This window comes from Artemia sp. Qi Xiang Cuo, chromosome 2 (genome assembly GCF_049724085.1).
Source record: "Artemia sp. Qi Xiang Cuo chromosome 2, ASM4972408v1, whole genome shotgun sequence".
In the NCBI taxonomy this organism is placed as follows: Eukaryota; Metazoa; Arthropoda; class Branchiopoda; order Anostraca; family Artemiidae; genus Artemia; species Artemia sp. Qi Xiang Cuo.
In genome coordinates, this window is record NC_142795.1 from 41,075,169 (window position 1) to 41,147,257 (window position 72,089).

The 72,089-nt window shown below is 34.7% G+C and overlaps 1 protein-coding gene across 2 annotated transcripts; it reads left to right on the forward strand.

Moving 5' to 3' along the window:
- The first annotated feature begins 7,958 nt into the window (after window positions 1–7,958).
- On the forward strand, window positions 7,959–35,322 carry LOC148955236 (uncharacterized). 2 transcript variants are annotated; one of them, XM_089101119.1, is made up of 5 exons: window positions 7,959–8,181; window positions 17,009–17,164; window positions 19,788–19,895; window positions 31,624–31,989; window positions 33,346–35,322. In XM_089101119.1, the coding sequence occupies exons 1-5, from the start codon at window positions 8,100–8,102 to the stop codon at window positions 33,438–33,440; spliced, it is 807 nt and encodes a 268-aa protein (XP_088957245.1). In that variant the 5' UTR covers window positions 7,959–8,099; the 3' UTR covers window positions 33,441–35,322. The 2 variants fall into 2 exon arrangements, with proteins under 2 accessions (XP_088957245.1, XP_088957250.1); XM_089101124.1 differs by lacking the exon at window positions 17,009–17,164.
- The last annotated feature ends 36,767 nt before the right edge of the window (window positions 35,323–72,089 follow it).

Sequence of the window (72,089 nt, forward strand, 5' to 3'; positions counted from 1 at the left end):
TTTACAAATATAATTAATTATGAATGCATTTTTCAGTAAATTCATTTGAATTTTTTCAGCCCTTTACTGAAAATATTTGCCACTAAGAGCTCAAAATCTTATTCTAGGGCAAAATAAAATTATTCTTTATCTTTTTAATTCTTATATAGCAATTCTTTTAAAACAACTCTTTTAATGTTTTCACTTTTATAACTTTAAGAAATCAAAAATTAATTAAGATTTTAAGGAATAAATACCAGCATATGTATATTAAACTGACAATGCAGATTTTATCAGTAAATTCTTTTGAATTTTTTTCAGTGAAGTAAAAATTATATTTTGACTTTTAGAAAGGATAGGGTTTAGAACCCTATTCAGATTAAGTCTTGGTTACATCATGTCTTGGTTAAGCCTTGGCATGAATTAAAAAAATAAGTCGAAATTAAATTAAAAAAAAATATTTTCCACTATGACTGGGAGAGGGGGTAATTTTCCTCAGGGAGTATTCTTAATGGAATTGGAGAATTTTCCAAGAGAAAACCACTAAACCTATAGAAAATAGCCTAAGCAATTAAAGTATTTTTGAAGGATAGATTGTCTTTGGACTCACCAAATTATTAATGTCTAAACTTTTATAGACGAAAAACGCGCCAAATCTTATGAGATTGCTTTGCTCATTTTTTGCCCCGTTGTAGTGTTAAAGAAATTATAGGATTGTCCAGGAAAATTTGGAAAAAAATTTCTTTGAACGCAGATTAAAAACACAATTGAAAAATTAAAATAAAAAAGAAAAAACTTAATACTGATTTTGATACAATTTCTTGACCAATAACAGATAAATACATTTGAGGGAGTGTACTAATTATTTAAGCTCGATTGAGGACTAGCTTACAATAACAATTTTTCTCATGTTAAAAATTACCTCATTAGCAGTCATGTTAAAATTACTCTGAATTACAAAGTTGAATCGGAGCTCTCAAGCAGGGATGTAGCTGTAACACTTTATTGAGGGAGGGGGGGGGGGTAAGATGGATCTCCATCTGAGAGTGGTGGATCCAGAGGAGGAGGGGCGAGGGGGCACCCGCTCTCCTAGCGTAGTCTAAAGTAGTGTAATTTACTTCGATAACCCAAGTTTGCATTAATTAAACTTGCTTTTGACGCAAGTTTATCGGATCAACCTATTTTGCGCCCCCCCCTAAATTTTTTTTATAGAATCAACCTATTTTGCACCCCCCCCCCCCCTCCTAAAAATCCTGGATCCGCCCCCGCCATCCGAAAAGTCAAGAGCATGGGCTATAGAATCAGTTTTCTCCAAATCATTGCCCGCCTGAAACAACACCACTGCTTCCAAGGTTAATTTTAGAAAAATAATTAATTATGAATAAATTTTTTTGGCCATAGAATAGGATTTTGAACTCTTAGTGTCAAATATTTTCAGTAAACAACTGAAAAATATTCAAATGAATTTACTGACAAAAATATGCATTGTCAGTTTCATGTACATATGCTTATATTTATTCCATAAAATCTTAATTAATTTTTGATTTCTTAAGGCTATAAAAGTGAAAAAATTAAAAAAAAATTGATAAAGTACAAAATTATATTCTAGCTTTTAGAAAGCATAGGGTTTAGAACCCTACTCAGATTAATTTCTGCTCGTTTTGAGTTTGACTTATTTTAATTTCTGTTTTTTTCGGGTTATATTTTTTTATTGATACTGATTTATGGTTGTTGTATGCTTGGTAGATTATTTGATTCTATTTTGTTCATTAAACTGACCATACACATTTTTTTCACTAAACTTATTATAATTTTTTTCAGTAAAATACAAATTATATTCTATCTTTTAGAACGCATGGGGTTTAGAACCCTACTCAGATTAATTTCTGCTCGTTTTGAGTTTGACTTATTTTAATTTCTGTTTGTCTTGGGTTATGTTTATTTATTTATACTGATTTATGGTAGTTGTAAGCTTGGTAGATTATTTGATTCTAATTTGTTCTTTAAACTGACCATACACATTTTTTCCACTAAATTCATTTGAATTTTTTTCAGTAAAATACAAATTGTATTCTAGCTTTTAGAACGCATGGGGTTTAGAACCCTACTCATAGTAATTTCTGCTTGTATTGAGTTTGACTTATTTTAATTTCTGTTTTTTTCGGGTTATATTTATTTATTGATACTGATTTGTGGTAGTTGTATGTTTGGTACATAATTTGATTCTATTTTTGTTCATTTTTGGTTCAATGGAGTTCTTTACTTTTTTTTAAAAAACTTATTTTGTGGAAAAAGTCTTTTTAATTAATAAAGATGAAAGAAGAGATTATAAAAGGTTAATAAAAAGGAAAACAAAGAGTTTGAGAATAAGAAGAAACTGGATATTGCAGATGATTTTAGGACTAAAGATTTTAAGAAGTTTTGGGGTTATATTTGGAATGATATTGGAAATGAAAAAGGAAATACCCAGGTGGCTCCGGACGCCAATTCATGGCCTGATTACTTAGAAAAGCTTGGAAGGTGATTGTGCAGAAATACAAGAGGTAGCACACACCGCAGAGATGGTTGTTTATCCTATGAAGGAACATGATTATGATATAGTAGGGGAAGTGAGTAATAATGAGATTAAGTTTGTATTCAAGAATTTAAAAGGAGGTTCGGCTGCAGGTGTTGATGGTGTACCAATAGCGTTATTTAAGAATTTTTTTTTCAGTTTTTAAGTCGATAATTGTTTTTTTGTAATAAGGTGTTAACCTCAGGACAATGGCCAAGTGTGTGGAAGAGATCATTGCTTATGCCGCTTTTTAAGAGATGAAACCCCAAGTTGCACATGAATTATCGTTTAATAGCGCTTGTCCCTTCTTTTAGTAAGGTAATGGAGAAAATACTAGATACCAGGCTTTCTAAATGGTTAAATAAAAATAATATCATACATGAAGAACAAGAAGGTTTTAGAACAAGGTACGGGACGGTAGATACAATATTTATTTTAAAGGCATTAATTGATAAGTATGGAAAGGGAAAAGCTTGTCTTTATGTGGGATTTCTGGACCTCCACAAGGCGTTCGATAGTGTCGACAGAGAGAGCTATTGAAGGATGCCCTGTTTAGAATTGGCCTCCCTCATTTGTTTGTGAGGTTGATAGTGAGTATGTATATTTGTGTGAGTGGAATTGTGTTAGTTGGTAACAGGTTTTCTAGGCTTTTTAATATTTAGCTGGGAGTAAAACAGGGCTGCACTCTTTCTCCTAAATTGTTTAACATTTGTATAAATGATGTTGTTGATTTTTTAGAGACTAGATAGGCCCCGAAAGTTATACTAGTGACTCATAAACTATCCCTTTTATTATTTGCAGATGATAAAGCTTTGGTGTCTAGTACACCGTAAGATCTGCAGACGCTTCTGAGTCTTATAGAAGAATATTTGCAGATGAAAAAATTAAGGCTAAATGTTGAAAAGAGTGAAGTTGTTATTTTTAAAAAAAAGGAAAGTAAGTGGCGAAGATAATTATAGATTTAAATTTAATAATAAGGAACTGAATGTATGTAAAAAGAATAAAATATTTAGGATTTGTTCTATCGGAAATGGAAGTTTAAGAATCATGTTGATGAAATAATTAATAGAGGCAAAGTGGCCATGTCTGCAATTTTTAGAAATCTGACGATAATGGGAATTAAAAACCTAAAAATGGATAGAAGAATATTTAATACAAAAAATTTTACCAGTATTAGAATATGGAGCGGAGATTTGGGGCGGAGAAGCGACACAGAAGTTGGAGTCCCTCCAGCTCCAGTATTATAAAAGACGGTTTGAATTACATCAGACAACTCATTCACAGATTCTGAAAGGTGATATGGGTCTGTTTTCGTTAAAACTTCGTAGGTCTGTTTTGATGCTTAGATTTTGGCTGAAGTTCATTAGGTGTAATGAAGATAGACTAGTAAGAGCAGCTTATTATCAGATGTTGAGTTATGGTTCGAAAACGTCGTGGCCATCCCAAATTAGGTCCCTATTAGAAAGAGTGGGAATGCCTTACTTATGGAACGATGGTCTTGGTCCCCGTGATCTACCAACAAATTTAGTAAGCCAGGTACAATTTATCTTAGAGGGTCAAGAAATTCAGTATTGGCAAGGGCTGGTTCTAAATTCTTCTACATTGAATCATTATAATCTGGTTAAACCTAGTTTTGGATAGGAAATTTATTTTAAATTTAGTTTACCGGCTATGATTTTATGTCGATGGATTCAGCTTAGGGCGAATTGCCTTCCAATCCCGAGCAGGCAAATGGTGTTGGACAGGGGGGTAGTTGATCCTGAAGGTCGGTATGTGTGTCCTCTTTGTAGAGATGAGGCCGAAGATTTGGACCAATTTCTCTGAAAGTGCCCGGTGCTCTCTGATTTAAGGGAAAAATACTTACATGGGATTGTTTTGCTGCTCCTTGGTATTTTACAAAATAGTAATCCAACCACAATGTTTCGTATCGGTGCGTACATAGAAAAAGAATTAGGTAGAAGGAAAAGTTTTTACAATTAAGTATTATTTATCATATGGAATTACATTAATTTTCTCGATAAACTACCATAAGGTATTTTTTGCTATGTATCATGTTAATGTGTGTTTCGTAATTTGTTCTGTTGTGATTTCTTTATTTTTCATAAATTTGTGTGTGTATATGGCTCTTTGGCTTTGGAATACACGATCTATCTATCTATCTATCTATCTATCAATCTTTAGCGTAAAGAGCGAGGTATTGACTAGGGGGAAAACCCCCTAATACAGGTATTAAAATTATATGAATATAGAAGTTCGTCACGTAAGTTATTTCGTAAGTTACTTATATTTATTAATAATAAAAACGTTCGTAAGTAAAATTAAACAACTTTCGAGAAAGCCATTTAACCAAATAAAAGAAAAATTAATATTCAAATTTTGTTTCAATTATTCATATACGGTGAGCCAAAATCAAAACCTGCATTAATTCAATGCCTCGCTCTTTACACTTAAGTTAAACTCTTTCTCACAACTCTATTTTCTAAAACAGTAAATAACTGTAGCGTTAAGAGCGAGGCGTTGAAGAGAAGACTGCCCCTTTCATACACGGAATAATTTCTGTTCGTTTTAAGTTTTAGTGTCGCTCCTTACTTTCAGTTAAATTTTTTATTTTTATTGAATTACTAAAGAATTTCGGATGGATGAAAAGGAGTATTATTGTTTGTATGGATTGAAATTTTGAAAGACCTTTGATCTTCAACATAACTGATGCCATCACAACCTCTACAATAGGATTTCTTCTCGATAAATGCTTTACATACATTTTTTAGAATACATTACAGTACTTCATATAAATAGAAAAAGAAAATAACAACATTTAAAATTACTGAAAACTAAATTCCTAGCAGTGTTTGCCATCCCAAAGAAATTTCCTGGTGGGGCGATGATAACTTGGCTTGTATTTTCTACCTCTGTGCTGGTAGATATGGGAATGTAACATTTTAGCTGTATAGAGAAACAATCTAATTAATTCTTACTCCCCTTACCTCTTTCAACATTTATCTGAAGCCTAATGAAGAGCAAGCAGTTTGTCCATTCAAATATACTTTTTTCAGGAATCTACCCTACCCCCACCTAAACAATGGCTCACCGGGGCTGATGATAACCTGGCTTGCATTTTGCACCTCTGTGCTGGTAGATATGGGAATGTAAAAATTTTAGCTGAATAGAGAAACAATTTTATTAATTCCTACTCCCCTCCTGCATTACTTAGGGACGCGTAAAAGTTCCTCGGAATGGTACAAAACCAAAACAGTTCCTGTCGTCTCTCAGAATTACCAATAGCTGGCAAAAATAAATAAGGAAAAGATTTGTAAATTTATTTAAGCTCTAGATGAAAATATGCTTGACTTTGATGCTTGGCCTTGCAGTACCACAGTATGCTTCCACTGGTAAAACCACAGTATATAAATTATAGGCAGTATGATCTTTCCTTATCTCACCCATTATAAAAACCCGGACCGAGGTGCAAGTGCTCCAGAGAACGTAGTAACATAATCGACATTAGATCTTTTCACGGGCAGACAAGTCAGATTTCTCTTGAACGCGAAACTTGGCTTCAACGTTGGAACACTAAATTTTGAAGAAACTAATCTTAAATTAATTTATTCCAATACATATATCAAAATCGGTAGTTAGTAGTGCAATGTTATTATTAAATGTTTTTAGGAATTAAAAGTAGGTTTCGAAGTCTCAAGTTGGTTTCAAGGGCATTTTGAGAAAGTTTTTGCCAAAATACTTGTTCCAGGGTAATTTGACCGCTGATGGCAGATCAAATGAGAGGAGCTGTTTGTACGCGCTAATGCAAGAAGAAGTAGGAGAAGCTGTTTGTTCGCACCAAGAATGTATATTCTTGTATACTCTAAATATTCGCACCAGTTTCATAATAAGAGAAATCCCCAATCTGCCCCACTAACCCTAAATGGTGTTGTCATCCAAGAGCAACAACACATCAAATATCTTGGCCTCACTCTAGACCAAAAACTAACTTTCAGGCTCCACATTGAAAATGTGAGAATAAAATGCCTCAGGAAAATGCGTATCTTACAAAGGCTATTCAATACGCCTTGGGGTTGCCATGAAAAAACTCTAATAAATTTCTATAAGACTTATATTAGATCTCAGATTGATTATGGACTAATTGTATATGGCTCATGCTCAAATACCCTACTACGCAGTCTGGAGACTGTCCAGAATACTATGATCCGTGCTATACTTGGCCTCAGGAATCACACCAAAACCAACTTCCTCCTCAGTGAAAGTGGTCTCACCTCTATTGCCATGCGTAGAGACATCCTACTTGCCCGCTACTTTACAAGAATTAAAGGTAACAGTTCCCATAGATTACATGACTGGCTAAGAAACCCTGGAGCTTTTAGGGGCCTTGCATGGGAATTTGCAACCACCCAAATGACCTACCCCATACCTTCATCTTCTTTATTGCAAATATACCCCCGGATACCTTCTTGGGCTAACCACTACCCAGAAGTGAACCTTTTGTTTGCGCCAGTTATTAAAACAGACCTTTCCCTTGCCTATGTAAAATCATTATTCCATGAATTTGAGTCTCAGAGATATATCCACCACCTCCCAATTTTTGTGGATGGCTCAAAAACAGATTCCAGGACTGCTTGTGGAGTCCACTTCCCATCTTTAGGTATAGCAGCTGCAGAAAGGCTCCAAAATTAAGTGAGTATCATGACAGCTGAAATAGCTGCCATCAACATTGCATTGAAAACCATTATAAAGATGCCAAACCCCCCCAGAAACACCCCTCTTATAATTTATTCAGACTCAAAATCAGCCCTTCCCTCAATATCACCAGAACATTCAGACTACCCAGACAATGATACCTCCACCTCTCTTGTACTATTGAACCAACTACTTAAACAAGGTATATCCACAAGATTCCAGTACATCCCAAGTCACATGGGTATAAAAGGGAACCACAAGGCAGATGAAATAGCTAAATCTGCCCTTCAGCTTGAAATAGTTTCTGGAAGAGCTATCCCAGTAAGAGATGTAAACCATTGGCGCCTAAAAATTTATCTTGCAAACCAATGTCCACTAAACCTTTCTCCATTTACATCCCGGAAAGACTCAAAGATGTACCACAGAATACGATCAAATGCTACTGGCCTTAACAGCCAAACTTATCACTATCAAAACACAACCATTCCAACAGTAATGAGCCCTCTTTGCCGCCTATGTCAAACCTATGATGAGACCATCAACCATGTTCTTTTTGGTTGCTCTGTGGCAACTCTCAACCATAAAAAAGAATGGCTAACTTTATCTGCTATATTCAAGCACCTCAAGCTATGCGTTAAACTTACTGCTATATCTTTATACTGTGGGTAAAACCCTCTCGAACATGACACTTTTTGAGTTAAATGGAGCCGTAAGAACCTTCGTTGAAATATCTGGCAACGCTGCCACAGTGCAGAATTACGAAAACTGCTATTCGTCATCATTAAAATAGCATAAAATAGTATAAGTCAATCTTAAGTTTATTGTAGAAAATACACCCCTGTAATATTTGCCCATTTCAATATATAAGTATTACAAAATGAAGTTTTTTATTTGTTTATCAGCTCTTGTTCTGATGTCTTGGACAAGCTTGTGCACACCAGTTGAAAATTTTGAGAAAGGTAAGTGCCATAGGCTATGCTTAGTGATATGTATGAGTATGTGTATATATGGCAATCCAAGCTCATCAGTTTAAATTGCCATATCAGCCAGTTGTGTTTGAACTGTAAATATGGAGGCTCAAATGTCACACCATTGGCATGGACATAGGCAACAAATATTGTCTAGGGGGGGGCAGTCAATAGTGTGATGGAGGGCCTTTTATCAACTGCTTTTTCAGCCATATCTAATGTAAATTTGAAGGTCTAGGGGGTGGAAGCTGCCCCCCCACCCTACACCCATGACCATTGGACAGATTTGAAGGTAAAGTTCTACAAAATCATATTATTGAGTTAGGACAAAAGTGAATACACCATTCAATGCCCTTTTTTCATGCTGATTACGAATATAATAATCATTTCTATTGGAAATGAATTTCAGCCCCCCCCTATATATACCTAACCTAACCCTGAATTGGCATATATAGGGGGGGGGGGTGGAATTCATTTCTGATAGAAATGATTATTATATTTTTAATAAGCATAAAAAAAGGCATCAAATAGTGTAATCACTTTTGTCCTAACTCAATAATATGATTTTGTAGAACTTTACCGCCTTTTTTTATGCTGATTACAAATATAATAATCATTTCTATCAGAAATGAATTTATGCCCCCCCCCCTATATATCCCAATTCAGGGTTAGGTTAGGTATATATAGGGGGGGGCTGAAATTCATTTCCGATAGAAATGCTTATTATATTTGTAATCAGCATAAAAAAAGGCATCAAATGATGTATTCACTTTATTCCTAACTCAATAATATGATTTGATAGAACTTTACCAAGTTGAATATAGGCCTAGCTTGACATTGATCTAATGATTTTTGCCTTGAGATTCTTCAAAACCCCTCCCTAACCACAATGACAGAAGCCAGATGGCTTTTTAAATTATTTGGCCCTTGGTCATGACAGAACAACAGCTGGACAGCTGAATTTTGACATGGAATACCTTTCATCCCTAAAGGCTCTGATGAAATTGTGGAGACATGCACAATGGGTAGCCTGCTCAGGAGTGCATCAAACAAACAACAACAACAAGTCCCAAACACAAGCAGTACCCTATTCTTGTTATTATTATTTTTGGTAAAATTTTAGTTTTTTTTTCTATTTCATAAAGTGGTTCAGGTCTAGGCAAAGTTCTAATGGTAATATTGCAGCTTAATGGCTCTTCTGAAGGAAACACCATGAAATAAAAATAGTAGGCCTAGGCTAGTCAGTAAAATTTTAGAAAAGCTATGGTAAAATTCTACTTTAGTTACTTTTGGCTATCTTTGAAAGGGATTAGTCTAGGAAAAGGAAACTTTAAGAGGTGGATCTACAGACTAAAGTATGTCCTGGGAGGGAAGGTATTTTGAAGTAGCCTACCTACCTTAACTCCTTAAGGATGTTCTTTTACTCATCATTGTACTAAGATCTTACTTCTTGTGCTGTTCTTTTGCAAACATCTTTCATCATTGTGCTCTGATCAGCAGTCTAAGAACAATGATGAGTATATCATCAAAGTTCTCTCATCATTGTTCTATGTGGCAGAAAAAGACATTCTTCACACTTTTTGCTAATGTCAGTGAGCTGTAAGATCTAAGAACAAAGATGAACAAAAGAATATATATTTGCAGAAAGATGTGAGATCTTAGATGCAGAAAAAGATCTTATGTAAGATCTTACAGCAGAAGAAGATCTTAGAGCTCTTCTCTCTCTAAAGGGCACTGACCTTTGATCACCTTTAAAATTATTGATGTTATAAACGTGAAACCTTGCAAAATAGATCTTCTGTTTAAATGAAGTACAAAAAAGTATTTTCAGCTTCAAAACTTTGCTGAATCCCAATTTATGAGGTCTTAAAGATCTGCAAATAGCCTACATTTCCCAAATTTAGAAAAAAAACTCATTGATATGGCATAAAATTCTACTCAAATAACTGGAATTACATTTTTCTGAACTAGAACCAGATAAAAAGAATTAGTAAAATTCCAGACAAGCTACTTTTAGAGAGAGCTAACATAGTAGCTTGGTAATGTCTTCCCAGATTATGTGTTTGGCCTTGGATTCATTGCTGAAAGTTTCATTTTCTTAACCTAACCCCTTTCCAACACAGCAAAACAGCTTATCTAGAATTTCACCAAGTAGTTGTGTACTATTAGATGCCCTATGCTTATTTTATGTTCTTGCCAAATATCACAATTGTTTTTCTGACAATGTACTCCCCCATCCAATAGTCCTAGAATACAGGCTATAATAAATTAAAACAAAAGAACTTCAAACATCAACTGTGGAGCTTCACAAGGAAAAATCCTTAGATTACACCAAGCTGCAATTTAAGATAGAACAAAGTACTATTCTAAACAAACACTTTTTCCATCTTGGAAACTATATAAGCTAGGTGAAAAAAAGTTCAGCTACCAATTTAGACCCTGAATCCCCTGGAAAGTTATTTTGAACTACTTACCTCTACCCTTTCCATCTCCAAAGGATACTGACCTTTGACAATCTTCATGGGTGAGTTTGGGGCAGTTTATGTTACTGACCTATGAATAAGGTGAACATACCACTCAGTGGTATGGTCATTTTTATGCTCTTTCTGAAAATAATAATTGCTTTACTCAGAAATTCAATTTTAAGCCTTTTACAGACCCTCAAAGATGATAATTTTTTCTCTTATTTTTTGCTAAATAAAAGGGTTGAAAACAACAATTTTTACTTCATTATTTTGTCATAGTCAGTTCAATTTACAGGTAAACTGGTTTAAACTATAGTTATGCTAACAACATTATATAAAAAGGCATTGAGTAATATATCCACCTTATTTGCAGGTCAGTAATATACACTGCTTCAAATTGACCTCTTTATGTTGCAAAAGTGCAACCTTAAGAAATAGATTTAGCCTAGGCTTCTACTTAAATCAGGCACAAGGAAAGTGTTTTGAGCCTCATATCTTTGCTCAGTCCTGACTTAAAAGGTGTAAAAGATTCTAGAATATATTTCTTAAGGTTGGGAAAAAAATCTTGTTATAGCACAAAATCCAACTGAAGTAAAAGGTTTTTTTTTTTGTCAAAATTTAGTAACCTGTAATATTTTCCTTAGAAATAAGGGAAGGATAGAGATAGCAGCTTAGCAATATCCCAGGGTATATATTTTAAGCTCTAGATTTATTCCTGAAATATTCCCCTAGACTAGAAATTAACCAAAAATGGCAAAAGAATGAACTTCTGATTTTATAATCAGAGGGTGTTTCTATTAATTCAATAATTGTATTTCCTTGCATTATTATTCACACTTTTCAAGTAATATTTTTATCCAGTGTTAAAATAAATCACTAAAGCCAAACTGGATCTCATCAAGTCAAGAATAGAAGAATCCTGTATTAATGAAGAACACATGATGTGTAACAAGATCAAAAACAATGGAAAAATACATTATATATATATATATATATATATATATATATATATATATATATATATATATATATATATATATATATATATATATATATATATATATATATATATATATATATATATATATATATATATATATATATATATATATATATATATATATATATATATATATATATATATATATATATATATATTGGACTATCAGGGCAGGGGATGGGGTCAGGGTCAGAAAAACAACCATATAGGGGAGAAAAGGGTGAAACTGTACATTTTGAGGATTTTAAACCCTACAAGGCAAATTTCTAATACAAATTTCCTTTTTACACAAATATATAACTCTATTATTAAATTTTATTGGTGATTTTTTTCAATGACATTCATCGAGTCGTTTCTTGGAGAAACCCAAGAATGTGTGACCTCTTCCAGTGTCCAAAGTTGCCCCAAACAGGGGGTGACTTTGTAAATACATGGGACATTCCCAGACTTTTGCTAATCAATGCTTGTAATAATAGATTCAGATAGCATTACATTTAATTCAGATAATATAGAAGTTAAATGCAACATTACATTTATGTTATGGGAAATTTGGCCAAATACAAGGGCTTTGGCTGTTTGCTCAGTTCCTCCTACTGAAGGTCAGTTTCTGCACAATCGTGACATTCAGGGAAGATGAAATTCCCACCAGACTTGCACAGGTACTGTAGTGTATTTTTTCTGCTCTGTCAATTATTTCTTCAGTTTCACCAAGATAGTAAACAGCAGAGTTTTGCTTCTTTCCCACCATAAACCTTACAAGCACAAAATTTCTACAAAATAATTCTTCATCAATCTCAAACTTGTTAATACTTCTTCTATGTAGACTTTTCATCCAACTTGTAGTTCAGCAGCATATCTATGTCTGAAATACCATCTCTAGTTTTGTCAGCATTGAATGAATTGATTAAATGCATTCATCCCATTGCCTGGAATCCTTACCATTTAAAAATTGCATATAAAGTTAGGTAGGCTATTCTTTTTATTTGAATTTTTTTTCTAAATGGATTTAAAAACAAACATATCCTAAAATATTTTCATGACCCCCACTTTCCACTGCTATTCTGGTGTCCTCCCCCTGAGAAATTTTATATGGGTGCCCTTGATAGACTCCAGACGCTCTAAAGCTAAGTTGAATATTTTTTGGTTTGTATACCTGCTGAAAACACTGCCAAGTTGATCTGCAATATTATCAATCTTCATGAGCTGATCAGGATGGTTGAGCATCCATTCATGCATCATTATCTCTATTGTAGTGAGCTTTTCGTGGTCCAAAACCAGGTCTGTCCAGGGACTAAGGCTTGTGACTTGTATGTAGGGGAAATGTAAGGAATATAGCTCATTCGGTTTAGCAAGGCCCAGAGATTTAGGACTAATATGCCTCCATAGTTGTGTGTGCTTTTGAAAATGTTTTAGAAATGCATCAGTTTTCAATAGCCAGCATCTAAGGCACTACCTTTTGTGCCAGTAGGTGCACCAGAGACTATACACTTTTTAAAGTGAACACCCAGATTGAACACCCAGACTCAAATAGGGTGGAATTAAACATCTGTTGCACTAACAGCATAATATGCTATTGATTGTTCACTTCTTTCAGCAGGGGTCAGTCAAATGACTTGCTTAGCACCTATAAGAGCTATCCCTTTCTTAGGTTTCTGCACAGCTGTAAGGCAGGTTTGGTTAATATTCCACATAACATGGGCTTCTTATTTCTCATTTCCCAAGAAAAAATTTATTTACTGATTATTTACTTAAAACTTGTGTTTGTAGGCTGAGACCATGGAGCTCTTGACCATTAACAGAAGTCAAAAAATGACTGAAAAAAATAGAGATGAATGACCAAAAATTGGAATGGGCCTGAATTCTTCCCATGTTGGCTAATGCAGCCTGTCTATTGATTTATATTAACATGACTAATTGTTTTTTTTTTTTTTTACTAAATTGTCAGAAATGGGGTTTATAAGATATCTCCAGTCTTCAGAAGTATGGAGGACTATAATAGAATTAAAATAATTACATATTTTTTCTTTTAGACTTTAGAGACTTCTATATTGAAATTTTGTGTCCATGTAGCCTTTCTTCCTACTGTTTACAGGTTCTGCTAAGTTAAAATTTCCCATAAGAGAATGAGAGTATATATGCTACTATCAAGAATGGGATCAGTATTGTCTTTTATAGAATGAAAAAAAAATGTTCTACCTTAAAAGCATTTTGAAGGAAATGGAAAGATCTTGCTTCTGTAAAAAAAAAAATATTCTAAGTTTGTTGCTGAGCCCAGGCATATATGGTAATGTTGTAGAATTTTCTTCTTTTTTTTTAGGTTGACTGAAGGATGGGGAATGAAATCATTGTTGCTTTTTTTGCCCTGTTCAATCTTTGTTCTATATAAGCTTATCATTAATTTCAACGGGGTAAACATTATAGAATAAAGTATCTTCTGTGTAATTTAGCTCGGAAACTGCATAAATGTAAAAAAAAAATCTTAAAATTACATCAATCAAAGAATTAACCACGCCTCTTTACATAGAAAGAACGTGGTGATGGTTTGCAGAGAAATGCAAATAACTATTGTTGTGCGTGGTTTTCCTTTATATAGAAACTTAAAGTTTGCGAACCTTTTTTAGAATTAGGACATCCTTGAAAGGAAGCTTCCCTGTTTCTTCAACCTCCTACTTGAACTGTGGCTTGATATTAAAAGTATTCGGATGCACTAAAAATTTATTCAAAGATTATGCCCATGGTCCCAAATGGACAAAACATCATCAACAAAGCAGGTCTAGAGATAATGTTTCTGTGGGAAACTATTCAAAGTAGGACTTTCTGCAAAATTCATATAGAAAAATCCCAAATTGGGAGATTAAATGTTCCCATTGGTAAATCCTCAATATGACGAAAAAACTTGTCTCTCAGCCTGAAATACGGAAACTTTGTCAAACAAGAGTCATAATAGTGTTAATTTCTTAATTAGACCAATCGAAATTATCTTTCACTTTTCTTTATAAAGCTTGTTTCCATTTTTGTATGTCACAAAAAGCTTACGTAAAAATTGCATCAAGGCTTACTAAAAAACGCACTACTGAACTAATTATACTTCGATTTTGTAACTTTTTACTAAGGCGGAATGAGATTTTATGTGTTCTTAGAAAAGTTTGAAAATGTTGGCCAAAAACTTCCCCAGTCTTGTAGCTGGGGAACTATAGATTGATATGATAGGCAAAATGGAATATCCTTTTTTTGGATTTTGGGAAGTACATAAAACATGGAACAGAACAATCTTGGGGGTAAACTTTTCTGAAAATTTGTAAGGGGTTATTAGTCCTTATCTTTTAAAGTTTCAATTTGTTTTCTTAATTTGTGTGTCTTTATCTGTAGGGTCAGTTTTGAATTCTTTTTAGATAATTATGTTTGAAAAAGGTCCTTCCTAATCTATTTTTATCATGATCTGTCTTGTCGACAACAACAGCTGTTTGTCGTTTTGTTTCCATCGCGTTTTTTTTTTTCTTTTTTTTTTTAAGTGATATATAGTCGGCTTGGTCTAAGAACCTATTTATATAATTTTAAGTTTATAGTCATATGTTTTTAGTCATTTAGAGGATCATTTTTAGAAACAATGAGAAGAGTTTGAAAGAAATGTTGTTTTATGTTAATATTTTTAAAGCTGTATCTTCTTTTTGTTATTTTTTATGTTTTAAATAAAAGTTCAAATAGGGATAAAATCCTTTTAATAGACAGTGACAATGATAACAGTGATAGAAATTCACAAAAATACCAGATATTTCGGTCAAATATGCAGTGACCGTCATCAGTAGTAAAGTAGTGAAATTATCTGTATTTTTATGTTTTGTTTTGGAAATAGCATCCAAGATACATATCTATAATAAACGAATATAAAATAAGGAATTTGCCATGTTTTGAAATATAAAATCATTTTTGTCTTGCAATAAAACTTAAAACTCCTGTTCTTTTGCTTTCATTATGATTTGTTTCTTTTTTATCTGCAACACTAGACTGTTATTTAATTTTAAAAATAGGTTGAAAAATACATTAATGTTTTTCTTGTTGTATTTCGTTTGGTTGGCTTTTATTTATTTTTATTTTTTAGTGACTATTTATTTGTTGGTTCAATACAAACAGCCTAAAGTAGAGCGGCTGTAAGGCTTGTAGCTTATAAGATATTTAAGGAAAATATGGGTCAGCAACGGGAGGAATATACTATTTTACCAGAATTGCCATTGATATTTGAATATTGGGAAATTTTATTTTATAGTGAATATGACTTGTTTTATTGATCGCTTTCAAGTATAATTTTTTTATATTTAATTTTAGACTACGGGGGAGTCCCTTTCCCTGATTTTGTGGGACTATAAAAATGGTGGCTTCTTGAAAAATAACTCGTGTTGAAGATAGTCGTTGCTGAAAGAGACAAGGCTTTCAGAGTTTTGGATTAGCTTTATCACAGATTTTTAATAATCATAAGAAAATCAGTCTCACATTCTATTTTATTTTTGTTTTACTTCAGCATAGGAAGATATTCTATACAAGTTGTTGTCATTACGGCAGGGCTATGGAGTCGGTCAACTTTACCACCAATTCTGACTGTAACTCCTGAAACTTTAAACATAATTGCTTCAATTCCCAATATTTTCTTCAAAGAAGTAAGAACTCCGACTCAGACATTCCTGCTAATCTACTGCAGAAATTAATGAGAGAGCTTGATATTAATGAGAGAAGTGCAGAAAAGTAATATTTTAGGCTAATTATAGTCGATGATTAGCCTGCAATATTAATTTTGTTTATTATTGCCAAGTTATAGTTATATTTAGGACTATTTGGCTTTACTCTAACCTTTATGTGTTTCTATAACTCCTACTTCATAGGGTCTTACATTATTTCTGTTACTCCGACTCCATTCAGCAAGAGTGCTTTTCTTTGAATAGCTTTGATGAGCTATTTATCAACTCTTGAGGTTTAATTCGGCTGTTCATTTGTTTTATGGATTAGTTTGATTGGGGTTTGGTTCTAATAATTCTACATGCTAAAACAGAAAATGAAGACATTCTCTACATGCTAGGCCAAAAAATAAAAGATAATGGTTAAAGCCTCAAAGTATGCTCCAAACACATAAGATTGATCTAGTGCAAAATTTGCGGGCAGGACCGAAGATATACTTCAAACAGAGTTTTTCTTATCCCAAATATAGCTAGCAGATCTCTATGTTAGGAGGGACTTCCTTTGTTTGCTGTTATTTCTAAGGATATGATTATAATGTTTGCGTATCTGCGTTTCTAGTGTGGGTGCAGTACATTACACAATAAAAAAACAATGTACAAATCATTGACATATTAATTTTGTATAGTGTGTGCCGACTTTGGAAATTCAAGCTGTGTTAACTGTTTGGAAAATCCTTCCAACCTAACGTGCAAATATGTAGTTCAAGATGGTAAATCAACTTGCAGAGATATTAATGCTCCGTTGGTTACAAATGCTACATCCATTACAGATACTGAGTACTGTAAGTTCTTCTTGAGCTTATTGGCTAATAAGCTTATAACTTTAATTTACAATTTTAACCATGCTTTTATCTTATTAGTCTCTTCTTTTTTGCTTCATACTTTTGTCTTTTTAAAGAATATTTTTAATTAATCAAAAGAATGAGCTAAGCTTGCTTATTGTTTGTGACTTTACTTTTGTCTCGCTTCTGTTTTCTGGCCTGTTTTTGTATCGTTTAAAAATACCATCGTGAAATGATTGGATTAAGAATATTCTGTAAGTGTATGAGAAAAAGGGTGAAGACTCGGAAGAAATTATCCTTTTCAATAATGAACTTGCGCTTAAAATCAATTGATTCGGTGTAAAACGTAGAATAGACAAGAGACAGGTTCTTTTTGCAATGGGAAAAAGTTTGGAAGAATAGCATTAGGAGTCAAGGCAGTCTGGAGTCAGACTAAATCAATTTTTTCGTTATCTGATATCACCACTTCATCCCCATTTATTCGTAATTTAAACAAATTAGTCTTCTTAACATCTAATTTCGTCTCAAAACCTCCTAAAATTTAATCATTTTGCTGACTTTTTATCTAAAATATCTTAATCATGTGCCTAATTTAATCATAGGAGGGCTTTGCCTTCATATTTAAACCATTTGATACCATGTCTTTCTGTAGACTTTGATGTGTTTCTTGGGATTAAGTCCTTCAAAAAATATGTATGTTTGGACAAAAGACTAATCCCAGCTAAACTCAAAAATTCCACATCACGCCAAAAGACCTTGCTTCTGACCCAAAGCAATATTATTCTGGCTCAATGTTCTAATAACTTGAACATACTTATTTGGTATAAAAACTCAACTACCACTTAACTCCACTACCTTAAATTTAACCACCATCAACTGGACCACCAAACAACTTAACCAATCGGAATGCAACAACCGTATCTTAAATTCAACCACCACATAACTCAGATCTTTTTCAATTTTCATCCCGTGAGAGGTTTTTTTAATATATTGTTTTAAAAAAGGAGCAAAAAAAGAAACATTGCAATTGGTGCCATTTTTCAAGGGCAAAACACGACTCAAAGAAAGAAAAACTCGACTCCAGAGAGCAAAATGTGTTTGTGCAATTCGTTTTTATTTTTCTGTTATTTTTCATAAAATCCTTAGCAACTGTAAAAGTTTTTATCTTTTTAATTTATTTAAGCTTCTACCAGACCACAAGCACTGAGAGAAAAGAATAAAACTTTCCTAAAGTCAACAATATTCTTTTATGGCAGAAAGCTCTAAAAGTTAAGGGAAAAGACACGTCTTTATGGGTATTTTTACATTCAGAGCATCTTTTTCGTAATTGCTTTCAGATATTTCATTTTTTTTTTCCTGAGGGTACGTTTGAACGCATCTTGAAAAACTGTTGAGCAAATATTTTATGTTTTGAAATTTTCCGACCCTGTTATTGAGCAGCCTGTGATGCCACCAGACGTTGAGCAGTAATGCCACGCTTTAGAGTTCATCAAAGATCTTCTAAAGACTTAAATGAGCGCAAATTAACATACGATTAAGAGCATTGTGGAAACTCTCCGTGGCATTCGTATTTTTTGCCCCAAGCTGCCTGAGGCCAACACAGCTACACACGCCCTCCATCCCAAACTATTCAAAGCATCCCTCTTAATACCGTCCTAAGAAGTTCCCGTTTCCCTTAAGTTTTTCCTTGCCGCATCATCCCATCCCAACCAGGGGCGAAATTTTTTTTCTGGCACTAGACGGTTGCCCGAAAAGAACGATCTTTGGCAAATTTCGTCCTTCATCCGCCGAACATGCCCTAACTCTCTCAACCTTTCTCTCTTTACACCGCTAAAGCGGGATTAAGCAACATTTTTCTTACAGCCTGCTGTTTGAGGTACGGTACGTTAGCCGGGTACCCAAAACAATCCATAGGTAATTTCTCTGGACAACATCTAGCTAAAAATAAATAAAATTAAACATTAAAGCAATAAAACTATAATTTTAATGAAAGCAAATTGCACTGTAAAAATACTTGCACAGTTACACATGGCGTATGAAACCAAGAGAAGAAAGGAAATAATAAATGAAAAATTAAAACAAATAGGTGAGAAAACGAGGATTTTGTCAGCCAGTAGTTTTGTGCAAATTATTTGCACAAAACTACTGTCGATTGAAAATTTTTACTGAATATTAAAACTTTGCCTTAAACTTAATTTGAAGTCCAAAAGTTTTGTTCTTAAGTAGAATAGCTTAAAAATAACTCCTCAAATATTTCTATAATTTACTCATAATAAAATTGTGTCTTATAGATCGATCAGACATTGGTTAAAAAAAGGTTTTTTACTAGGATGTCTCTGACTTTTTTCTTTCTTTATTATCTTTAGATTAAATGTACATTAGGACCTGATTCAAAACATGGATTTCAAGTATTTTTTTTCTTCAAGTAACATTTTTCAAATTTAAAAAGTTCTCTTTTAACTTGAACTGGTAAATCCATAATTTTAGCATAAACCAAGGCTAATCTTTATTTTTCATCAATTTGGTTTACGAAAGATTTACCAATGTGCTCACAAATTAAAATCAGGAAGAACACTCTTTAGGTGAAATGAATTTGCATTTGTCATCATTTCGGTGTTTTTAGGTGATTCAGCTGATGAACGTATTCCAGAAAGTTTGTACGACTCTAATCAGGTTTTAGGAGACATTGGCGTGCTGAGTGTGCCAGAAGACCAAGTAGAAAATGCTGATGGTAAGGCAAAATGATGTCAAGTAAAATTAATATATGTTATGCATCGAACGTTTTGTGTAACATTGCAATGTTGTTGAAAATGTCGAGGTAATATAAAAAATAACCAATTCGTAGTTATTGCATTATAATGGGCCACGACGTTCCTTTTTTCTTGAACAAAGTAGTAAAAATGAAATCACTTTTGTGTGATGACTGCGGCAATAACTCAACTCGTTGAAGTCAAATCTCAGTAAACTGAACCTCTGTTCAATCCAATCCCAGTTGAACTCAGTCCCGTTCATCTCAACCTCCAGCTAACTCAATTCTCGTTTAATTTGACCCCGTGCAACTCAACCTTCATTTGACACAACCCCTATTTAATTCAACTTTCGTGTAAGTCAACTTCGATTCGAATAAACTCCATGCAGCTCAGCTCCTTGCAGTTATATTCTTCCTAATGGAGGAAATTTAGAGGTTAAGTTTACGATTATCTGAAAATTCATTAAATTTGCGTGAAGTACCTCTCATAGAAAGTTTGAAAATGCGGCCATAATGCACTTTTTGTGGCATTAGACACCTCCTCTAAATCGTTGCTTTACTGTATAAAATGGAAGAACTCTGCACTCTCCCGTGCCGTAATCACCTTGCAACCTAAAAAAAGGCAATAGATCTTCAAGTTTTCATTCGAATGAACACTCTTTCAATAAAAAACCTTAAACGCTCTTCTGGGAAAACAAGGAATTTCCTATTTTGCAGATAGTGCCTTTAGGGTTCGCATGCATATTGACTTTCATCGCGTAATTTTCATCAAAATTTTACACGTTTTTGGAGGAGGTAAACCGTTTTTTAAATTATGCATATTTTAATGTGCAAATAGCTTGTAATGAGTAGATTTAAAATCTAATTAATTTGGTTAATTAGAATTAGCATAAATACTAGATTTTTGTTGCATATATTGTAATCAAAACTTCGTTCTTTAGGGTTTTGGTTTCGATTGACAAGGGTTGATCTTTGCTTCAGTTGATTATTACGACACATTTGATTCATAGCTTAATTAAATGTGAGGAAACACTCTCCCCTTCAATCCCTGCTTTTTTCCATTCAAGTTTTATGTTCGTATAATAATGCGTTGAGAATGATAACCATTTCTGAATAAGTATTCCCCTTGAAATGTTTGTCCACGGGGGGGGGGGGGGTCTGAAATATCAAAGTAAAATTTTAATGTCATCACTTCTACGGTCTTCAAGGGGACTTCTTTGACAAAATAGATAAAACGGATAACTCCCCCTACCTCTCTGCCTTTTGTGTAGGTTAACATGCAAATTTACTATTTTAAGTTATACTTCAAATATTTACACTATAAGAAGGAAGCCATCTACCCGCAGAAACTATATTTGTCCAAAAAAATGGGAATGAAAGGAGATTAGGGATATAATCCTAGCTTATCCTTCCAATCTTCTGTAATTATCTGATGTTTTGCTGAATGTTAGAAAATGTCGGCATAAAAAAAAAAAAATCAGTCTTCAGTCACCCCTTCCCCCGCCCACAGAAAGATAAGTTTACAACGATCATTTATGTCTTATAGACTGTGTGTATATTTAAGAACAAATGTGACATCGCTGGTCCTTTTAAGCTTGGAAGTTTGATTGAATGTTTTTCAGTTATTCTAAATCGACTGGACATATCAGAGTTTTCAGCTTGATAACATGTTGACCCTCTTTGGCTCAAAATTGTTTTCTCGCGCCTCTTTGCTGTGACACTATCTCTTTTTCTTATTATAAAGGGTGTTAGAACTCTTATTTCCGTTCGAAAGAGCCTTCTCCCAATATTTTAGACCTTTGGCTCAATGTCATCACCCCTGAAAAAAAAGAGATCGCCTTTTTTTTAGATAGAAGCTCTAATTGGTTCTCTCATATGCTGAATTTGCTTGTTGTAATTCTCTTCAAGATCACTCTCTTCTTTGGGGGTGGGGCATGGGTATCCCTTTTGCAAAAGTAAGGCAAGTTTTCACAGGAATTAAAACGAATTGAGGGACTACTTATTTAACATACTTTAACTTACAACTACTCAAAGGACCAAAAATTACTTTTAAAGAAACCCGAAACAAAGAGAAATTCAGATAGACGATCATAAAAATTATAGAGATAGTAGATGCTATTATAAATGAATAAATAAGTCTTAAAACAAACAAAAATTACTACAAAAAGTAGTTTGGCTACTGACCTTTTCCCCCTTCTCTAACCGTGAAGTAATAAAGCTTGTTGCGTCATTTGTGTCTATTGAAAACTGTATGTATCTTGGACACTGTAATTTAGTTTTTCAAAATATCAACGAAGAATAAATATAGAATCACTATAATAATCAAGACGACTGGAAAAAACTAATGAAAATAACCTGAATATTTGATATATAGTAATATTATTTCTTGGAATTCAAAATTTTATTTCACTGCAATTTCTATTTTTTAATGTTGTAAATATAAAAGAAGCATTTGTAGTATATTTGGTTTTCAGTAAAGCGCAAATGACGCAACAAGCTTTAGTCTTTTACGGTTCGGGGAGGAGGAAACGGGCAGAAAGGAGGAAACCAAACTACTTTTTGCAGTAGTTTTTTCTCGTTTTAAGTTTGACCTGAACATTGAACTTAATTTTTACTTGTTTTAAGATTTAGTTATTGCTCTATATTAGTACCAGGATTGTTTAGAGATCCTGGATCAAACATGCCCTCTTTTCTTGATATCCCACCCTACGTCCCTTTTTCCCCAAATGCATCCGATGGAAATTTTGAGATAGCAATTTTGTTCAAGATAGTCCAACGATCAGATAACAAAAGCTTCGGGGTCAATACAACCCCATAGAACCTTGGGCGAAGGGTTGTAAATTATGCCCCGGGGGCAGATAAAGTTTTTTTGGAAGAGATGGTCGTAAAAACTTTGGAAGGGGCTCAATGATTAGATATTGAAAATTCTAGTTCCCTTTTAAGTGTAAAAGGTGGTTGGATGGCAACTAGCCCCCCCTCCCGCACCCTCTTTTCCTCAAATGCATCAGATCGAATTTATGAGACAGTCATTTTGTTCAAAATAGACCAAAGATTACATAACAAAAACTCCTAGGTTTACACAACCCAGCAGAATCCGGGGACAAGTGTTGTAAGTTATACCGTGGGGGTATATAAGGTGTTTTTGGAAGGGGTGGTCGTATCAACTTCAGAAGGGGCTTATTCGATTGGAAATAGAAAGTTCGGTTTTGTTTTTAAGAGTCAAAAGGGACCGGAGGGCAACTAGCCCGCTTCCCCCCTGCCCTCTATTCCCCAAATGCATCCGATCGAATTTTTGAGATAGCCATTTTGTTTGAAAGAGATCAAAGATTTTATAACAAAAACTTCGGAGTTGACACAACCCCCCAGAGCCCGGGGGCATGTAAGGTTTTTTATGGAAGGGATGGTCATATGAACTTTGGAGGGGTCTTATTTGGTTAGAAATCGAAAGTTCTAATTCCATTTAAGAGCCAAAAGTGATCACAAGGTATCTAGCCCCTCCCACGTCTTTTTCTCCAAATGAATTAGGTCAAAGTTTGTAGATAGCCATTTTGTTCAAAATAGTCCATGTATCATATATCAATGCATTCGGGGTTCTTCCCTATTTTAAGAGCCAAAAGTGGTCAAAGGGTAACAACTTCCCCTCCCCACGCCCCCTTTTCCCCAAATGCATCCGATCGAAAATTTGAGATAGCCATTTTGTTCAATTTAGTCCAAAGATCGTATAACAATGACTTTGGGGTTGATACAACCCCCAGAGCCCTGGGGCAAGAGTTGTAAGCTATTCCCCAGGACCTATAAGGTTTTTATGGAAGAGGTGGAGGGTCATTTGATTGGAAATTCTATTTCCCTTTTAAAGAACTGAAAGTGATCGGAGGGTAAATAGCTCCCCCTCCCACGCCCTCTTTTTCCCGAATGTATCCAATCTAACTTTTGAGGTAACCATTTCGTTCAAAATAGTCCAAAGATCGTGTAACAATGCCTTCGGGACGGACACAATCTCCAGATCCCGGGGAAAGAGTTGTAAATTATGCCTCAGGAGCATATCAGTTTTTTTATGGACGTGATGGTCTTATAAACTTTGGAGGAATTATATTTGATTGAAAATCAAAAGTTTTAGTTCTTTTTTAATAACCAGAAGTGCTCGGAGGGAAACTAGCCCCCCCCACGGCCCCATTTCCCCAAATGCATCGGATTAAAATTTTAGAGATAGCCAATTTGTTCAAATAGTCCAAATGTCAAATAACTATGGTTCCGATTTTGACACACCTTCCTCCAGCCCCCAGGGAAAGGGTTGTAAATTATGTTAATTACCCACGGTTAACATATAAAGTTTTTATGGAAGGCCTGGTCGTATAAACTTCGGAGGAGGCTCATTCGATTGGAAATTGAAATCTCTTTTGCCCTTTTTTATGAGTCGAAAGTGATTAGAGGGTAATCAGTCTCTCCCATCCCCTCGAGTGCTTTTTTCTTTGAATACACCCGATTAAAATTCGGAAATAGCCATTTTGTTGAAAATTTTCAAAAATTCAAATAATTATAACTTAGTCGTGGGGTTGAAAAATCCCCGTAGCCCACACGGCAAGGTTCATTCGATTGGAAACTGAAACCTCTATTTTTTTTTTTAAGAGTAAACAGTGATCAAAGGGCTAACAATCCCCCTCCCTCCTACCCCTTTTTTCCAAAGGTATCTGGTCAAAATTTTGAGATATCCATTCTGTTCAAAATAGTCCAAAGGTCAAATAACTGCTTCCAGGATTGAACCCCACTCCCAGCCCCCGGGGAAATTGCTGTGAGTTATGCAAATTGCTTATTGCTACTTTGATACTTTGTTTACTTCGATACTTTCTTTACTTTGATACTAGTTTAGATACTTTGATGAAACTTTGATGCTGAAAAAAAGTTCGATTTTTCGAAAAGTTCGAAAAAACAATCATAGAAAACGAATATACAACAGGTACTAACATAAATGAATAAATAAATCTTAAATCGAGTAAAACCTAAATTGAGCATGCAAATCAAGCTTAAAATGAACAAAAATGACTACAAACAAGATTTTGGCTACTGCCCCCTTCCCTCACGACATGAAAATAAAGTCTATTGCGTCATTGGCGCTTTACTGAAAACTATATGTGTCTTGAATAGTCTTGGAAAGAACTGATAAAATTAAACTAAATATTTGATATATAATGATATTAATTGCTGAAAGCTCATCAGCTCAAGATATTATTTCACTGCAATTTTCATTTTATTTTCAATGTTCTAATAAGTGCAAAAGAGAATATTTGTAATGTAATTCGTTTTAGTAAAGTGCCAAATACGCATCGTGCTTTAGACTTTTACACTTAGGGAAACGGGCAGCAGCCAAACTCTTGTTTGTAGTGAAAACTATAGATGTCTTGAGCAGTCTTGGAAAGAACTGATAAAATTAAACTGAATATTTGATATATAACGATATTGATTGCTGAAAGCTCATCAGTTCATGATTTTATTTCACTGTAATTTTCATTTTATTTTCAATGTTGCAATAAGAACAAAAGAAAATATTTGTAACATAATTCGTTGTCAGTGAAGTACCAATGACACAATAGGCTGTAGACTTTTACCATTAGGGAAGGGGACAGTAGCATATCCAATTTAAGTTTTACTCGTTTTAAGATTTGTTTATTCATTTATATTAGAACCTGTTGTGTGTTCGTTTGCTATGATTGTTAATTTAATTTCTGTTCGTTTGGGTTTTATTTATTCTTTAGTAGTAAGACATTTATTTAGTTTTACTCGTTTTAAGATTTTTTTTATTCATTTATATACCTCTTGTATCTTTGTGTGCTATGCTTGTTTATTTAATTTCTGGTCGTTTTGAGTTTCAATCATTATAGATTTTTATCTCTGCTAATTTTAAGTTTAATATGTCCTTTACTTTTCTTTGAAAAACTTTGTTTCGGATTTTTTTTTTAATTAATTTTATTAAAGATTCATTTTCTGTTTAAATCATCATCAACTGTTTCATTTTTAAACAATTTGACACAGTATTTACGAATGTATCTAAAGATATAGAATGAAGTGATCTTCCCGTTTGTATTGACTGATGGATTTTTTAGCGTTTTGTTTGATTTGATGGTGAAACAAAATCTAAGAAAATAATCAGACAAACTTGGGTATTCATTCTCATTACGCTCTCTCCAGACTGGTCGCCGAAGATGGCTTAAGCTTTTGAGTATAAAAAGTAGGGAAGAGAATTTCGCAACCGAACCTGTGAACAAAAATGTAATTAATTCATGTTTTTGATAAAACTTCTCTTGTGAATTATTTATAATATTGAAACCTGCAATTTTGCAACCTATCCTGTGAATAAACCGTGAATAATTCCTCTCGTTGATAAGACTTGTGAATGCTTCGACTTAAGGTGACCCACTAATCTATTTAACTTTTTTAAAATAGTGAATATTTAATTTTTTGGCAACTGATTAGTAAACACTAAACCAGATTACTGGTACTTTTCTCGTTATTGTTGACTATTTTGAATTTATTGTGAAACAATTTCTAATTAGTGTTCGAATTTGTGATTTTGAGTAGCTCAAATGTTTGGAAAAAAGGAGCCTCCAAAACAACCTCCTGATAGGGATATGAGTAAGTCACCATTTCAACCATCTTCGAAAGCCCTTGCTAGAACCCCCCCCTAAAGCTGCGAATATACCAGCGACCTCTCTGAAGAGTATTCATACCCTAAACATGGATACCACCCAATGTCCATCCCCCTCAACAACTGATACTAAAAAAGATGAAGAAGGCTTTAAGATAGTAAACTCGGCTAAGCGTAGAAGACAGAGAACAAAAACCCCACCAGATTCAGCAATAATACATCAAACTGATACCACGAACAACTCTTCAAGAAATCCAGCCGATTTCCCGGTAATTATTCAACTAGTTCCCCAATCTGATAATTGCTTGTTTACCAACCGTGATCTACCAAAGTTGTGAGTTTCCCTCTTCAAGACCATTCTTTGCAACTTTAATATGAATATAAACAGATCAGGATCCCTAGATATCCTTTTGAACGATCCCACATCAGTGAAAAAGGTAATGGAGCCAAAAAGTGTTGAAAATGTTGTTGTCACAGCCCACCTGTGGTCCCCAAGCCCAATAAAGACAAAGATAGTGCTCTACAATATCCCTATATCATTTCTAAACTCGGACCTGATGGAAGCATTGATGAATGGAAAAGGTGAATGCATTCCGGTCTCTAGTGTTCATACCCTTGGTCGTGAAACCACTGAAACCTCAAAATTGAAAACTGTGTTGTTTGAGCTTCAAAGACAATTTAATATTGACAAAGTGTTCCTCTTTGGCCAACAAAAATCTTTCAAGCCTTACAAAGAAAAGCCATTACAGTGTATTAAATGTCTAAAGCTTGGTCACTCAGATAAATACTGTAGAGAGGATTCCAACATTTGTAAGATTTGCCTTGGCAAGGACCATAATGAGTCAAACTGTTAATTTGACCCAATATGTACTAATTGTAAGGGCAAACACCAGTCCCTAGATAAAGGAAGCTGTCCCAAATATAAACAAAGGGCAGGGATACTAAGAATAGCAAAAGAGCAACAACTTCCAATCCCTTTTGTAGCAATGCAAGTCCAAAGGACACCAAGAGTCCCCCGTCCCCCAACAGGCCTCAGGCAACCAACAGCCCCTGAACCACCAACAGGCCCCAGGCAGCCAGCAGCCCCCAGGACACCAAGAGTTCCCAATGCTTCCCCTCGTGTTGAAAGTTTTCAGAATAATCTCATCCGAGACAAAACTAATGCATGGTTCCCCTTGATAGCAAGTGCCCCCCAAAAAAACCTGAAAAACCACCTTTCGAAAAATCCTACGCAAGGAAAGACATCAAAACCGACAAAGCTACCTGGAATTACTCCCCACAGATTTCACACAGTTTCTCCAAATGCTTTGGAAGATGAATCAAACGTGTACTTTAAATTAGCCAGCTTTACAGTTACCTCTATGCTCATCTCCCAATTAGAGTTACCCAATCAGTTGAAATGCATTATTCTGAAGAATTTGGCAAAAACTCACTTTGGCGAGACCATAGTTTCCGAAGCAGAAATTCAAATTGAGAGTGTTTTAAGCCAACATAGGCTGATTGAGTCACAATCAGAACGCCTGACGACTATTTAATGTGTGACTTTTCGTTTTTAACTAATTTATCCCTTTCCAATAGCATTGTTTTTAATTATCCCGATATAGATGATAATCAGCATGCCAACCCTATAAGCAGCCCCCCTGGTACCTTAACAAATGCTAGTTGTAAATACCTTGATTTTTTCGATTTTGCTACTAATGTGAAGCCAAAACTAGTAAATAATAATTCCCTTAATGTTCTTTGTTTCAACATCAGAAGCATCCGGGATAAGTGGCTCAAGTTTAAAGATTTAATTTCATTTAATGGTGTCTGCCCTTTCGATGTAATAGGATTAACTGAGACATGGCTTTCAGATAATGATGATACTAGTGATTTTTTACTCCCTGGTTACCAAATAATCCATATGCACAGGAGATTGACAAAGTGTCCTGGTGGTATCTCACTTTACATCCGTTCGAATGTAAATTTTACCAGGCTATCAGAGTGCGAATCTATTTTCTCTACACAACTAAATCTCAGATGTATTTATTCAATAATTGTAAACATAGTTATCGGCCAAAATTCCTATATACTCTCCTTATTTTATAGACCTCCTCCATTTCCAACCTCATGTTTTTGTAATCTGTTTGATGATTTTTCTAATTTTATTAACCTACCCCATAAAAAGGCAATAGTTCTTGGGGACTTTAATTGCAACCTACTCAATGTTGGTAAAAATATTGAATCTGACACTTTTTTTGAATCGGTAACCGCGAGTGGTCTTCTACCCACAATTTTTTTACCCAGTAGAGTCGATCCTGTGAGATCAACTTCAAAATTAATTGACAACATTTTTGTATCCACTTCCCTGGGAAATGACCTGTCCTCAAATATAGTATTTTCGGATCTGTCAGACCATTTTCCTATTTACTTGTCTCTACCTTCGCAACCACTACCTCTACGGTCTAGAATTAATATCCCAACACCTACTCGAAACTACAGTTCTGCAAATATAAACCATTTCATCGATTGCCTAAGAACCACTGACTGGTCCGATGTCTTAAATTGTCACGAGGTAAATTCTGCCACAAATGGTTTTGCGCAAAGGCTAAGCGAGATTATCCATTCAACTTTTCCTATTCGTAAACCTAACCGGAAAAATATCCCTATTTGCCCCTGGATGTCACATAGCCTCATTGTCTCCTCATATCGTAAAAACAAATTATATAAGTTAGCCTGTAAGACCCGTAGTGATATTGACCTATCTAATTATAAACATTATAAAAACTTATACACTAAACTCATCCGTGAAGCGAAGAAAAATTATTATTATACAAAAATTCTCAATTGCAAAGGAAATCTGAAAAAGATATGGTCCACCATTAATGATATACTTTCAAAAAATAGAAAATCAAAGTCTATACCTATTCGCCTTAAAGACACAAATGGTAGATTACTTGACCCTTTACAAGCACCTGATGCATTTAATAATTATTTTTTGAATGTTCCTCATACTGACTCCCGCTCCTCCTCACAGGCTGTATTCCCTTGCTTCAATTTTAGATCCTTGTTTTTCTGCCCAACTGATAGCAATGAGGTACTTAAAATCATCGGTTCTCTCCCTAATAGTTTTACTCCTGACTGTCTTGGATTAAGTAAAAAGCTCCTGAAGACCATATCTCCTTTTGTTTGCGAGCCCATCAAGCACATTGTCAACCTATCTTTAACCCACGGAGTTTTCCCTGATTTACTAAAGTCAGCCATTGTTATTCCAGTTCTTAAAAAGGGCGATCCAACTGAGATAGGTAATTATCGTCCAATCTCAATTCTTCCTGTTATATCCAAAGTGCTCGATAGAATCATCTTCAGACGTCTGTCTCCCTTTCTGTTTGACAGTCAGCATTCCGTATCCTTGATTTCTCCTCACCAATATGGCTTTAGGCCGAACTTCTCAACTTCTCATGCTCTAATTGACGCCACACAGTTCATACGCTCACAACTCGACCTTAAAAAAACTGTATTGGGCTTATTTTTGGATTTTTCTAAGGCCTTTGACATGGTCTATCATAGTATTTTAATAAGTAAATTAAATAGTTACGGTATTCGTGGTGTTCCCCTCTCTTGGTTTGATTCTTATCTATCTGGAAGGGTACAGAGTGTGAGCCTGGGTGGAGTATCCTCTCAGCCCTTACCTGTTCGGAGGGGTGTCCCGCAAGGCTCCGTTCTGGGCCCTATTTTATTTCTCCTGTATATCAATGATCTTGTTATAGACCTGGGCCCTTCAGTGTATCCTGTATTATTTGCTGATGACAGCAACTTCTTCATCACTGGCACCAATCTACCATTGGCAGTAACCTCTGCCCAAGTCCTTCTGAACAGAGTCCAGGCGTGGTGCCTAACGAATAACATGACCATTAATAGCAAAAAAAGTCAAATAGTGTTATTCAGAACCCCCTACAACAAAGACGTTATTCAACCTGCTCTTGGTCTCAGGTACTCCTCCGACATCATCCCGCAAGTGGAGGTTGCCAAGTTTCTTGGTGTATTTATTGACTCATGCTTGTCATTCTCTAATCATATTTCTTACATAACAGCAATAATTTTGAGACAAGTAGCTATGATTAACCGTGTGAATTATTTTCTTCCTCCTGACATCCTAGTTACCCTCTATTATTCCTTTATTTTTCCTTACCTTTCTTATTGCGGATCAGTTTGGGGAAATACAAAACGGTCCTTCATTAAAAAACTCAAATTTGACCAAAACAGCGCCATTAAATCAGTTTTTCGGCTTCCCCGTATATATCCAACTCGTGATTTGTATTCAGATTTTGGCATAGCTCCACTTGATCAAATCATACAAAAACTAAATTTATCGCTTGCTTACTCTGCTTTCCACAATAATCTTCCACCTCAACTCCTAACCTATTATAATATTAATAATTTGGAAGCCCATTGTCTCCGTTCATCCAATAGAGCCTTTAAAATTCCTAAATGCGTTTCAAGTGCTGCCCAGCAATCTCCCATTTACAAATCTATTATTCAATGGAACAAAATTCCCTCCAGTGTTGAACTAGCCACAAGTTTCTGCAAGTTGTATAAAAATGTAACAAAACTTGATGGTATAATTTAATATTTCCATTTTTAACAAATTTGCTCTAATTAGCCATGTTTTATTCTTCTATTTTTTTTTCTCTTTCGGTGTTACTTTAATTTTTTTTTCTCTTGGTCCTTAACAAGTTATCTTCTAGGATCTTTATTGTTATTAATGTTTGTGTTATGTTTTTATTCGAATAAATTGAATTGAATTGAATTGAATTGAAGACTTCAGTGTTAGAATTTTAGTCGGTGTGCCAAATGAATACTTAGATACCTTGACCAGGTTTACATGTAATACGCTTATCTTGTGTCGTAGTTTTTAAAGAAGGAGAAAAATGATCAGCAATCAATATACTGATCTACTTTTAGACATTTTATTATTTGTTAACACCTTGGCGTCGAAAATTCACTCGCCTTGACAAACAACAGTTTGTTGTTCGTTTTTTCCTCTATTCAAGACTGTGTAATTCATTTGGACATTTTGTTGTTTTTTAGGTGCCATAAATGCTATAGTTTCAAAGGATAATACTACTACTGAGCCACCTAGTACAACGGATGCGCCAATGACTTCAGTTGCCCCGAATACTACAGCTATCCCGACGACTTCAATTGTCCCGAATACTACAGTTACCCCGACGACTTCAGTTGCTCCAAGCCCTACAACAACAAGTCCAGCCAATACTACAACTTCCGATATCCCCATAACCACAACAGTAACTTCAAGTACTTCGGTTCCAACTACTGCAACCAGTACTTTAATTCCACCCACAACAGTAACTACAGTTTCACCTGCTACCAGTACTTCAGCGAAGCCCTCTCCTGCTCCGATTCCACGCAGTTTTGACGCTGCTAGCTTTTTTGGTAAATAGTCTTATGTTTTCTCATTCTTCTGCTTTAGATGTGAAGGATCTGACAGTAATATGTATACTAGCAAAAGAGATGACCCCACCAGCTTTAGGCCTTCCAGTGAATTCGCAATCAAACTATTCTAGCTAGGAACACGAAATTCTTGCAGAATAATATTGTAAGCATGATGATACAAGTTTTTTTTAAGAATAATAGTTCTTAAAAAAAAACTGGAAATCTTACCCCATGGTAAAAATGGATCAAAGCCCAAGCTGCCTAAGGTAGGAGTGGAGGGAAGGGACGTCAGGCTATATTTGCAAGGGTCGAAGGCCTGAGGTGATAATCGGCGTAGTCGCAAAGCCCGAGCAAGGGGAGGAAAGTGGCAATTAACTGATGTTTAGCTAGCTAAAGAGCCTACCGATGGCCAAAGCCCAAGCTGCCGACCTTAGCGCGTGAAGGGAGGGGTTGAAGGTGGTATCAGGCTGTATTCCGAGAGGTGAAAGTTCGATTTCAGACAAACCGCTTTAAAGAAGAAGGCTTTTGCTTTGCATAAGCAGTATTTTGAGTTTCTGGGCCCGGCTGCTGATATTCCTCCTCTCAGTTTGTAGATCCAAGAAATTAATAGTTGAAAAACACATTTCTTTTCTAAATAAATATTTCATACGGCAGCACCTTTAGTCAGCATAAATCTAAAATTCGTACTGAATATAAAAAAAGAGTGTTGTAAACCTCTATCATTATCTCGTGCACTTAAATGCTAACGATTCCGCTTATCAGGGTAGAACAGTAACCAATTAAAATATTATGACTCATTCACTTTTTACACTGTTTCGTGGCTGTTAGTCTTGTTATCAGTTACGAAATTATCTTATCCAAAGCAGCAAGGAAAAGAAAACTTATCTTAGTAAGCCGCGCAGGCATAAATACGAGGGGGGCCATTCTTTTACTTATCTTTGTGCTGAGATGTTACAGCTTTTGACAAAGATCGCTTAAAAATGAAATCTTAGCACTAAGATCTTATATCTTATAGCGTTCTTTTGCTAACTTATTTCATCATTCTGCTCTGATGAGCGGTCTAAGAACAATGTTGAGTATATCATCAAAGTTCTCTCATCATTGTTCTATATGGAAGAAAGATGGCGTCCTTCACACTTTTTGCTAACATCAGGGAGCTGTAAGGTCTTAGAATAAAGATGAGTTAAAAGAACGGAAATCTTTGCAGATAGATGTGAGATCTTAGAAGTAAGATCTTTTCGCAAAAGAACGGGCCTACGCTTAGTATGAATAAAGTTAAAAGAATCTCTAGTGTTATTATAGATGGTGCTATTTCTTCGTGAATTAGTTCAAAATTATTACTGTTTTATTCTCTAGGTGGCATTGTCTTAGGCTTGGGCCTCATTGGAGCTGTTTTTTTTGGAATGAAGATATATAGACGCACTATTGAAAGAAGCTATCATACGCTGTAAGTTAATAAGTGTTGTGAAAATTGGCATGTAAACTGCACCATAGGTTTAGTTTTGCAGCACCTGCCAAAAGCCATTTTTTTCCTTTTCTTTGTGATTATTACTGTGACAATCTTTATGTTGTGAACTTTGATTTTGTTTTGTGGAAACCTGTGCCTTTTGCGTAGTATTTAGGTTAGTTAATGTGAAAATTTTTGATATATGCATGAGTTATTGTAAAAACATAAGCCTTGTTTTCATTTATTTAGTTTCTTATTTTATTTCTAATTTTTTCCGTCGGAATCTCTTTAAAGAGCTCAGATTTATTGTCCGACCATCATGGATCGCCTGAGGAATTTAGAACTAGAGACTATGACAACAAAAGAAGAATTGTGAAGCGGAATAGTTGTTATGCGAATCTTAAACTCGACAGCTTTTGTTTACAATTATAAAAATCGGTGCTATTTTCAACTATTAATATGTTTCTTGAATAACAAAATCTCTCTTTAGATCTGAATTTTTATAAGCCTTAGACTTAATGGTGCCTTGGGATAAATGTTTTTCGCGTTAAATTTAAAATCGGTACTGGTTTCCATTCAGTGACTTTTAGATAAATAATGCATTACCATTGACTCTGTTTGTATAGCACAATGGAAATATTCTTGCTGGTACTACAGGTAAAATTATGTTGTAATTACAATTCGCAAAAGTAAGGCAATACAATGAGTGTTTTTCAAATTCCACCCCCTTTCCCTTCCCTCCGTGCAGATACAGATATTATAAATTGTGCTAATTCAGTAATCAAGTAATATTCATTTCTTGTCCGCGATTAAAATTAAGATGAGACAATGGTATAATAAGTCACTTTTTTTCTGATTTTTGCTGTTTTGAATAAAAGGTATAAGTGCTGAAAATACTTACAAACTATGCCATTGTACAATGCATTATTTATTTTCAAATGTTTATCATTCCTTTAGTCAGTGTATTAAAATGTGGACTGTTATCGAAAAGTTAAATTTTTCCACCTTTCTCACACTATATGTAGTTGTATTTATTTAGTAGGCTTGGTTGTCAATATTAAGGTAAAAACAGCGGGAATAATTCATAAGCCAAAATTTATGTTTCTTAATTATTTTGTTTTACTTGGATTTTACGACGCTAGCACTATGTGTGCTTAGAATAAACCTTTGATGTAAGCAGTAATTTATCTTGGTGAGGGGGAGGGAATAGGTATCAATACCTTAGAGAGAAAAAAATCTTTCAATTTTTGACTCGTTTCATTGACAGTCAAGCTTTAGGATGTGACTTCTCATCCCTTTTGGCTATGCATGTGGAACAAATAGTCGTGTTTTAGCTTTTCGATGGTAGTACATGCTTTATTTGCTATCTTTGAAACTTGGCCTTAGTAAGGCCTATATTTTATGATGACTGACTTAATATCTGGGTCATCTTTTGCTCTCTGTGTAATCGGTAATTAGATGTGGTTAAAACCTTATGTTAATCAAGCTTTAGTGTTTCCCACCTCTTTTCCTTATATTAATATTTGTTTTTGTTCTTCCTGTCTTTAATTTTAGTTTTGACGTTAACTTCTGAGATATATCTCGTTTATTTTATTTTCTCACTTATTTTTATTTAATTTGTTTCACCTTCTGTTAGAGTTTGCATAAATGTCTGGCATTTACTTCCTCCTTTTGCAATATACTAGATACTGTCATTCTTCCTATTAATTCCACTATATTTCATTTTTCTCTTTATTCTGTTATTTTGTTAAGCTCTCTGGGAAACCTTTGGTCGCTAATTGGTAGGGTTTCGGTATAGAAGCTATATTTTGTTTCATGAGTTTTGATTAAGCGGTAGAAAAAGCCTTCTCTTAGTTTTGTTTGAATAAACGCTATATTTATCCTTGTGTTCAAAGTTGATTTACTATACAAAAGAGATAACAAAACGAGCAGGCAGTCCCCATTAAAAGATTCATAAGACTGTGTTACATATGTTTTTCTGTTGACAGTCTCTAAAGCCAACGGGAGACAGAAAACCGACTTTAAACATAAAAGTAGGTTTGAGGTTGTTCTGTAGCCAGATTCTCGATAGAAAAAATTGACTAAAATAAAAAAAAAATGACAAGCTCAGCATGCCTTTATAAGAAGTGGGAAAGGGTAATAAAATTTTTTCTGGCTTGTTCTAAATGTGGCCACTTCAGATTTTTTTTTTTTTTTTTGAAAGGAGCTGCAACATGGAATTATTTTCATTGTTAGATTTACAGCATAATTTTAGTACATTTGGGAAGCTTCAACCACATCTGGTGCGTTGTTTGTCTTTGATGTGCCATTGCTAAGGACGTCCCTTTGACGCTCGTTTAGTGTCTTAATAACACGGGAATAATTTTTTGTTTCTTCGGAATTACTTATCTAACCATCAGTTTGCTTGTCAGTAAGTGGTCTCTATTCTTGCTTATAATATAACGGCTTATTTTGTAAATTTTGAGACTCGCTCATTGGATTGGTAATCAGATGCTCTATCAAAGTGATCAGAGGGCAGCTACCTGGATATTTACTACGGCCTGCCAAACGCTAGGTATTTCTGAATAAAGCTGAAGTTTACGGTTGTTCTAGTACTAGTTCCATCCTGGAAAAATAAAAAGAGCCCTCGTATTCTAATTTCTGTGTTTCGGCTTTAAAAATTGAAATAGTACCGTTTCTTCTGAGCATCCACTTATAAATTTAGGGTATTTTGACAGCAATATGAAACACCAATCAGTGAAAGATACAGTTCAGATTGCTAACTGTGATATTATCTTTCAGATAATGGAAAAGGTTTGTAAAGTTTAGACGAATCCAACAATTTATAGTGTCAAAGTGAAGGATAGGTTTTTTGGGAGATAACCTAGGTCTTAAATTTTCTTCTCCTTTGGTTTATTTATATACAGTAGTTTTAATTTTGCTTTTTCATACGAAATCTCCAAAATAACATGTTATAACCTTTTTTAGTTCATTTTTGAAAGATCTTTCCCACGCCTGTCTAAACAGTGAAGATCTTTTAAAAACTGGTTATGTTATCTATTGCTTACTGGCGACAACTAGCACTTTATTATCGCTTTCCGTCTCTCTATATTAATTGCTTCTTGTAGTAATTTTTTTTTTAAATGTAACTAAGTAGTTGTTTAGGTAGGGCATTTGATGTTCCCTCTATGTTCCTGTATTTGGTTAAGAATCTTACTGCTGAATTTTGACAGTATTCCAGGCTTTTGATATTATTTTTTATGCAAAACGCAATCAACTGTAATCATGTATGGACGTAGAATTCTCTCTCGACCGGGAAAACTCATGAATTAATAAATAAACCGGAGAACATGCCTGCTTTTATGTACATACCAGGGACGTAGAGTCAGACAAACATTTCGGCTGAGGGGAGGTGTTCAAACCCCTCCCCTGAATACACCCTTGGCACATACTATACCTCCTAAATAAACCAGGTTTTGTAATGGTAGTAGTTTTAAATGCTCTTAGCAAAAGACGATCTGAACTGAAAATGTATTCTTGAGGAAAAGGAAGAAGTGAAGATATCTAATGGGTGACGTAATTCATTAATATTTTCTTTTTAAACTCTTCTCATTATAATTAAAGTTGAAATAAAAATGAAATACAACAACGGATTAAAATGTTAATTCGTGAAAATTGTCTTTTTTCATTGACTGACTGTAAGACTGTCACTTATTTTAAGATTGTCAGCTTTTTTTCACTGTCCTAATTAAAACCTTCGTCGTTTATTATAATTTCTTGTTTCACTTTAATTATAAATGAAAATGCAATTTTGTCTAAAAAACTCCTCATTAAAAACCTGTTAGTTTCAAGTTTAGTCTTCCTTGAATGAGGCAAAATACGAGGTATTGTCACTTTTTATCTTATTGTTTTTGTTTGTTTTGTTTTTCGTGCCGCTATGATAGTAATTAATCAAAAAAAACTTTTTGCACAAAATATGTTTTCCAAAAAAAGGAAAGAACTCCATTAAACCAAATATGAACAAATATATAATCAAATAATCTACCAATCATACGACTGCCACAAATAAATATTAATAAATAAATGAAACCAAAAACGAACAGAAATTATAACAAGCCAAACTCAAAACGAGCAGAAGTTAATCTGAATTGGGTTCCAAACCCTATGCTTTCTAAAAGCCAGAATATAATTTGTACTTTACTGAAGAATATTCAAATGAATTACCGAAAAAAATGTGCATTGTCAGTTTAATATAGATATGCTGACGTTTATTCATTAAAATCTTAATTAATTCTTGTTTTCTCAAAGTTATAAGTGAAAACATAAAAAAAGAATTTTTTTCAGTAAAGTACAAATTATATTCTGGCTTTTAGAAAGCACAGGGTTTAGAACCCTGGGTTCAGATTAATTTTGGCTCGTTTTCAGTTTGACTTATTTTAATTTCTGTTTGTTTTGGGTTTCATTTATTTATTGATACTATTTGTGGTAGTTGTATGCTTGGTATATTATTTGATTCTATTTTTGTTCCTTTATGGTTTAATGGAGTTTTTTTTTTTTTTTAACATATTTTGTGCAGAAAGTTTTTTTGATTAATTTCTGTTCGTTTTATATTGACAAAATCTTTTTCAGGGAGAAAGACTGAGCCTCTTCTGAAGTTAAACAGCCACCCCTTCCATAAAAACCGTAAATACCCCCTGGGCATAACTTATAACCCTTGTCCCTAATCTTTGGGGTTTGTTTCAACCCCCAAAGCGTTGTTATATGATATTTAGACTATTTTGAATAGAAAGGCTATCTCAAAATTTCTATTAGTTTTACGACAACACTTTCTATATGACATTATATGCCCCCAGGTTATAACTTACAACCTTAGCCCTGAGGGCTGTTGGGGGTTGTCATACTCAAAAACATAATTTCCGGACAACTTCAACTACGTTCAATAAAATTGATATATCATAATATTGATCATACGTGTTTGGGGAAATGATGGGTATGGGGGGGCACTCACCATCCGATTGCTTTTGACTATTAATAAGGGCACTATCCCTCTCAATTCCCAATTGAATGAGTCCTTTTTGAATTTTATACGACAACGCTGGCAAAGACCTAATTTCCAGAACTTTCAACTACGCTTATCAAAATGTCTATCTCAAAATTTTGATTGGATGTGTTTTGGAAAATGGTAGGCTTGAGAGGGACGTTAGTTGCCCTCCAATCACTTTCGACTATAGGGAACTAGTGCTTTCAGTTTCCAATCGAATGAGTCCTTTTTGAAGTTTCTACGACAAAGCTGTCTATAAACCTTATATGCCCACATGGAATAACTTACAACCCTTGCGCTGAGGGCTGCGGGGGGAGTGTCATCCTCAAAGACAAAATTTCCGGACTTTTCAACTACGTTGAACGAAATGGCCATCTCAAAATTTTTATCGGATGTTTTTGGGGAAATGGTAGGCGTGGGAGGGGTGTTAGATTCCTCCAATCACTTTTGACTATTAAAAAGGGCACTAGCCCTTCAAAGTTTTCGAAGTTCCTATGGCAACGCTCTATAAAAAACCTTATATGCCCCCAGGGCATAACTTACAACCCTTGCCCTGAGGGAAGCGGGGGGAGTGTAATCCTCAAAAACATAATTTCCGGACTTTTTAACTACTTTGAACAAAATGTCTATCTCAAAATTTTGATTGGACGTGTTTGGGTAAATGGTAGGCTTGAGAGGGTCGTTAGTTGCCTTCCAATCACTTTCGACTATTGAATATGGCACTAGTGCTTTCAATTCCCAATCGAATGAGTCCTTTTTGAAGTTTCTACGACAGTGCTTTCTATAAAACCTTATATGCCCCCAGGGAATAACTTACAACCCTTGCGCTGAGGGCTGTGGGGGGAGTGTCATCCTCAAAGACATAATTTTTGGACTTTTAAACTACACTGAACAAAATGGCTTTCTCAAAATTTTTATCGGATGTTTCTGGGGAAATGGTAGGCATGGGAGGGGTGTTAGTTTTCCTCCAACCACTTTTGACTATTAAAAAGGGCACTAGCCCTTCAAAGTTTTCGAAGTTTCTATTACAACGCTCTATAAAAAACCTTATATGCCTCCAAGGCATAACTCACAATCCTTGCCCTGAGGGTGGGGGTATCATCCTCAAAGACATAATATCCAGAACTTTAAACTGCGTTGAAAAAAATGGCTCTCAAAATTTTGTTTGGATGTGTTTAGGGAAATGGTGGGCGTGAGAGGGAGGTTAGTTGCCATCCAATCAGTTTCGACTAGCCTATTAAAAAGGGTAGTAGCCCTTTCAAGTTCCAGCTGAATGTGTCCTTATGTAAGTTTCTGGAAAAGAAACTTTTATAAAAAAAAACCTTGTCTTCCCTCAGGGCATAGCTTACACCTTCGGCCCTTAGAGATCCTTGGAGCTTTATAATTACCATAGGCATAATATAATTAACTTTCATTTATGTTTAACAAAATGGCTATCTCAAAACGCTGATTGGAAGTGCTTGGAAAATGGATGAGCTTGAGAGGGGGGCTAGATGCCCTCCAATCACTTTTGAATTATAGAAAGGGCACTAGCAATTTCAATTTCCAATCGAATGAGCTTTTTTTGAAGTCTCTACGAAAAAGGCTTTGATAAAAAACTTATATGCCCCCAGGGCATAACTTACAACCTTTGTCCTGAGGGGTTTGGGGGGTTTGTCACCCTCCAAGTCATAATTTCCAGAACTTTCAACTACGTTGAACAAAATGGCTATCTCAAAATTTTGATTGGATGTGTTTGGGGAAAGGGTAGGCGTGAGAGGGGGCTAGTTGCCCTCCAATCACTTTCGACTATTAAAAAGGGCACTAGCTCTTTGAATTTCCAATCGAATGAGTCACTCTTGAAGTTTCTACGACAAAGCTTTCTATAGGGCTGTGGGGGAGTGTCTTCCTCAAAAACATAATTTCTATCTGGAAATAAACTACTCTGAACAAAATGGCTACAGAAAACCCTTGCCCTGAGTGCTAGGTGGGGTTGCCATTCTCAAAGACAATTCCAGAACTTTCTATTACGTTGAACAAAATGAATATATGAAAATTTTGATTGGATGTGTTTGGGGGAATGGTGGGCGTGAGACGGGGGTTAGTTACCATCCAATCACTTTCGACTATTAAAAAGGGCACTAGTCCTCTCAATTTCCGATTGAATGAGCCCCTTTTGAAGTTTCTACGACAACGCTTTCTATAAAATCTTATATTCCCCCAGGGCATAACTTAGAACCCTTGCCCTGAGGGCTGTGGGGGAGTGTCCACCTCAAAAACATAATTTCGATGTGGAAATCAACTACTCTGAACAACATGGCTATCTCAAAATTTTGATTGGATGTGTTTGGGAAATGGTGGGCGTGGAAGGGGTGTTAGTTGCCTTCCAATCACTTTCTACTATTAAAAAGGGCTCTAGCCACTCCAATTTCCAATCGAATGAACCCTTTTCGAAGTTTCTGCGAAAACTCCCTCGATATGAAGTGCCCTGATCTAAGACCAAGAAAAAAAAATAACATATATGTTTTTTTTAATACATTATTATTTATTTATAGTCAGCATCGTTCTTTACTTAGGCATCGTTAGTGTGCTGCCTATGATGAACACTGAAATTTTTAATTTTATTAAAAGTGATCCTTTAATGTTGAAAATTGTTCATCCTCGTAAAATATATCGCAGTGAAAATTTTGAGAAGTAGAGTAACCTATAGCTAGACACGTATTTATGAATAGACCTGGTCCTAGGGGTGCACAATGCCAGGGGGCTCAATTAATTGTCACAGTGACCTTTTTCTGAACAAAAACTGGTTTGCTTTTCCAGAGCTTTCTATTCTTCAAAATTTAGTAATGGTTTAATGTCAAAAGATTTTACGTGATTCTATATTTTTTTTTTTTTTTTTACAAATTTGTTGTTTCTATCATGGTCTGAACTGAATATGTTGTACTTTAGACCAGGGGCTTCCATCTGGGGTTGCTCGTTCCTTTGGGATACGAGAAAAGATTTATGGTGATTATGGTGATCTTGAAATCATTTAGTAAGAATTTCAGTTTAATTTATCCGATATTGTAAATGAATAATCTCTCATTTATGTCAAACAAAAATTATAATTTGTTCTAAAAAATGCTAGTTTTCTAACGTTGAAAGAGCGGCAAGAATGAGAAAGGTTCAGCAATCCTTGAATTAGACTATGCCTATCAGAACTCCTAAGTGTGTTTAAAGTTTTTTTTTTTCAAGCTTACTGGGAGATAACCTACAATGGAACAACCCAACAGCGTAAGAAAAATAATATTAATCTTCTTTAAATTACAAAAATTATTGTGATAATGTATATTTTGTATTAAACAATCTCAAATGGGTTGAATATCCAAACCGTATTTGCCTCTGGAGATAGTGTTGGAAGCAAAAAAAAAAACTCAACTAATTTATTTGTTAACTTTGCCATAGTCAAAGTACATAGAAATTTGGAAAGCATAATGTAATGCATTAGACTTGTATTTATTAATTGGGAAGTTTGTTCTTTTTTTTTTAATACCCCGTCTGTTAAATAAAAAAAGCGGGGAATTAGAAAAGACTTTTGCATATATATGTATATAGCCGAATTGTGGGCTAGTGACACAATACAAAAAAACATATTCTCTGAATATAGCAGATTGCACTTATTGAAATGTTAAAATTATTCTCATCGAAAAAAAAACATCACGCACAATTGCCAAAGTTCTGACGTCTACTGCAACCCAGTAACTTTTTCTGGATGCTTCTGTAGTCGGGTCGTATTTCTCATATTAATCCATATAGACTGCGGCCAAAAGACTAAAATAAAATTAAAAAAGAATCGAAGAACGAATTTTAAATATGTCTAACGTTATTTAAATTTAAAAACATTATTTGTTCTTTTAAAATTTGTGCTGAATGTCTTATTGCTTGCTGGCTTTTGCAATTGACTTTTTCTTTTTTTACCCAGCATAAAACAGTTACCACTATAGCAAAGTAAATCAAAATGGTACATGATATATATGGTGCTCTTTTCTTGGAGGGGGGATTAGTCAAAGCAGCTAATATAAATTGCACTATTTAGACATTTTGGGAAATCTCTTAATCCTGGGAGCTAGCACGGATACAAGGGGGGGTGGGGGGTGGGGGCGATCACTACTCCCAAACGAATTTTTTAAGAACCCATCCAATTATCCTATTGAGAACTATATACGAGAAATAAGAGATGTTAAAAATAAGGACAATCGATTGTTTTCTGAAATAAAAATCATGTAACATCAACGCAATAAAGTTGTTCAAAGACGGTATGTGTTATAAACGGAAGACTAACATGTTTCTGTGCTGTTAGGGAGAGCCCAAGGGACAAGAAGACTGGACGGTGACAGTGCTGTGAACCTGTATAAGCATGAAAAGGTTGGTATCCCTTACCACTGCTCCCCGGAGACAGAGACATAGATAAAGTGTACGTAATACATACATCTAAATGAAATATTTTTATTCCTATCATTGAACTTGAAAAAATCCAAGATTCCTTCACCAACGTTGTAAATGTTTTCCTTCTTGCTAGCAGCCACACAACACTATATGAAATACCCTGACAATGATGCCAATTCATCTGCCAACAATCTAATGCCTGCCTCATTTGGTGGCACTGAAATAGCTTACAGTTGTGATAAAGATACCGGCTTGTCAACTGTTATAAGGGTCAAGGTTGTATCTTTCTTTATGCCGAATGTCTTTGAATCCTACTGTAAAGGGGTTTAAGAAGCATGTGTCACCTCATACCAGTCTGGAGTCGCAAATTTCGTCTCTCAATTTCTTCAGTTAAGTCTTTGTCAATAGTTAAGTGAGTATATTTCACATCTCCCTTGACATGAGATCTGGTTATACTTATTTTTTCACACGTGGAACCCGTTGCAGGTCACTATAAGGCCAACTATTCTTTCTGGCGTACCTCAACGAGGTTCTTTGCGCTGTAATATTCTTTGAGATGTATTTCTTGCTGTTAGGGCCAGGTATACTAGCACCACCTATCCCCCTTTTACCCATTTGTCCCTCTGTTCTTGACATCATATTCTTACCCTAAATTAGTTCTCTCCTATTTTCGGAGAGAAAAATTTTGGACCAAAAATCAAACTGACTTAAGAGTTTGTTCTCCACTGCATCATATGCAACAGGCAACGAGTGCGTTACCTTCCCTTTGACTGGGGTCGCCTCTGATTGGCTAACGGATATTGACGTTTAGTGGCAATTTCAACCTCGATAAAGTTTCTTTGCGCAAGTGGCAAGGTGAACCAGCTGATATACCGTTGTGTTACATTACGTCGATAGTAAACCGGCCTTAATTCAATTATTTTAAGCAAAATTGTAGGGAGGGGGGATGATGTTCCACTTTCTCCTTTTGGCACTGCCGCTCTTCCCAAATTAAGGCTCTGGATCCGTGTTTGCCTGGGAGGCTACTCCAACCCAATTGTATATTGCAAAAGCCTACACCTTATATTAATAACATTGATTATCTACTGCAAAAGCCTACAATTTCACTCCTTTAATTTTATGATTTGCATAATATTTGTAATATTTTTAGGATTGTACAATTAATATTCAGGCTAAGCTGAATGACTAATAATGTTTTCCAAGATGTACAATCCCTTTGTTATTTCCCTTTTTCGTAACAAGCTCATGGCTTGTCAGCTTTTAGATCAACTTTGGCTTCGGAAGCCTTTAGATACACTGATTAATTTCTAATTATTTTCCAATAAAATTTATTCATATATTTATTTTCACTTCTATGTTATTTGACGTCTTGTAAGAATTGTTACAGTCAAGTTACAACTACCCAGGGCATTCTCCGTGAAAAAATGGTATTATTAGCAAAGTTTTGTCGCGTACAGAAATGAAGTCGTTTAATGTACATCGAGTCTTGTAATATCCTGTAATGTGCAAACGAAAAGCAAATTGTCCCCAAATGGGTTGGGAGAAGGTCGTAAGGGAAGATTTAAGCGAAATTGGAACTTCCTGGGAGGGTGTGAAGAGGGATACTGAATAGATTGGGACGGAGAAGGGTGCGTAGCTGTGTTGGCCTCAGGCGCCTTGGTGCTGCAGTGATTTATTAGTATTAGTAATAGATTGCGAGCAAGAGAAAAAGAGACATTACTAGTACTTCCGTGATAAAAAATGTCCTTTTGTGGTACATGGTTGAGCAATTCAACCATGAAAAAAGAGGGCATTTTTAGCTATGGATGATGTCCTTGACATGAGTACTACATCCAGCAATGGGATTGCAGACATTTCTTACTGAAGCACTGTTTCTCTGTTTTTGTCAAAACCTAAGTGACATAATATTTTCTTAATTGGCATTGGTTTGCATCGAGACTAGAACTGACAAAGAAAAAAAAAGGCTTCTGGCGGGCCATCAAAGAAATAGTCTCTATTTGTGAGCTATATTCGTTGTTTATGGGACATGCATAAGCAAAAGATAAACACCAGCACCTATTGTAGGCTCAACAGAATACTAACCTTCACCTCCGTCAAGTCTTGATGCTAGGAAGTGACAGAGACATAATCAACAAGAAGGTATGGCGGCTACTTTGCCATCCCAAGTTAGAATTAAATTAAAAAAAAAGTTTAATCAGCTGATAGGAAGGAGCAGCATTAAAGTTCAATATGAACAGGTATTCTGTATATGAGGTGGGCTTTCCTCTCCTCAACTCCCTGCTTTTGACGGTAAAGTTATATAGTGCTTTAAAAATATTTGTCGTTTCAATTCAAGGGCTCTTGTGTTTCAGCAGTCGTTCTTAAAGAATTGGGAGAAAAGGTCAAACTTCAGCGCAAAGATGGAGAGGTTTAGGAGGGGCAGCCCCCTCAAATGTAGGATAATTTCTGCTCATTTTGCGTTTCAATGCTGCTTCTTAGTTTCAGTTAAAAAAGCTTGTTTTTTTTATTTATTTAATTTATGATCGTTTTCCAATTCATGCCCACGCCTAACCAAGATATGATGTGAAAAACCAGGTCTCGTAAACCCCCGAGTTCTTGGTGTTAAATTGTTTATATCAGTAATTGTAGATTGGTTGATTGTTATATATTATGATACATAGAAAAAGATTGTCGCAGTGGAAAGGGTACTATTACCCCTTCCACCGCCTAGCACCAATGATAAAAGCGTAGACCAAAACACTCTTTGTAACAAAGAAGGATGCAATATCGATTTCTACCTTCTCCCTCCCCAAAATTTATTCTATATTTAACCGAAGGCTCATATATTTATTTGAAGGCTCATATATTTATCTGAAGGCCCATGGAGAGTAAGTCAATTTGGGTGTTGAAATGCGTTCTTTTATGTATCTGTCAAACATACGCCCTGCCTACACACTGACCCAGCGGCCCTCCTTCAGAATAGCCTATGTGCAATTGTACATCTCTAAACCTAATTCCATGGAAAATCAAGTGAATTGAACTTAATCCGATCAAGCATTAAGATAAGGTTCAAGGTTCAAGGTTTAATTTTAAAATATCTGTACAAAATAAACATAAATACAGGGTAAACGCCGGAGACACAAGGTCGAATGACAAAAACCCGGTACATTAATCGGAATAAACCTGTTTAACAACAAAATAATAAATAAGAGTTATTCCATGACTCACCAATAGACGGACACCCACCCCACAAACCCACCGACACCGGGCAAAGATCCACCGAAAATACCAACAACAACAAAAATAAATACCAACGGGCGAATAAGGGTAACCGATAACCGGCAACACACAGGGCAAAACACCCAACAAAACAATAATATCAAATGTACCCAGATTTTCAATATATTATTAATTCTTAAAATTATTTATAAGGATAGATTGAAGTTGCTTTTTTATATTTGGAAGAGATTTGCTGCAATCAATAAATGGTAGATGAAGACACCATGAACCCGTGATTGAAAATAAGGGCGAGAACCGGGATCTCTCTGTGCTTAATTTTAGGTGCTGAATGTTCCATTTATGACGGGTTTCATAAGAATGGGCATGTTGCACAGGGAAAAAATTATTCGAACGAAAGAACGTAGGTAGTTCCGACCGGTCATATTTTACCTTAAATAAAAAAGAATTGAGGGTGAATATCTGTGAAACAGGCAAAATAGTAGTTAAAAGATATAGAATTTCAGTTTTACTCTTATTAGGAAACGAAGACGGTGATGGTAAATATTTCTTTAAAATTAGAAGAGTCTGGTTTTGAAGAATTTGTATCGGTTTCACATGACATCTGAATGTTTCCAAATATTTCAGGAGGCAATACGCGAGATGGAAATGAACCAACGAAAGATAAATGAGACGCAAGATTTCATATGGAAAAAAATGCTGAAACTTTCGCATTATACCGACCCCCTGAACAACTTTATCCCGTAATCTATTACAGTGTTCATTATATGACAGATTTTCATCAATAATAATACCCAGATCCCGGAACGAAGTTACCCTTTGAATTTGAATATTTGTAGCATGATCAAATATAGTTGAAATTCCTTGAGCATTCTGCCCAATTCTACTATAAATGATAAATTTGGTTTTTGATGCATTTAGTGACAAACGATTAGCTTTTAGCCAAACAAGAAGTTGTGAAAATACGATTTGCAGCTTCTCATTGAGATCCTCTTCCGAATATCCAGTAAGTGATGATCCGGCATCATCAGCGAAAAGAACATTCAGACCAAGGTTTTCTGTCGCTGATGGAAGGTCATTTATATATATTATAAAAAGCAGTGGTCCCAGGATTGAGCCTTACGGGACACCAATATTTGACAACAGACATGGATCCGAAACTGTGTCGTTGATCATAGTCACTTGGGAGCGACGACTTAGGTAAGATGCGATAAAATCGTGCGTTGGTCCTCGTATTCCACCGTGGTTTAATTTATACAACAATATTTCATGGCTTAAAGAATCGAAGGCCTTCTCAAGGTCCAAAAATATACTCGCCGGGATCCATTTTTTGTCCAGACACTCGTGAATAAATTGTACCATAGTTAATATAGCATCCTGCGTACTATGCTCTTTTCTAAATCCATATTGAGTTTTTGAAAAATAACCTTTTGAACAGAGAAAATTATACATTCGATTATAAAAACAACGCTCCATTACTTTAGAAAAACCCGAAAGAATAGAAATGGGTCTATAATTTGAGCAATTAGTCCGGTCACCACTTTTATATAGTGGTAACACTTTCGCTTTTTTAAAACAATCCGGAAAAGTTCCAGATCTAAATGACAGATTTATTAAATGACACATAACTTTATTAATACTAGGAAAAATGGCTTTAACAATATTGGTCGACGACTCATCAATCCCCGGGGAATTTCCATTATTTAAAAGCTTAACAACCTTAGCAAGCTCTTCTTGTGTTACCAGAGTTAAAAACATAGAATTCTCAGAAGGACTTCCTAGGTACTTAGGATAATTACATTGCCCATGGGACATATTATGTTGGAGCTAATTAGCTATTGACTGCCCGATTGACACGAAATGAAAATTTATGTAATTTGCCATTTCTAGTTCCCTTTCAATTGTATTACCATGGTCATCCCGTATTTTTGATGGTGAAGAAGACGTCCGCGATCGATTTAAACATGAGTTGATTAGTTCCCAAGTTTTCTTTGGGGACTTACTTACCTCATTAAAAGAATCGAAATAAAATTTCATTTTAGCATTGCGTATTATTTTTGAAAGTAGGTTTTTATAATTTTTGAAGGTTCTTCTATTTTCTTCACTTTCGAAAGATATTAAATTTTTATAGAGATTGTTTTTATGTTTTATTGATGTCAAAAGGGCTGGCAATATCCATGGTTGGATGGGTTGATTATATTTCCGTTTTCTTTTTTTTACTCTTGGGTACGACTCATCAAGTGCAGCATGAAATCCCTCTAAAAAATAATCCATCGCAGAGTTTATTTCATCAACATCAAATACAGGATACCAATCAGTTAAATTCAGTTTATCCTTTAAAAATGCTAGATTTTTTTTTATTAATAATCCGGCATGTTGTTTCTGGTGATTTTATTTTATGAATCTGGTATCTCACATCAGAAATTAACAGAAAATTATCAGAAAAATCCGTCAGAACAATCTGTGAAGACGTGGCTGGTGTTGTTAAAAATATGTTGTCAATGAGAGTTGCACTAGTCGATGCAACACGCGTTGGAATTGTACACGTAGGAATTAGGCAATTCGATGACATTAATGTAATAAATTCTGTTGTATGGGTATTTTCTTTAAATTCTAGTAGATTTATATTAAAATCTCCCATAACCACAACATCCTTATCATCCAAAGATGCTAGTAAAGACTCCAGAGATTGCAAAAAAGTGGTATTGGGGCTGACGGGGGCTTATACACAACACAAACTTGAATTTTTTTAGTCCCATGCCGACATTCAACCGCCAGTATTTCACACACTTTTTCAACATTATATTTTTCCAGTTCTGGCAGTCGTTCAAACTGCGCTCCATCATTCAAAAATAACCCAAGGCCACCTTTTTCATGAACTAGTCGATTCTTATCAACGAATTTATATCCATGGATTTTAACATTATAATGTGTCATTTCATTAATAAATGTTTAACAAATCCCCAAAATGTCAATTTGATTTGCTGGCAATAAATTTGTTAGTTCATCAATAGAACTCATGAGTCCTTGTACATTCACAAACCCCATTCGCAATGAATTATCTTCAAGTCTGTTTATTTCATCAGGAGAAACGTACGACGACGGTTTTATTTTAGAAAAAGTGTTGTTTTCTCTTTGACCGAATACATGAAAAGTTTCAGAAAGTAAAGATAGGTTAAGGGGTTTTCCCTCCAAAGCCACCAGTCTATCGGTCCCCCCGCACCCGCAAACTTTAAAGTCAACAAAGTAATAATCGAAAGATCCCACCCCGCGCCAGTAAGCCCGCGTGATAAGGAGCCCGTACCACTGCCGAGTCATGAAAACCAACTATGCTTATCATCCATCGAGAAGACCCAAGTTGAGAAGGTATAAGTAGAACAGAAATAACTGGGGACGAAATAATCAAAATAAACTTGAACCGAGCTAGCCTAAATAACACATCAACATAAAAAATCAACATATCTCAAACACAAAAACGAAACAATTATCAATCTAGAGCGGGATTGATCTAACATCATACACTAGTCACCTTTAATATTTCTTATGCTTTTGCCCACTGCGACTCAGAATCCGATTTATACTCTAGCCAGAGTTTAGCCCCTTTTGTTTCACTCGTGTGAGTTGAGCGGATCCATTCTCACGCATTTCCTTACCCTTAGTCAGTAACTCGTTTCTAATAGAGTTTAATTTGGGTGGCAAGTCCGTTCAAATCCGGACCCCAGTTCCTTTCAGCTTTAATATTGAACTGAAGATTGATAGAATATCTTTTTCTGTTGACACTGTTACAAAAACTGGAGGGGTGTTCGGCTTACGGCTAGACACATTTGACTTCTGAGGCACTCGGTAGCACTGTGATAATCGGATTTCATCCGTGATTTCCATTTTTGATGTCAGTAACGTAGACACATTCGTGAGAACTGACTGTTGGTTTTTCTCTTTCGGTAATCCAAAGATGATTAAGTTGAGTTTTCGGTCTTTTACTTCAATTTCAAGCAGTTTCGTATCGATTGTATCAAACTTTGACTTTTGCTCCTCAAGCTGGCTTTCTAGACTAGCAATCTTCGCATCCCGAGACTTCGATTCATTTTTCAAAGTCTGAACCTCATCCGAAATCGAGGACAGTGTAACAGCAAACTCTTTTTGTTGGTTAATTATGAGATCTAGTTTCTTTCCCAGTGCCTTCATTCCATCATCAAAAGTTTTCTGGCTGACTGAAGACATATTTCTTTAGCTATAAAATCCGCTCTCAGGTGAGATTTATGTTTTCATTTAGAATTTCATTAAATACAGACTTACTGGCAAGTATCCAAGCAGTATCCAAATGACAGAGTCTAAGACCGGTATAACTAGTCAATTAAGTTCACTCGTTGAATAATAGATTGCTATGTCTCTAATTGAAAAATTCTGACGTCACAGCTATAACAATTCACTAATACACAGTAGTGGTCAAACTTGTTAGTTACGCAAGCTAAGCTGTTGAGATTTTAAGCATGTGTTTTATCCGACTGAATTGAAAATTATTTAGCTGTTAACTCTATGAACTCTAATTCAATACTCTAAAGGTCCAATTTAACCATTTCACTTGTATCGACTACGTGACTTTTCAGGATCGAATACGCCACCGTGCGGCATTACTTTCTCTCTAATTGGGAAGCTCAATATACAGTTTTTGATACTTTTAAACCGATTGGCTATCTAAGAATTTATATCGATATCAACTTGATTTACTTTTGGGGCAAAATTGCAGTCTAATACCACAAAATGGCAGAGAAAGCCACTTTCCCGTGGTACAATCTTTTTGGTCACTTTCAATGGGCACTAGAACTTATAATTTCCTTTCGAATGTTCTCTCTCCATATCTTCTAGGACCTTCGGTACGATCATCTCTGGGATAAAAAATAAACGCGTATCCGCAATCTTCCTTCTGGAGGCTGTCTGATTTGATGAATTAATTGATGTAACAAGTTTGTTAAAGATTAGCCATTTTCTTAAGAAAAAACTGTTCATTAAAAGAACTTGTCTTTTTGGGCGTATTTCCCCCTATTTCAAAAACTAGGCAAATTTTCTCAGGCTTGTAGATTGTGATTAGTAACATTAAACCTAATGAATAATATATTTAGAATTAGCATAACTCTTGCTCTTTTGATGTAAAACCAACTCTTTTGATGTATGAATTTTACCAAAATCCGTTTTTAGAGCTTAAGTTACTATTGGCCAGAGTCACTCCCTATTTGCAGTACGTTACCACGAATTATTTGATACTGCCAAGTAACTGATGCATGGTTGTTGACAGAACTTACAACTTACACATAATCCATAAAGTTTTATTGAAAAGTATTAGATAAATGAATCTAAAGTTTTCAACTCTGTAATTAGGACTCCCCACTTTTTCAGCCTTCTAGGAAGACTGAAATCATCCAGGAGAATCTCTATTCCCCTCCATATTGTTTTTTTTTTAAGTTCCAGCCTCTCAGTGCCTGACCCATATTGATTCAGCTTATCAAATCGTTCATCAATGGTTCAATCTCATATACTATTTTTTTATTAATCTCTTAGAAAAGAGGGTGATTGTTGAAGTGTAGTGGTTATGGCAAAATATCTAGCAGCCCAACTGTACCTTGATTAAAGGATTAGTTCTCTTTCTGATATCTTTGGAAACCATTTGCTCAGTTTACTGAGCTGTTTCAGCATAGAAAACAGTTGTGGGTATTCTCAAGTCAGGGACAAGCAGCTTGGGAAAGACTCCTGAATTAATGCATTTATTTGGAAATTTGAAGCCACCTCAGACAAATGGAACTTGCTTGAGCTGGAGCCAAGTTTGCCTGATCACAGTGCTTCATCAACAACTGAAGTTTGGTGGAAGTATTTTTTCATTCTAAAATAAACTATCAGGCACAGATATAATATCTCCTAGTCTTGACAACAGTCCCATGAGAATGTTGATATTGAATGTAGCCTAATTTTTCTGCCAAACAGGACGGATTATGATCTATGACGAATTTTTGATAAGAGTGAAAAATATTGAAATCAGATCAATAGTCTCTGATGCTCTACAGAAACTTCAGAACAAACCTTAGGTAGCTTCTTCAATGAGTTAGTCTTTTGGCGGGATTTCTTGCAAGAGCTGCAAGCTGTGCATTGAAGCTGACTTAGGCAAGCTGAAGAGGAGTAAAAAAAAAAAAAAAAAAAAAAAAGAAGAAGAGTAGTAAGCAACAAAACAACCAGAAAAGATATTGGCTGAGACTTGTGTCATTCATCACCTGGAAGTAAAATTGATTCAGCTTAGGTCAGTTGAAAAGGGGAAGATGAAAATAGAATTAAGTTTTCTTTAAGAATTTAATGAGAAGCAGAAAAAGGTCTATAATTCTAAAGTCTTTGAACAAAAGCTTGTTCAAAAGTATGATTGAGGCTTGGTAGAAAATGCCTGAAGAAGCTGAAGCAGCAGGAAATATTGATCAGAATCAACAAGGATGTTGCATCCTTGATTTCTTTTCAAACAGTTCGTGGTAAAGAACTGTAAGTAAGGAGCGACCCGGCTCAGTTGTAACCGAAACTCTAAAAAACGGAATTTTCATACCAATAGATACATCAAAAGAATATATTTTTGTGCAGATTTCAAATATATAAGTTTCATCAACTTTAGTCTTGCCCATCAAACTTTACGGGCCTGAGAAAATTTGCCTTATTTTCGGAAAAAGAGGGAAGCACCCCCTAAAAGTCATCAAACTTTAATGAAAATCACACCATCAGATTCAGCGTATCGGAGAGCCCTACTATAGAAGTTTCAAGCTCCTATCTGGAAAAAATTTGGAAGTTTGTATTTTTTGCCAGAAGAATCGACCCGGAATCGATCGTATCGACCCAGTGGTCCTAGGATATCACGAGAGGGCTCATTCGAACGGAAATTAAAATTTATAGTGCCCTGTTAAAGTGAAAAAAATGGAGGGCAACTAGGCCTCCTCTCACACTCATTTTTTCCCAAAGTCCCCCGATCAAAATTTTGAGATAGCTATTTTGTTCACCAATTTCGAACATCTAATAACGAAGGTCTGGAAGTTTTGAACTTTGCCCGGCGTTTGCATATAGTATTGGTTATTGGGAAGTATACAGAAGTTTTCAGGGGGATTTTTGCTGGTAGTTGGGGGGTGAGTGGGTCGAGGGTTACGTGGGAGTATGTTTCCATGGAGGAGGTTTTCATGGGGGAAGGGACGTTGTTATAAAGGGGGCGCCGGATTTCCCCGCATCATTTAAAAACGATCAGAAATTAAAGAAAAAAAACAACATTTTTTTCAACTGAAAGTAAGAAGCACCATCAAAACTTAAAACGAACAGAAATTATGAAGTATATGATTGGGCTCACCTACTAGTCATTACCTCACTCTTTACGCTAAAGTTTTTTTTGTATTTTCATCAGAGTATTTATTCTAATTAATGGCCTTTGTGATTAAGGGGCCATTCTTAAAGAATTGGGACAAAGTTTGAGCTTTAGCGTAAAGAGCGAGGTATTGACTATGGGGCCAACCCCCCTAATATACGTAATAAATATATACGAATATAGAAGTTCGTTACTTAAGTAAATTCGTAAGTTACATCAGAACAAAATTTCGAGAAAGCCATTTAGTAAAAAAAAGTAAAATTAATATGCAAATTTCGTTTTAATTATTCATACACGGTGAGTCAAAATCAAAGCTGCATTAATTCAAAACGTTCAGAAACTAAAAAAAACAAGTTTTTTTAAACTGAAAATGAGGAGCGACATTAAAACTTAAAACGAGCAGAAATTATTCCGTATATGAATAATTCCCGCTCTTCAGCGCCTCGCTCTTTACGCTAAACTTTGACTCTGTCTTTCACAACTTTTTAATAACAATAAAAGCTTTAGCGTAAAGAGCGAGGCGTTGAGAAGGGGACATCCCCTTTCATATACGGAATAATTTCTGTTCATTTTAAGTTTTAATGTTGCTCCTTACTTTCAGTTAATTTTTTTATTATTATTTAATTACCAAAAGAAACAAGCACCGTAGAGTAGTAACTATTGTTTTTTGTATATTTTAACAAAAACTATAGCATCAAATTGGATTCAAAAATAAAGATTGGGGCAAAATAAACAAATCAATGCACCGACATTAAAATCGCTGACTTCCACTTTGTGTCTATTAATAATTAAATAAAAAAACAAGTTTTTTAAACTGAAAGTAAGGAGCGACATTAAAACTTAAAACGAACAGAAATTATTCCGTATAAAAAAGGGACTGTCCCCTCCTCAACGCCTCGCTCTTTACGCTAAAGTTTTTTTTTTTTTAAAAAAATAAAGTTGTGAGACAGAATCAAACTTTAGCGTAAAGAGCGAGGCGTTGAGGAAAGAACAGCCCCTTTCATATACGGAATATTTTCTGTTCGTTTTAAGTTTGAATGTCGCTCCTTACTTTCAGTTAAAAAAACTTGTTTTTTTTATTTAATTTCTGATCGTTTTTTTAGTTAATGCAGCTTTTATTTGCATAAAAATTTTACTTTTCTTTTGCTAAATGGATGTCTTTACAAATTAACTTACGTAACTAACTTCTATATTCGTATATTTTTCTTCTGGCAAAAAAGACAGAGTTGCAGATTTTTGCAGATATGAGCTTGAAACCTATGTAATAGGGTTTTCTGATACGCTGAATCTGACGGTGTGATTGTCATTAAAATTCTTTCACTTGTAGGGGATGTTTCCCCCCTCTTTAAAAAATCGAGTAAATTTTCTCAGGCTCGTAGCCTTTGATGAGTAATACTAAACTTAATAAAATTTATATATTTAGGATCAGCATTATAAACACATTCTTTTGATACATTTATTGACATCAAAATTCCGTTTTTTAAAAGTTTCGATTACTATTGAGCCGTATCGCTTGTTTTTTTATTGTTTTTTTTTATTATGTATATGTTATTACGTATATGATGGGATTCACCCCGTAGTGAATAACACGCACATTACGCTAAAAGTTAAAAAAAAAATTTGATTAACAGACCCCTGAATTAAAAAGGCCGTTTAATTAGAATAGATAGCTCCTTTGAAAGCACTAAAAAAAAACTGTAGCGTTAAGAGCGAGGTATTGACTTGGGGGAGAACCCCCTCACATACGTTATAATTTCTGTTCGTTTTAAGTTCTAATATTCCTTCTTACATTTCAGTTCAAAAAACTGGTTTTTTTAAATTTAATTTCTGATCGTTTTTTAAATAATGCTTGGAAATCCGGCTCCCCCTTCATAGACATGTCCCTTACCCCAAAGAAACATCCTCTACATACATATTCTCCAGAGTAACCCTCTCCTCTAGCCCCCCCCCCCCTTCAGAAAAAATCCTTCCTGAAAATGGTTGTATACTTCCCAATAACCAATAAATAATGCTGGCAAGTCCGACTGCCAAATTAGAATATCCACTGCCAAAGGGTGTTTTTTTTTCTATACCCTAATATTCGTTAAAACAGAGATAAAGATGATTTATCTAATATTGACGAATAGTATTCCTTTTTTTTAATTTAGTTTGTGTTAAGAGGCAGCAGAATAAAGTTAAGAATCAAATAACGTTTTTCTCTTTTGTGCTACCTCTCTTGCAACATCAAATTTAATTATGGTTGCAGTTGTAGCTGCAACCTAGTAAAGGACTAAACAAGGGTTCAATTGAGCTTAGATAGATATGCTCTTTAATTAAATTTTCGTTGTTACTAGGATCCGTATTTGTTAACAGGGGAATTCCAAAAGGAACTATGTATGTAATTACGCATTAAAATTTTTCCCAAATGGGGACAAACCAATTGTCAGTTTCGTTACTGAAAAATCTCCGGATATTCAAATTATTCTTCCCATTCTGTTGGTTTTCATTACATAGTCTTTCCAATGACGTACTTTTGATTAGGAAGCAAACTCGTTTCAACAGATATATTGGGGAAAATAATGAACGCAAGAAGAGGAACTGTCGCTTAGGGAAGATCGTGTCAATAATCTTCTAGCGTCCCATATCTGCCTTTAACTTGATATAAAAAGAAAAAAAATACTTATATAATATGTAAAACTAAAGATTCTGTGACTGGACTGGGACTATGGATTTAAAAAAAACAAACAAGTCTTTGAGTGACATTTCCAAAAATTATAGAAAATGAAAAACACTATTAACTAGGCGTTCCATTAAAATGAGTATCATTAATGAATATCATAATATCTTATCTTTATATCTTTAATGCATATCTATGAATATCTCGACAAAGCCAACGTCTTTGGATTTATTTCTGCTCATTTTAGTTTTAATGGAGCTCCTTACTTTTCTTTGAAAAACTTTTTTTTTTGGAAAAAGTTTTTTTTTAACTTAATGCAATAAAAAGAAATATAAGTGAGTTTTTGAAACAAAATGTATTATGCCTATTTCAATCTTAAACTTAGAGATCAAGACAAAACATGGGCTCCATATAAGGTGTGCCGTTCTTTAGTTCTCATGGATGATCTTCCTTTGTGGTTAAAGAGTAAGAAAAATTCCTTTCGTTTTGGCATTCCTAGGATATATAACCCTGTTGTTGGGTCAGACGGGAGGTTTTACAAAATATCCTTGCTGTGATTGTTTATGGGATAAAAGAGCCGAACAAAATTTTCCGCCAGTAAAAGTGTATTGCCACCTCCACATATTCAATTGGGGCTTGTTAAGCAGTTTGTCAATTCACTAACAGGAGGAGGGAAATGTTTTAGATATCTGTGCTCCAAGTACCTCAATGTGACTGAAGTTAAGTTAAAAGAAGGAGTTTTCACAGGCCGTGTCATAAGAAAACTTCTACCTGATTCCTTTTTTTGGAAACAATGAAAGAAATGGAAAAAGAAGCACGGGATTCTTTCAAGACTGTCTATGTTGAATGTAGAAGTTTCGGGGAACACTAAGGACCCTGACTACAAAACTATTGTACAATGTATTCTTGCAGCGTATGAAGCTCAGGGGTGTACGGTGAGCTTCATAGTTCGTATTTTGAACTCCAATAATGACTTTTTCCTGAAAACTTGGGAGACTACAGCAAAGAACAGGGTAAAAGATCGCATTAAGATGTCCATGGTTTTGCAAGATGTTTTCAAGAAAAATGGGATGTCAATATGCTAGTTGACTTTGTTGACTTTGTCTGGAAAATCAGATTTCAATGTAATGAAGGAACGTGTTATTATATCTTTGATCAACAAAAAAGTCGATTAAATAAATGCTAAAATTATCGATTGCCTCTCAGGAAAATACAAATCTTATAAAAGTTGTTATTCTGTGAAGGAAAAACAGGAAGGAGAAATTGAATTCACTCCAGTATTGTTCAGTTCAATTTAGACTGCAGATTTGCGACCCCACGATTTATATAGAAGCTTAGCGCGTGCTGAATGCTAGGGCTGGGAACCCTTTACTATCTAGTATAATACATACCGGTGCCATTATTTTCCCATTAAACACGTTCAAGTTCCACTCTAAACGAAAATTGTAATATTTGCAGTATTGACGATGTGGCAGGGACAATAAAATCTACCCCCCCACCCCCTGAGAAAAAACCTATGTGGTAGTTTTACACTTGGAAGATTATTTGACTTAATTTTTCATCATTTTTGATTTAATGAATCTCTTTATTTTTCTTTGAAAAACTTGTTTTGTGGAAAAAGTTTTAAATTAATTTTTGTTCGTTTTTATTGACATTTTCTTTTTGTATCTTTATTTTATATCTTTACGGTTTTTCAGAGAACCCATTGTTTGGCTTGCTATTGGTATGTTTTAAGAACTTTTTCACCAATATTTAATCCTGACACAAATAATATTGTTTAATTTAATTTGATACTTCCTAAAGTTGACCTGAAAAATAAAGCACTAAATCATTCCCAAAAAATTCTTTCTATGATCTTTGACAACTAGGAGTGACAACTTACACTATTTTGATTTATTTACATTGCGAGAGCAAAAGTAGTAGTAGTAGTAGCTCTGAAAACATCAACTTCATACCCCCATACGTTTTCGATATATTGGTGGGGTGTCTTATTGGGAACCATACATACAATGCCTTTTGATATAGTTTTAGAGCAATGTTTATTTTTAAAGCATAATGTGCTGGTATTAGGAATGCATCTATTGATTCGACGAATAAATCCGTATATGAGCATTGAAAAGATTTAATGTCCTTGGTAAAAGCCTGGACGAGATTTAATGTCCTTGGTAAAAACTTGGGATGAGATTTAATGTCCTTGGTAAAAGTGTTATTTCTAGACCAATCAGATGCCTAGAATCCCTGTACGTACAAGACCACACCTCGTTATAGACCTGTTTGATGGTTATATTGTTTGATGGATATATGGTTTGATGTTGTTTCTTAGTTCTGTTCTGTTTGTTGATGGTTATGTTATTTGATGATTATATTGTTTGTTGGCTATATTGTTTGTTGGTTGTACGATTTGATGTCGTTTCTTGACCCCGTTTTGTTTGTTGATCAACTTGTTTGATGATTCTTTGCCCAATAAACACAGACAGAAGTCTACATCATTGTCATATAAGAGTGTGTGTAACGGGAACAAGATCATGTGTCTCTTTCTCGGCCAATCATAGGAGTTGGAGACACAAACGGAACAATATCATTGACACCTATTTCTTGGTCAATGGACTTACGTAAGGTTTCTCTTACATCGCAATTCCGCCTTGAGATTTTGTTTATAATGAACATGCTTTTAGGTTAAAATAATATATCGTTTCACGACACAATGTAGCAAACATCGAATAATATGGACTTAGAAGTTTTAGCCACACAAATATATAATGTGAGTTCTGTTTAGTAAATTTTCTTCGGTTTTTCCAAATAAAATAATTTTTTGTAGTCCCCCACCCCCTCCAATATATTCAAATTCAGGGTATACCCCTCCCCCAAAAAAAAATCTTTATACTATGTTTCAAATATACTCTTTTTTCCAGTACGTAAACCCCCCTCTTCCCACAATTCGTAATTAATTCTTTCAATTGAAGTTATTACTCAAAAGTGTCTTTTCTCCTTGAAGCGTTTAAAACCATCAAAATCTTCACACTTGGGATTTAACCTAACCTGTGTGTGAATATGTCTCAAGAGGGTGATTCCGTAAACAACCTTCGCGCGTTTCATGTTAGAAAATTAACAAAAACAAGGGTGGAACCACCACATGGAAAGGATTAAGCTTATGGGTTCGCATAATTCTAGACGGTCTGAAAATGGGATGAATTATTTGCAAAATTAAAAGAGATATTTTTAAGACATGGAAATTATCTAAAAGGGAGATACTAACAGCCATTTGGAGTGCATATTATTAAATTCTCTACCTTTCCTTTATATTCTCAGGGGGGAGCGTGAAAACTATGGTTTTTAACTTTGATAGTACTAGGCTAGAAAGTAATGTCTCTAATTTAGGGGGAGGGTTGCTAAAATTAGACCTATATCTCTTACACTCTAAACGAAAGACATCTTTTATTATCAAAAGCGGAAAAGAGTTGCTTTTGCAGAGAACTATACCTTATGAGGGGGGTGTTCTATTCTCAAATGGCATTGATGAAAGCAAATACTTCCGTTATGAAGAGATATAATGGTTTAGTTAAATCTTCAAAGTTTTAGCTTCCCGGAAAGCAAGGGAAGGGGCAATTTAAATGCTCTGATTTTCGTATTCATGGATTTTATCAGCTTTTTAGATAAGTAATAGTTTAATAAGCTTTTCATAAAAATCCTACTTTTACTAATTTCTTATCTTCTGTAACAGGGGGTCATTATTCCATACTAATTTGCTTCTTCTTTTCTAGAAAATCTCAGAGTTGACAGGCCCAATGAAAAGGGCAAGAAATAATAATGCCACATCACTAAAACGGTTGATGATGCCTAGCCCATCCATAGGTCATCTCCCCCCTTCCATGCCGTTAATGCCTGCGCAATCTGCCTCTCATCATGAGATGCCTGACCCTTTGGTTGATCATGTCGAGTTAGAAATATCCTTTATTGTGACTGTTCTATATGTAAAGGACATTATCATGATTTTGAGCATTCTCATGAACCTACTACAACATGCTTAGACAGTGTGGACGTAGGGATAGACGAGAAAACTCTGGAGGAAATGAGGAGAAAAATCACACATGATAAGGAGTGAAATTTATACAGATTGCAAGCAAGCTCACGTAAAACAAAGTTCAATATAAAGGAAAAGGAAGAGGAAGATCGAAAGAAGAGACGTGGAAAAGAGGGCTTTCTCTACAGAGATACCTCAAAATCTAGTATAAAAGACAGAGATGAAAACTAAAAAGAAAAATGTGCTTAGTGCAAGATATAACAGTGAATATTATAATGAATATGATCTAAGAGACGAGAAAAAGTGGTCATTTAAGAGACAGCATAAGAGGTTATTCTATGGAATGGATTTTAAACATCGAAAATCGGGATGGAAGAGCTCTCATATATCATTTTACGATAAATCTCATTATTGATTTGCTTGACGAGTTTTGTATCGTAATCTCACAATAAATTTGTTTGTACTATATTAATTTTTTCCTACTCGATAAGTCTACCCCAAACTAATCTCTACCAGATTAGTTTGGGATCGACTAGATCCCCCTCTGTGACATAAAACCATCTGAGGTCAATATTGATACGTTTTATCATGGAAATATCTGAAAATGTTGAAGGTATAGTAAGAAAGGCTTGCAAAAACATTATAATACTACTAGTACTAACAACTTACCGCACTGAGCCATATATAGATTATAGTATGAATGATATGCAAAAACATGACATGCAAAAACATGAAATTCTACTCCTACTACTAGCAACTCACTGCAACATAAGGACACCAGAGGCCAATAAAACTGCGTTTTATTAAGAAAATATCTGAAAAAGTTGAGGATATAGTTAAATGGTTTGCAAAAAAACATGAAAATAGAACTACTAGCAACTTGCTGCAACATAAAGCCACCTGAGGTCAAAACTGTTACGTTTTATCATGAAAATATCTGAAAATGTTGAAGGTATAGTAAGAAAGGCTTGCAAAAAAGTATAATGCTACAACTACTAACAACTCTTTATTCTTTAGAATAGTTCATCGCCATGAAAATTATACGTTCAGATTCAGCATGTCAGGGAACGCACTTTCAGGTTCAGCGTGTTGGAGAACCCTAAATGGTCATCCCTAAAAAACGTAAGTTGACCATAAAAGGTTGAAGAATTTCTCTGAAATCACACTCTCAGATTCCGAAAACGAACTATTTTCTTAGAAGTAACAATCTTTTCGTTGTGATAACAAGTTTTCTGCCAGAAGTAGCAAGATTTCCTTAACACTAACAAATTTTCTCTTCGAAGTATCAACATTTTCCATTAATACTAACAAACTTTTAATTAACACACTCAAATTTCTCTTAGAAGTAACAGGTATTTTCTTAGCAGTAACAAAATTTTTCTAACAGCACCAAGTTTTCCGTCAAAGATAACAAATTTCTCTTTTAAGTATCAATTTTTTTTCACTGATAACAAGTTATCTGCTAGAAGTAACAAGTTTTCTGTCAATGATACCAAATTTGTCTTAGAAGTAACAATTTTTTCGGTATGATAACAAGTTTTCTGTCAGAAGTAGCAAGTTTTCCTTAGAACTAACAAATTTTCTCCATCGAAGTAACAACTTATTCCTTAATACTAATAAAATTTTGCTTAAAGCGCTTAAATTTCTCTTAAAAGTAACAGTTTTGTTTCTTAGCAGTAATCAATTTCTTCTAATAGCACCAAGTTTTCCATCAAAGATAACAAATTCCTCTTAAAAGTTACAAGTTTTCCATCAATGATACCAAATTTTTCATAGAAGTAACAATTTTTTCGTTTATGATAACAAGTTTTCTGTCAGAAGTAGCATGTTTTCCTTATCACTAACAAATTTTCACATCAGAGTAACAACTTTTTCCTCAATACTACCAAACTCTTACTTAACACACTCAAATTCATCTTAGAAGTAATAGGTATTTTCTTAACAGTAACATATTTTTTCTAATAACATCATCCTTTCCGTCAATGATAATAAATTTCTCTTAAAAGTAACAATTTTTCATCATTGATAACTAGTTATCAGTTAGAAGTGACAATGTTTTCGTTATGATAACAAGTTTTCTGTCAGAAGTAGCAAGTTTTTATTAACACTAACAAATTTTCTCATCAGAGTAACAACTTTTTCCTTAATACTAACAAAATTTTACTTAACACACTCAAATTTGTTAATTGGTATTTGTTAACAGTAACAAATTTCTTCTAATAGCACCAAGTTTTCCGTCAAAGATAATAAATTTCCCTTAAAAGTAACAATTTTTCATCATTGATGACTAATTATCTGCTAGAAGTAACAATTTTTTCATTATGATAACAAGTTTTCTGCCAGAAGTAGCAAGATTTCCTTAACACTAACACACTTTCTCTTTGAAGTATCAACATTTTTCCATTAATACTAACAAACTTTTACTTAACACACCCAAATCTGTCCTAGAGGCAACAGATTTTTTCTTAACAGTAACATATTTCTTCTAATAGCACCAAGTTTTCCGTCAAAGATAACAAATTTCTCATAGAATTATCTATTTTTTGTCACTGATAACAAGTTATCTGCTAGAAGTAACAATTTTTCTTTCAATGATACCAGATTTTTTTTAGAAGTGACAATTTTTTCGTTATGGTAACAAGATTTCTGTCAGAAGTAGCAAGTTTTCAATATCACTAACAAATTTTTTCCATCGAAGTAACAACTTGTTCCTTAATACTAATAAAATTTTACTTAAAAGACTTGAATTTCTCTTAGAAGTGACAGTTTTTTCGTAACATTAACAAATTTCTTCTAATAGCACAAAGTTTTCCAACAAAGATATCAAATTTTTTCTTAAAAGTGACAATTTTTGTCAATGATAGCAACTTTTATGTTAGAAGTAGAATGTTTTCTACATAGAAGTAAGATTTTTTCACAGATGTAACAATTTTTTTGTTTATGATAGCATGTTTTCTGTCAGAAGTAGCAAGTTTTCCTTTTCACACTAACAAATTTCCTCATCGGAGTAAAAACTTTTTCCTTAATACAAACTTTAATAGAAATTTATTATCATTGACGGAAAGCTGGTGCTTTTAGAAAAAATTTGTTACTGTTAAGAAAATACCTATTACTTCTCAGAGAAATTTGAGTGTGTTAAGTAAAAGTTTGTTAGTATTAAGGGAAAATGTTAATACTTCGAAAAGAAAATTTGTTAGTGTTAAGGAAATCTTGCTACTTCTGTCAGAAAACTTGTTATCATGACGAAAAATTGTTACTTATAAGAAACATTTATTATCATTGACGGAAAGGTTGGTGTTATTAGAACAAATTTGTTACTGTTAAGAAAATATCTATTGCTTAAGAGAAATTTGAGTGTGTTAAATAAAAGTTTGTTAGTATTAAGGAAAAAGTTGTTACTCCGATGAGGAAATTTGTTAGTGTTAAGGAAAACTTGCTACTTCTGACAGAAAACTTGTTATCATAAACGAAAAAATTGTTACTTCTATGAAAAATTTGGTATCTTTGACAGAAAACATTCTACTTCTAACATAAAAGTTGTTATCATTGTCAAAAATTGTCACTTTTAAGAGAAATTTGATATCTTTGTTGGAAAACTTTGTGCTAATAGAAGAAATTTGTTACTGCTAAGAAAAAAACTGTTACTTCTAAGAGAAACTTAAGTATTTTAAGTAAAATTTTATTAGCATTAAGGAATAAGTTGTTAGTTCGATGGAGAAAAATTTGTCAGTGATAATGAAAACGTGCTACTTCTGACAGAAATCTTGTTATCATAACGAAAAAATTGTTACTTCTAAGAAAAACTTGGTATTATTGACAGAAAACTTGTTCCTTTTAGCAGATAACTTGTTATCAGTGACAAAAAATTGATACTTCTATGAGAAATTTATTATCTTTGACGGAAAACTTGGTTCTATTAGAAGAAATTTGTTACTGTTAAAAAAAAACCTGTTAATTCTAAGAGAAGTTTGAGTGAGTTAAGTAAAAGTTTGTTAGTTTTAATGGAAAATGTTAATACTTCGAATAGAAAATTTGTTAGTGTTAAGGAAATCTTGCTACTTCTAGCAGAAAACTTGTTATCATAACGAAAAAATTGTTACTTCTAGCAGATAACTAGTTATCAATGATGAAAAACTGTTACTTTTAAGAGAAATTTATTATCTTTGACGGAAAACTTGGTGCTATTAAAAAAAAATTTTTTACTTTTAAGAAAATACCTGTTACTTCTAAGAGAAATTTGAGTTCGCTAAATAAAAGTTTGTTAGTTTTAAGGAAAAAGCGGTTACTTTGATGAGAAAATTTGTTAGTGTTAATAAAAACTTCCTACTTCTGACAGAAAACTTGTTATCATAACGAAAAAATTGTTACTTCTAACTGATAACTAGTTATCAATGATGAAAAATTGTTATTTTTAAGACAAATTTATTATCATTGACGGAAAGGTTGATGTTATTAGAAAAAATATGTTACTGTTAATAAAATACCTATTACTTCTAAGAGAAATCTGAGTGTCTTAAGTAAAAGTTTGTTAGCATTAATGACAAATGTTGTTACTTCGAAGAGAAAATTTGTTAGTGTTAAGGAAATCTTGCTACTACTGGCAGAAAACTTGTTCTCATAACGAAAAGATAGTTACTTCTAAAAAAAAAGTTGTATCAGAATCTGAAAGTGTGATTTCAGAGAAATTCTTTAACCTTTTATGGTTAACTTACCTTTTTTAGGGATGACCATTTAGGGTTCTCCAGCATGCTGAACCTGAAAGTGTGTTCCCTGACATGCTGAATCTGAAAGTATAATTTTCATGGTGTAGAACTATTCTAAAGAATAAAGAGTTTTTAGTAGTTGTAGTATTATCATTTTTTGTAAGCCATTCTTACTATAACTTCAATATTTTCAGATATTTTCATGATAAAACGTAACAGTTTTGACCTCAGGTGGCTTTATGTTGCAGCAAGTTGCTAGTAGTTCTAGTTTCATGTTTTTTGCAAATCATTTGTACTATATCTTAAACATTTTCAGATGTTTTTTTAATAAAACGTAGTTGTAATGCCTCTGGTGTCCTTATGTTGCAGTGAGTTGGTAGTAGTAAAAGTAGAATTTTATGTTTTTGCATTTCATGTTTTTGCATATCATTCATACTATAATCTATATATGGCTTAGTAGTGCGGTTAGTTGTTAGTACTAGTAGTATTATCATGTTTTTGCAAGCCTATCTTACTATACCTTCAACATTTTCAGATATTTTTCATGATAAAACGTATCTGTATTGACCTCTGGTGGTTTTACGTCACAGTGAGTTGTTAGTAGTAGTTCCATTTTCATTTTTTTTTGCAAACCATTTCTACTATATCTTAAACATTTTCAGATATTTTCTTAATAAAATGTATCTGTTTTGACCTCAGATGGCTTAATGTCACAGTGAGTTTTTAGTAGTAGATCTATTTTCATGTTTTTACATGTCATTCATACTATAATCTATAAATTTTCTAATATTTTCACGATAAATCGTACTTTTGTTTACCTGAGGCATTTTCATGTCCCCTCCCCCCTATTTTCATGTTTTGCAATACCTTAAATATTGGTATTTATTTGCATGTTTTAAATGCAATTAATCAGGATTTTAAGGGACCGATATCTCAAATTACATCTTGGATATGTCCGGATATGATTTGGAAAACAGCTAAAAGTTTTAATTAATAGAGAGTATTGCTATTGTAGCTATCTAACTTCATCTTTCAGACCTGGATTCGGCCTCCTCGAAACATTTCAACAGTGAGCAAACCCTCCTGAATTGCGTTGGGATGATCGGATTCCATCCCTGGAATGAGACAACACTGACCAAACTCCCCCACATCGCGCGGGGTGGGCGACAGCAAGAATTTCTTGAAATAGAATTTCCCTTCCTTTGTGTGTTTTGATATTTTTGCTGAAAAATGTGTCCTGGGTTGCACCAGTTCTGAGATAAATGGTACGGTGGATTGGATACTCCCTCGGTGGCGGCCTGCGCTCAGGGTGGTACCCTAGTGGAGGGAGGGTCACTGTGGGGTATGGATAACTGGGGGAGTGGGATCTAGTCGATCCCAAACTAATCTGGTAAAGATTAGTTTGGGGTAGACTTATCGCGTAGGAAAAAATTAATATAGTACAAACAAATTTATTGTAAAATTACGATACAAAACTCGTCAAGCATATCAATATTGAGATTTATTCTAAAATGATATATGAGAGCTCTTCCAGCCCGATGTTCGATGTTTAAAATCCATTCCATAGAATAACCTCTTATGTTGTCTCTTAAAGGGCCACTTTTTCTCGTCTCTTAGATCATATTCATCATAATATTCATTGTTATATCTTGTACTATGCACATTTTTCTTTGAGTTTTCATCACTGTTTATTATACTATATTTGAGATATCTCTGTAGAGATAGCCCTCTTTTCCATGTCTCTTCTTTTGATATCCCTCTTCCTTTTCCTTCATATTGAACCTTATTTTATGGGAGCTTGCTTGCAATCTGTATAAATTTCTCTAAATATCATGTATGATTTTTCTCCTCATTTCCTCCAGATTCTTCTCGTCTATCCCTGCGTCTACACTGTCTAAGCATGTTGTAGTGGGTTCATGAGAATGCTCAAAATCATTATAGTGTCCTTTACATATAGAACAGTCACAATAAAAGGATATTTCTAGCTCAACATGATCAACCAAAGGGTCAGGCATCTCATGATGAGGGGCAGATTGTGCAGGCGTTAACGGCCTGGTAGGGTGGGATGAGGTATGAATTGGCTATGCATCGACGCCCTTTTTAGTGGTGTGGCATTATTATTGCCCTTTTCATTGGGCCTGTCAACTCGGTGATTTCCTAGAAAAGAAGAAAAAATTTAGTATGAAATAATGACCCCCTGTTACAGAAGATGAGAAATTAGTGAAAGTAGGATTTTTTTGAAAAGCTCCTAAACTAATAATCATCTAAAGAGCAGATAAAATCTATGAATACGAAAATACGAGTATTTAAATTGCCCCACTAAACCATTATTTCTCTTCATAATAGAAGTATTCGCTTTCATCAAAGCCATTTGACAATAGAACAGTCCCCTCATAAGGTATAATTGTCTGCAAAAGCAACCCTTTTCCGCTTTTGATAATAAAAGATGTCTTTCGTTTAGAATGTAAGAGACATAGGTTCACTTTTAGCAACCCCCCCTCCTAAATTAGAGACATTGCTTTCTCGCCTAATACTATCAAAGTTAAAATAAACCATAGTTTTCACGCTCCCCCCTGAGAATATAAACGAAAGGTTTAGAATTTAATAATATATACTCTAAAGGGCTGTTAGCATCCGGATTAAATTTCCATGTCTTAAAAATATCTCTTTTAATTTTGCAAATAATTCGTCCCATTTTCAGACCGTCTAGAATTATGCGAACCCATAAGCTTAATCCTTTCCATGTGGTGGTTCCACCCTTGTTTACGCCGTGGAAAAAAGAGTATATTTGAAACATAATATAAATATTTTTTTTTGGGGGGGGAGGAGAGGGGTATGCCTTGAATTTGATCATATAGGAGGGGGTGGGGGACAACAAAAAATAATTTTCTTTGGAAAAACCAAAGAAAATTTACTAAACAGGACTCACTTTATAAATTTCTGTAGCTAAAACTTCGATGTCTACAGCAATCGTTGTTTGTTCCATTGTGTCGTGAAACGATATTTTACTTTAACCTCAAAGCATGTTCATTATAAACAAAATCTCAAGGTTGAATTGCGATGTAAGGGAAACCTTACTTAAGTCCATTGACCTAGAAATAGGTGTCAATGATCTTTTTCCGTTCGTGTTTCCGACTCCTATGATTGGCCTAGAAAGAGACACGTGATCTTGTTCCGGCTAGACACGCTTATCTGACAATAATATAAATTCCGGGCCCGATTTATTAGGCTTATAAACATCCAATAAGCTGACCAACTAGCAAAAAATAACTTAGAAGCAACATCAAACCATATAACCAACAAACAATATAACCAACAAATAACGTAACCATCAACAAACAGAACAGAACTAAGAAACAACATCAAACAATACAACCATCAAACAGGTCTAGAAAGAGGTGTGGTCTTGTACCTACAGGGATTCTAGGCATCTGATTGGTCTAGAAATAACACTTTTACCCGGGACATTATATCTCATCCCAAGATTTTACCAAGGACATTAAATCTCGTTCAGGCTTTTGCCAAGGACATTAAATATCTGCTATGCCCATACATGGATGTATTCGTCGAATCAATAGATGCATTCCTACTGCTGGTTACATAATTTTGGAGCTGAGATACCCAATATCCCTAGAGACATAGTTACTGGACCGTTCTACTATACTGAACAAAATGACTCTCTAAAATTTTTACCTGGATGGGCTTGGGAGGAAAGCTGCTTAACCTGCAGTCTCTTTTTACTCTTATAAATGGCACTAGAACTTTGGTTTAGTTCAACATCCGCCTAAATATTCTTTTAAAGCTTCACCTTAATATTCTTAGCTTGCGTAGTAGCAATAGTTGTAGTAGCATTAGTTGCAGTATGCGCATAGCACCTTTGGTTTCTTCAACACTCCCGTCAACATATTCTCAAATTTTAAACTTAATACCGTGAACCATTCCTGGAACATCTCTGATACGTTTTATCAACAACCTATGTGGACACAGTGTGTTTATATTTAGTTCTATACAGTTTCAATATTTCCCATTTTTTTTTTGCCGTAATACCCCTTATTTTTAGTAGCAGCAGTAGTAGTAGTAGCAGTAAAATTAATAATAGTAGCCTTAGCTTTTGCGGCATTAACATTAGTAGAAGTCGTAATAATAGTAGCAGTAGTAGTAGTAGGAGTAGAAGCAGTAATATTAGCATTAGTAGTAGTATGGGTAGAAGTAGTATAGGATGCAAATATTTTCTTTTGGCTAGTTCAACGTCCCCCACAACAAGCCCTGTTAGTTTAAACCTCACACACTAAACTGTTCCTAAGATATTGCTGCTACGACCTTTTGACAACCTGCATACATACGGGGTGTTATGATTAAGTTCAACCCCTTTCCCCCCAAAAGAATTCCTTGAAATTTCACCTTTATACCCTTATGCATAGTTGTAATAGTAATCATAGCAGTAGTATTTGTATTGCTAGTAGTAGCATCAAATGCAATAGCGGTTGTACTAGTAGCAGCAGCAGTATTAACATGTTGCCTTTACAAGTAGTTGCAGTAGAAGCAGTAGTTGAAGTAGTAGTAGTAGTAGTAAATGCAGCTGTGATAGAAGTATTAGTAGTAACGTGAACATATTGCCTTTTGGTCAGATGATTTTCCCTTTTAGCATTCTCTGAAAATTCTAACTTAATAACCAAATCAGTTTTTGAGATACGCTCCTCTGGTAATGTGCATGCACATAACGTCTTTTGATTTATTTCAAATTTTCCCTCAAATTTAAATGTAAATACTATAAATGTAGTTGTAATAATAGTGGTAGCAGTATTAGTAGTGGTAGCATGCAAATATTCCCGTTTTGATCATCTCACTTATCATTTCCTGAAAATTCCAAATTAATATACCAAGTCATCAATTAGTTACGCCCACTTTGATTGAATGTGTTTTGGGAAATGATAGGCTTGTGAGGGAGGGGCTGGTTTGCCCTCCATTCACTTTTGACTCTTAAAAAGGGCACTAGATCTTCTAACTTCCAATCGAATGAGCCCCACCTTATCCGAAGTTTATATGACCATCCATTACATAAAAATCCTACATGCCCGGGGCATAACTTGGAACCCTTGCCCCTAGGCTCTGGAGGGTTGTGCCCACCCTGAAGGTATTGTTATATGTTCTTTGAACTACTATGAACAAAATCGCTATCTCACAATTTTGTTCAGATGTGTTTGGGGAAAAGAGGGTGTCAGGGAGGTGGGTCACTTTGACTCTTAAAAAGGGCACTAAAACTTTCAATTTCTAATCCAATTATCCCCTCCCCGAAGTATATACTACCAACCTTTCCATTTAAACATTATATGACCCCAGCGCATAACTTACAACCCTTGCCCTGAGGGCTGTGGACGGGTTGTCATTTTCGAATATTTAATTACTGGACCTTTCAACTACTCTGAAGAAAATGGCTATCTAAAAGTTTTTATGGGATGTATTTGGGGAATTGATAGGCGTAAGGGGATAGGGGGTCTGGTTGCCCTCCAATCACTTTCAACTATTAAAAGGGGCACTAGGCGTTGCAATTTCCAATCGAATGAGCCTCTTTTGAAGTTTCTACGACAACTCCTCGTATGCGAAGTGCCCAGGTCTAAAACCAAACAAGAGAGGGGGAGGAGGGGTAGCTGCCCTGCGATCACTTTGAATCTTAAAAAGAAACACTCAAAATTCTAATTGTCAGTCAATGAGCCGCCCTCTGAAGTTTACACGACCACCCTTTCTCTAAAAAGCGTATGTGCTCCCACGTCATAACTTACAACCCTTGCCCTGAGGGCTGTGGGGGGGGGGGGGTTGTCAACCTCAGACATAATTTTAGGACACTTAAACTCCACCGGAAAAAATGGATGTTTTAAAATTTAGGCGTGGGGGGGATGCTGGCTGCCCTCCAATCACTTTAATAATACATTGTAACCACATCGCTCTTTACTTAGACAGTGCTATTGTGCTGCCTATGAAATTCACCACTCACATAACATAAGTTGCCTGGAGAAATAAAACAACCTCTGTAAGTTAAATTCTTGAATTAAAATTAAAATAGTCTTGTTACAAACAACTTCTGTGAGTAACTTCCATGACGGTGAAAAAACATAATATATTAGTACTGACAGTTCTTCCGGTAACCCAAGCACCATTTACTCCAACCTCAATGTAAAAAATTTGTGCATTAGCTCTTTATTATTTTATTTTAGTTTCATTTTTTTTAACACACTGAAAAAAAACTGTATGTTAATATAAAAGATGATATAACACACGAACGACGTCATATATGGCAGTTACTTTAAAGAGTGGCTTGGGTAGAAGTGATGACAACGTGGTTTGTTTTTCACTACGATTCTTTCAAGAATTTCAAGATTCTTTATTTAAAACACAATATAGACAAACAAAATAATTCGAATAAAGCCAAGAGCTAAGCTCCAATCGAGGGCTATCTGTAATCAAAACAAATTGCAAGATCCACCAAAAGACACAAATACAATAAAACGAAGAAGAAGGAAAAAAAAATGAAAAACATGACAACTTAGGACAGGGGAGGGATGACGAGGGCTATATCAGCGTGGCAAATTCACAATAAAAAAAATTTTTTTTAGCAAAGAAATTCCACAAAACAAGTTATTCAAAGAAATATAAAAGGCTCCATTAAGCCAATAATGAGTAAAAATAAATTCAAATAATCTTCCAAGGGTAAAACTACCACATATCACTATCAATAAATAAATGAAACTCAAAACGAACAGAAATTACAATAAATAGCCGAGTAAAAATCAAAACGAGCAAAAATCAACAAATGAAGGGCTGATAACCCGAGGGGCTAATAACTGACCGTCGCAGGTGTCCCTTCCTTCGTGCCTCCGGCTGTGCCTCCGTGCCTCCGGCACACCTGAAACAGCGTGTTCCTGGAAGCGAAGGAACACAGTTTTGTCTTTGGCTTATGGAAAGCGTACGGCGCGTTTTTTACGACGGCAAACTTTCTCCTCTTGAGAGGTATCTCTACTTGGTCGTGTTGTTTACTGCGTTCGACATTGGAGATCCTTGGTCCTAAAAAGTGGACATTATGCTTTGAACGAGAATTTTATTACCACAAACCTTTACCATTGCCTAGAGATAAATATGCATTCCCTAGTGCTTCTCATTCGTCGATTCAAACGGCTTGGGCTCGAACGTCTTTTCAAACTCTTCGACATGAATAGCCAACCGTGTGAAGATTTTTTTAGGAAGATGCGATCTCAAACCAGCA

Excerpts from the sequence above, each read along its gene's own strand:
- LOC148955236 (XM_089101119.1), top strand. The coding sequence starts at position 8,100 with ATGAAGTTTTTTATTTGTTTATCAGCTCTTGTTCTGATGTCTTGGACA. Across the intron at positions 8,182-17,008 it reads AGTTGAAAATTTTGAGAAAG|TGTGTGCCGACTTTGGAAAT; the intron begins GTAAGTGCCATA and ends AATTTTGTATAG. Across the intron at positions 19,896-31,623 it reads CCAAGTAGAAAATGCTGATG|GTGCCATAAATGCTATAGTT; the intron begins GTAAGGCAAAAT and ends GTTGTTTTTTAG.